The sequence below is a fragment of the Rissa tridactyla genome, chromosome 7, assembly GCF_028500815.1.
Source record: "Rissa tridactyla isolate bRisTri1 chromosome 7, bRisTri1.patW.cur.20221130, whole genome shotgun sequence".
Taxonomy (NCBI): Eukaryota; Metazoa; Chordata; class Aves; order Charadriiformes; family Laridae; genus Rissa; species Rissa tridactyla.
The window spans coordinates 29,373,876-29,428,451 of record NC_071472.1 but is presented as its reverse complement, the minus strand read 5'-3'; the positions used below and the strand labels follow the sequence as shown (position 1 = coordinate 29,428,451).

General features: G+C 43.9%; 1 protein-coding gene across 9 annotated transcripts; it reads right to left on the bottom strand.

The window, feature by feature from the left end:
- Positions 1 to 3,725: 3,725 nt before the first annotated feature.
- Positions 3,726 to 48,723, bottom strand: ITPRID2 (ITPR interacting domain containing 2). Of its 9 annotated transcripts, none has more exons than XR_008467706.1 (19): positions 47,994 to 48,362; positions 47,786 to 47,834; positions 41,907 to 41,956; positions 41,005 to 41,061; positions 38,237 to 38,273; positions 36,846 to 36,944; positions 36,122 to 36,330; positions 34,489 to 35,177; positions 30,791 to 30,863; positions 23,459 to 23,550; positions 18,081 to 19,301; positions 15,644 to 15,724; positions 15,136 to 15,263; positions 13,927 to 14,077; positions 12,519 to 12,584; positions 11,450 to 11,863; positions 5,341 to 5,465; positions 5,171 to 5,229; positions 3,726 to 4,988 (listed from the first exon to the last, which is right to left on the bottom strand). XR_008467706.1 is itself a non-coding variant. In XM_054208941.1 (18 exons), exons 2-18 carry the CDS (start codon positions 48,205 to 48,207, stop codon positions 5,355 to 5,357), a joined length of 3,741 nt encoding a protein of 1,246 aa, XP_054064916.1. In that variant the 5' UTR covers positions 48,208 to 48,268; positions 48,594 to 48,723; the 3' UTR covers positions 3,726 to 5,354. The 9 variants fall into 9 exon arrangements, 6 of the variants coding, with proteins under 6 accessions (XP_054064916.1, XP_054064915.1, XP_054064918.1 ...); XR_008467707.1 differs by having other exon boundaries at positions 5,350 to 5,465; XR_008467705.1 differs by having other exon boundaries at positions 5,171 to 5,465.
- Between the last annotated feature and the right edge of the window lie 5,853 nt (positions 48,724 to 54,576).

Below are 54,576 nucleotides of genomic sequence, written 5' to 3'. Positions count from 1 at the left end.
TCCAGTAGTTCAGGCATGATTTTGTTTTACACTGCTAGTCATGTCTTGAATTACTCCAGTTACCAAATTGGGCTCTTCTTCCGTCTCCCTAATTAGTATCTTCCTGTGGCCAGTTTCATTGAAAGAGATTCATCTGTGGAACAACCAAATTGAAGTGTTCTGGCCTATGCTGTATTTCAAGTGTAAGCCATTTGGTCACGCAGAATCCAAAGGCAGCACAAACACTGCCCCTCAAGACTCAGTAGAGCATCAGTGGTTGCACTGTATCAGCAAGGCTTTAAATTCTTACCTTAAAAGAGACAGCAATCAGAGCAAACCGGTCCTTAGGAGATGCATAGCTTGAAGCATCTTGGGCATCACTTGCCTTCTAGAAGCAGGCTGTCAAGGGCTTGCCCGCCACGCAACTTGAGAAGAAGCAGAAGATGCAGGGCAGCCTTCCCTCTGTGGTCAGCAAAAGTGCCTGAAAGAACTTCAAGTGCCCATCAGTTCCTTCAGGAGGGGCAGGGGCACTTTGAGTCCTCTCTCCAAACAGAGTTGCAGACACTGCTGGCAGCAGGGGCCTCTCCTGCTGCGTACTCACCCCTGGTCACGTAGCTGGGTCCATGGACATACTTGGTCCTTTCCTTTTCAGGGCACACTCATGGCACTGTGGGCGAGCGGCAGCAGCATCTCATGGGCATCGCAGCACTAACCCAAGCGAAGCCGGGGGCTGCTCCTGCCTTTCCAGCCATTGCCTCCAGCTGCCGAATGCTTAGATGTCTCCACATCATCTCAGCAGGGGTCATTTTTGAAGCTTTCTGCTGCAACAATGGGGGCTAGAAACGTGCTTTTACTCACCTTTAAAAAAAATAAAGAAAATCCAAGTACGAGGCCCCCAAACCTCTGCCTGATTTGGGCTGTCCCATAAGCACATACTGCTCTGCAGCAGGGCAAAGACAAGTCTGTTTTGCTACCAACAGGGATGTAGCTGTGCTGTACCCACAGAAAACAGCTCGCTCTTAGGGTTTCCAAAATCATAGAATCATAGAATCATAGAATCATAGAATTGCTGAGGTTGGAAGGGACATTTAAGATCATCGAGTCCAACCTTTAACCTACCCTGACAAGAGCCACTTCTAAACCATGTCCCTAAGTGCCCCATCTACCCTGTTTTTAAACACCTCCAGGGATGGTGAATCCACCACCTCCCTGGGCAGCCTATTCCAATGTTTAATAACCCTTTCAGTGAAAAAATGTTTCCTAATATCCAATCTAAACCTCCCCTGACGTAACTTGAACCCGTTTCCTCTCGTCCTATCACTTGTCACCAGGGAGAAGAGGTCAGCCCCCATCTCTCTACAACCTCCTTTCAGGTAGTTGTAGAGGGTGATGAGGTCTCCCCTCAGCCTCCTCTTCTCCAGGCTAAACAACCCCAGCTCCCTCAGTCGTTCTTCATAAGGTTTGTCCTCCAGACCCCTCACCAGCTTTGTAGCCCTTCTCTGGACACGCTCCAACACCTCAATGTCCCTCTTGTAGCGAGGGGCCCAAAACTGAACGCAGTACTCGAGGTGGGGCCTCACCAGTGCCGAGTACAGGGGGATGATCACTTCCCTAGTCCGGCTCACCACACTATTCCTGATACAGGCTAGGATGCTGTTGGCCTTCTTGGCCACCTGGGCACACTGCTGGCTCATATTCAGCCGGCTGTCAACCAACACCCCCAGGTCCTTTTCTGTCAAGCTGCTTTCGAGCCACTCTGCCCCAATCCTGTGGCGCTGCATGGGGTTGTTGTGTCCCAAGTGCAGGACCCGGCACTTGGCCTTGTTGAATCTCATACCATTGACCTCAGCCCATCGGTCCAGCCTGTCCAGATCCCTCTGCAGAGCCAACCTACCCTCAAGCAGATCAACACGCCCGCCCAGTGTAGTGTCATCTGCGAACTTACTGAGGGTGCATTCAATCCCTTCATCCAGATCATTGATAAAGATATTAAAGAGAACCGGCCCCAGCACCGAGCCCTGGGGGACACCACTTGTGACCAGACACCAACTGGATTTAACTCCATTTACCACCACTCTCTGGGCACGGCCATCCAGCCAGTTTTTTACCCAGCGAAGAGTACACCTGTCCAGGCCATGAGCAGCCAGTTTCTCCAGGAGAATGCTGTGGGAAACGGTGTCAAAAGCTTTGCAAAAATCCAAGGCCAAAAATAAGGCCCTTGGTTTTATACTCCTGCAGCCAACTGGCAGACACAAAGAACACTACTACAGTGAAGTTTAGAAAAGCATCCAAAATATCTCTGGCATTACTGCTGGCTTTATTCACAGCAAATTTTGATTGACAAATATTTATCAGCCACTAATAAAGCTTTTTTAATCTGCACAGAATTCATATCAAATCGCAGTCTGGCAGAACAAAAAGACAACTCTAATTTGCAAGGAAAGCAGCAGTTTCAATCATTAAACAAAAGAAAAACCGTCCACGCTCAGAAAATCATTACAGCTGAATTAACATTACTAAAGGTCAAGCCACCCAGGTTAGGTGTGTGTCCAATAATAATGACAGTTGTTCCTAAGGCACAAGCAGCACTGTCAATAGAGGTTGATACCAGCTCAGCTTAACTCATGTGACAGCAGTGCACGACCGTTTATTTTTTTCAAACAGGAGTTTATAGACCTTCTTACATCTAGATAAATGTCACTCAGAAAATATTAGCTGGAAGAGTCTTTAAGAATGCCAAAAATCTGTTATAAGGCTTATGGAAAAATAGGTGCTTGTATATTCATTAGTTTCAGTACAGTTTTTAGAAATGTCATTTTGAAATGTCTTTATTTTAAATTATGCCAGAACTCCACAAATCTGCCTTCCATCAGCTGGATGAAAAATTGGCACCATTTTTTGTTTCTCAGGATATATTAAACATTAGGCTCTGCACTGCTGAGATCAAATGTTCTTACACGCTACAAGCTGAGACAGCCCAGACGCTGCAGGATGTTACCTCCGAGTGACTTTTCTGGCCGGAGCGGCGAGGAGCCAGGCTGCCGCACCCGCGCAGGACGCCGCTGGCAGCCGCCGCTCGACGGCCGCCGGCTCCTCCACTGCTTTCCTCTGTCGCTCCTCGAGTGCCAAAGTTGCCACCTTTCTTGCAATTTCACTTTGAGTTGTACACGGGCACAGGACCTACGTTATCAGTCGAGTGTGCTAATTAATCTGGCTGGGGGACAGTTGGAGAAGATTTTGGGTTCGCGTGTCTGCGAAGGAAGGTTGCGGGCACTCAGTTCTGCCCGGTTACTCCCCAGGGGCATTCTAGGGTGGAACTGTGTACTCACGCAAGTTGCAAAGGAAAGCAGAAACCTACGGCAGCTTACCACCTCATATGGACTGCTGGACATAAGTGCTGTCGGAGTTTATATTTCAACTTTTAAATACGTAGGATAAGGTTTTCAAGAAAGCTCTGGCTCTACTCACAAGGACAAGCTCTGAGGAGAGGTCAAGCCCAACCAAATTCTTGGAGCCGCAACAGGAGCCAACAACTTTAAGAGTTTGGTTTTAAGTGCCAACATTTCTCTCAAATTTCTCTCTCCCATTTCCTAAGCATATAGGGGTCCCCGGAACATCTGAAAGCTTTTGGAAACCCAAGTCCTGAGCTTGCCTGCTGTTCTCCATTCCGTGTACCATTTGATCAAATCTATGTTACTTACTTTGCTTAAGAGTAAACCATGCACAATGAAAAACACTGACACAGATTATAGGCAAAATAAATACTTTATTGGTTTAATATACACCTTTTTTTTTTTTTTTAAGAAATCAGCCCTTGTGTGTCTTCCTAACACAAATTAAAATCTTATAAACTTTTTTTATATAATATTGCTATATTGGAAACTATTTTTGATTAAAGACCTTGACATAGTGTAAAGAGTTTTAGTAGATGGAAATGGCAAAGGAGTCAAGAGATTCCAAGCACAGCAAAATGGGATATTACATATCCACTAAATGTCTATTTGACCACATAAAACATCCAATGACTTCCAATTTGCTCCATTGGAACAAACGCATGTTCACCAGGCTAACTGAAAATACACTCAAGTGAGGGATGGGGAAGGAAAAGAGATTTTTTCCATTTCCCCATAATACACGCAAGGTCGTTCACCCATTCCAACTTGCACATCCCAATTGCTTTCAAAAAATCAGTACTTTTATTGCATTTTGGTTAATATGAAGCAGAAGAGAACTTCTCTTGGTATGACTGAGAGCAGTCAATACAAAGACAAAAAACACTGCTTAAAATAAGGCACTTTTCTATAGAGGGATGGGCAAACAGTAAGGAAGCAAATAAAATTAGTTAAAAGTTGTCCTCTACACAAAGATAAGGCTTTCAGTGTCAGAACTTTAAGTAGTTTTAAGTAACCTCATGTCATTCTACCACTCTGCTAACAGTAACCACCCCAAGAATTACGAGCAATTTTTACATCAGGATTTTTTCCTTCTTTTGAAGTGGCACTAAGTAACAGCAGTGGAAACCATTATTGGTTGTTTCAAGCTCTTAAAGTGGATCAGTTATTGCACAATAAATACCTCATAGAGGTCAGTGTTTTGGGGGGGTTTTTTGTTGTGTGTTTTTTTTTTTTTTTTTTTTTTTAAAAAAGCTAGGCTTAACGCATGTGTGTTATTTATAAATTGGTTATATCTGGAAATCTTCAAGTTTCATGATGCATCATTAAACAAAGAAACTAGCTACATAAAAATTTACAACAGGGACATACAAATAAATACAAAACCTTTCAGAGAGCCACAGTTTTGTTGATGCTTTAAGGAAAGTAATGAAGTAGTTAAAGTGTCTAAGTCTTTATAGACGAACTCAAGGAAAGGAACACATCATAGAACCAAGCGTCAAATACAGTAGCCTATCTCAGCAGCTTTAACATCTCCTGAAGCAAAAATAACTTGACACTTTTGCCAGTGTACGCCGCCCAAAGCAGAATCCCACAGCATTTCGGACTACATCCAACCTTACAGAAAACAAAAAGCAAGATGAATACCTAAATTAGATTTTCAGAAGTCTGCTCGTTACGCTTAAACATGTATTTTGGTAATATTCATAACTAAGGCAGGCAAACTACAGAGCACACCAAAACCAAAAATCAAGGACCACTGCATGAAAGCTGGCAACAGAACGGGCCAAACTACAAACCAGGTGATTTTCCAAAGCTATCCAGGACTGTCAGTATCCTCTGTATTCCACTTTGATCACTTAGGTTTCAAGGAGAAAATGCAAACAAAGCAAGGTTTAAGTTAACAATGGTATTTCACATGACAAAAAAAAATAATAAAATCCGGTTGTGGCAGTTTGCCAAAGATTACCTGCAGTACCTGTTTCAGGGCTGTGTATCTTGTTTTGCCGTCGCAGATCTGCTTTGGGGTGATACAGCTGCTAACAATCCACTTACTATTTCTCGTCTTATTTCACCAACAATAGATTCCTTGATCTGAAAGGGATTAGCCAAAGTTTTAAGGTCGGTAAGTTATATAACCAACGGATAAAACTAAATGATATTGCAGATATGTTTGACATTATTGACATATAAAAATGTACAATACCAAAAAAGTCAACTTCCAAAAAATGCAAATGGAAAAATATAAGAGGGTTTCTCTTGGAAAAATAACTGTAAGTAATTTTAAAGTTCTTGCAAATCGTATAAATGCAAACCAAAGTACTTTTATTTTTCCAGATGGCAAATATATCTGTGTTTTACTGTTAGGATTACTGGCTTTATGTTAAGAAAAAATACATTTCAACTATGCTAAAGTTCTGAAAATGGCGTTTCAGAATATACACATCAAAAGCACCCCAAATGCAGCGCCTTTTGACATTAGTCATTATCTCTTGAAAAGGAAGGAGGACTGATCTGCCTCCCAAATGGATTACGCAGTAGGAAAGGTCCAAATCTATGAACATGAGCTGCTGTCTTCATCCAAATCAAAAGGAGACAAATCCTAATTACATCCTTTCAGCAGCAAAGACAGAGAACTTCCAACTGTTGCTCCCATCAGCAGTTGGCCCCTGGGATATGATCTATGCCAGCAATGGCTATTTTTCACAGGATTGTGACAAAGCATTAGGTTTTACATAAACCCAGGAGTTACTACTAGCAGGCACCTGAGTGTGGTTGAGGCTAGAACAAAGAAAGAACAGAGCATTGATGGCTACAGTAAAGGAAAAGGAGAAAAGGAGGCAAACCCCAGTCCCACAACAGCCTATCATGCTGGAAAGGAGCAGGGCATAATCAAGAAAAATAATACGGATTGCTCGCAAGTCCGAGAAATTTTTGGCACCAACTAATTTTTTGGATGGTCATCACTTGGGGAAGTGCTAACAAGTCTGATGTGGTTCCAAGGACAGGGGAGGATGACGATGGTGAGAGTGCAGGGGAGTAAGAGCCAGAGCCCGGCCGCCCAGGTCACTCACAGAAGCACTCATCAGCCCAGCAATGTGTCTTTTTCTTATGAAAAGGACAAATACTTTCCTGGCACAAATGACTCATCTTAGACTAAAAAAATACTGTTCATAGTGTCGTGTCACTTCAAATTAGTTTTCAAGCACCTGAGTAGTGGTAATGAACATGAGACTCAATGCCAGAAAAAAAGCCCCAGTTCCTAATCCCGGTTTTGCCAGTAACAAATCCCTTCATGTTCTGATGCCCCACCAATACCACGGAATAATATTTACTCAGACCCAGCCTTCCCAACGGTCTTGCTATGTTTGCGTAGCCCTCTCTTCATCTCAATGATCATCTTGCAATTATGCTTGTAAGTCTCCCTTTTTCCTGGTGCGTCAAAAGGATTAAGCAACAACGTCAGAAGGGTGGCAGCAGCGTTAGCAACAGGTTATTTATCCCTTGTTCTCACTGGCAAGCAATTCAATCCCTGAACTATTAGTGGCAAAGTTCCTTGTTTCACTACTACTTTGCATCAAGCAGAAATTCAGAGACTATAATGTTATTGGGAAACAGGTTTCCAGTTGGGCTGTTTGCTGATTAACTGACAAAAGAAAATCCAGTTTGTAACAGGACCTGGCTTTCTGACGGCCTTAAGTCCTGAGGTTGCCTATGTTGATGCACACACAGACACACAACACTTTAGGACCGCTGTCAATGCAGTAATGGCTTTGGGATTTAGAAATGCTGGCACAGGGAAACGGCATCCCGGTTGCCCGGCAGGCCACCGTCATAAGAGAGCCCCATGCTGCTCTCTCCACCGTCCTTCCCCAGTATCACGCGGGTTGGGTCTGCAAGTATGCTACAAACAGTCATTCTGTGCCCTTCCCTTGCCAAATAGACAAAAATAAACCTCACTTTCCAAAGAAAACTGATAAAAGCTTCCCAAATTAGCAAGTAAATGGTCTAGCATGACAGCCAGTCTCGTGGCGAGGTGGAGACTGGAAGGGAGGCGGCTCCTGTTCTATTCTCAGCTCTTCCAACAATTTCTGACTTGACCTTGATGGATCACTTGAGCCCTCTGCCTCTCACCTTCCCACCCAGACAACAACAAGGCCACCCTCCGCTGCTTCTCTTCACTGCCACTGTGTCCTCCCTCCTTTCCAGGCTCATCAAGGTCATTCCTGCGTGACGAGCACAGCATCGATTCCTGCGGTGACTCAGTCCCATGTGTGTGTCCTGTCAATTGCTAATGTTTGCCTTTTTCATTACAAATGATTTAGGGCAAGGTGCACCTTCCATTTACTCTGCAGAGGGCACAGCCCACTGCCAAGTCTTCCTCCGTACAAAAGACAGATACAGTCAATGAATGCTCCACCGGTATTTTTAGCAGCTGAATGAAAAATTGATCATTTGAAAGAGGAGAGAACCCACTCATTTATGGTACATATACTACGTTGATGCAACACTAATATTCAATATTGCATTCGTAACAGTACCACATTTATAGATAGTTTCACTACAGTAAACCAGTGATCGTTCTCCCTATGAAAGAATTACCATTACTGTAATACTGTGTTGCTGCTAAATAATGAACTCTTTGAGAGTGAAATGCGCCACAGTGGCAATTCTGGAGGCGAGTGTTCTTCACCTACTGATGGAAAATAGGCATGAGGCTTTCACAGTTCTCATACTCCTGATCTGAGGTACGTTTTCTATAATTAAAAGAATTATCTTCTACCCTATTTTATTCTTATGCCACTTCTTCATGGCAGCAGCTGGTGAGTTTTTATGCTCAAGATAGTAAGAAGAGGAACCCAATGCCTGCACAAGGGAAGTATGAACAACAGACAGACATTTTTGATCAATGTTGAGATAACATGGATTTGAATGGGAAACAGAGAAGGGAAGATTCCCTTTCCGACCATCTCTCTGTCCCATAAAGATACATTACAGCCTCTTAAAACAGATGTTGACAGGAAAATCATACATTTATTTAAAGTATAACTTCATTTAATGTAATTTACAAAGGAGAACGGTTATCAAAAACAAAACCTGCGTTACTATTAAGCAGAACGGTTTTTAAACTATCACATCTTTTAAACTGCAGGAGAGCAGGGTGAGAGGGCCTGGTGGCTCTCCTAGCAACACTGTGACCTACGAGTCAAGCAGTAAGTGCTTCATGTGATACTCCAGTGGAGGTCAGGCTGTATTTTCATCAAAACAAGAGGGCCAGTGTTTGGCGTTTTAACATTTCACATTGTTGAATACTTTTCCGTGGGAGTTAGTCCATTAATGCTAAAAGTTAACACCATGGGTTTTTTTAATGCCAGCAAATAGTTGCAGGTCAAAGCTCACATGCATTACAACCCACCCAGGCATAGTCTGAAACAGTGCCTGACTTTTCTTTCCCAACACGAGGTCATGCAGAGAATGGGAGGAATAAGCGAGGGTTTAACATTTGTGAGTGCAGTCATCAAGAATGCATCCCACCAGATTTATCTCTTTTGACAACGAAACCAGAATTCCTTTGCTAACGACAGGGGTACTTAAGAGAGACAAATTTCAATTTATATTCTGTTTTAGCTCTTATGAAATACAAAAGGTATTCCCGACCAGTACTTAATAGCATATTCTGGCTCTGCAAAAACTACCAGGTGCTTCATGCCAATGCATCTTCATTCTGATCTGAAAAACTTCTCCTGCTGAGACTGAGCCGATTTGAAACAGGCTGCCAACGAAGTTAAACTGACGGACAATCTCTCTGTGTGCTCAAACATTTACAAAGTGAGTCAAGCTCAGTTATTTGCTGACTACTCATCTTTGAATAGTAGCCTCTCAGTTCAGTGCGGATTCTTTCAGCATGACAATGTTCTCAGTGCCACACAACCCAAAGAACAATCTCTGTGCAAAAAGCACGCATCTTTATTTGCTACCAATTAATGAACTTAAAAAGGAACTTTCACACAGGCTAACCTCAGAGAAAACACTGACTGAAATAACTCTGACTTCAGCTCCCTTTATTGTCTCTGCTATTTTTACAGTACATTTGATTACAGCTGTCTCCTTCCTCTCTCCATTTCTCCTTCAGCAACCCCCCACCACGACACCACTCCTCTGACACGCAGCTTTTTATGGAAGGGCTAGATACAAATGCAATACCCTGGCTTCACTTCAGAATCGGCAGCAAAGTGCAGGGCATGATAAATATCTCATGTGCACTTCTCTGAGTATTAGGCAAGGAACCCCTTTCAAAAGGCATGAAAGGAAAAAAATGGACCAGAAGGACAGAGAATTTTGGATGTCTGGGACTATTTTATTACATCTCCAAAACAAGGCCTTTCCCAAGACTCCTTCCAACTTTACTCTAGCTACTTTAGAGAAGATGGCAGCAGGAGGCTGGCGGGGGTGGAAAGACATGCAAAAATTGAATGCTCACACCCCTCCCTCATTCATTCCTATGCTTTCAAAGTAGAGGAGTAAAGCTGTAGCATCGCAAAGCTTGACTGTAAAGATCAGTGATGGCCTGAAGCTGTTCAGTTCCTAATCACAAGCACAGTAACGATGAGGTCGTCGGCCTGGTGGTATCTCACCACAAGCTGACTGCGGTTCCCTTCCTTCCATGGGATAATGCCACTTCCCGTAACTCATCTTGCTGACTCTAACAGGGCTATTGATGGGGCGAAGCACTACTCAGCATGGTGAGGCTGAAAGCTGGTCTCCATTTCACATCACTCCCAAACTTCACCCTCTTTTAACACCAGCAGTTCACTGATGGTTAATGCTTGTGGCTATGCATTATTCTTTGCACTCTCAGCTCTGGTTATTTATGGAGTTACCCAAAGCTAAACAAAGTAAATATCTTCACATGCTTCCAGCCACCACCTTCTACAAGAACACTCCTTAGTAATGCTCTACTGCTTCACAAATCTCACCGTGCAAGTGCAAATTGCCTATGCGTAGCAAAGCCCACAGTGACTCAGCCAAGAAAACATCTCCACTTTGCAGAGACAGACACAGCAGAGTCTTGTGGTCAGACGATGAGTAAGAGGATACCTTAGAGGATAGTCCACTAGACTCTGCCTCCTTCTGCACTGAGAGCAGAGAGGTGAAGGTGTGGCTAACGATTCCTCTGGGATCCCAGCTCCTGCTTTACCATGAGATGAGCGGCCCACCTCTCATCTGTTTTAAAGACGAGCTAGAGGCTAAGGGTCCAATGACCCTCAGGTAAAGCCCAAGCGGGCCCCCTCCCCTGAGGAAGAGGGAACAAAATCCACATGTTCTCAATCCCCACTTCTGTATTCACAGCAGAGAGCGCTCTGCTTTCTCACAGGCACTGCTTTTCAGAACAAGAACTTTCTTTTGCTTCCTTTTCCCATTTATACAACTTGCCGTATGGCTTTCTGTCATGCCACTGACAAACAAAACATGCAGTTTTAGTCCTGTTTTTTAACCTGGCCCACAGGAAAAATAACTCTGCTTTCATTGACTGCCAATAAAACTAATCCAACAGCATTGGTCCGACATCAGTCTTGAAGTCTGAAATAACTTCTCATCTGACTTCAGCTTGCTTCACTTACACTCCTACAGTCCTTAGTGGTATGAGGTAGAGGGACTGGGAAAGTATTTTTAACATTTACTACGGCGTTGTTCCAGAAACAGTATTTCATCAATCACATTAGCTCCAACCTGGCATTTTAGGAAGCAAACATGACAGAGAAATTTTCACTTGGGAATCTGAAATACTGCTGCTTAAGTAGTAGAGTAGTAGAGATGGTAAATTCTTTCTGACCCAGACGTACAGTAGCTACCAGCTATTAATTTACGTGCTAATCAGTATCACTGAAAAAACTTCTACTGCTTTGCACAAGAATACAACTGTGGCTTGAACATCTAGTGACAAGCTCTGTGCCTTCAGAAATAGTACAGAAGAGAGGGAAGAGAAAATCCCAGTGGCCAAGAGTTACAGATAGCCTGTGTTTAAGATACAGTAAACACTGTTCAAACATCCTAGATCTCAGCCCCTCCCTCCTCACCTCCCGTATGACTTGCTGCAGCTCCTCCTGCTCCACGCTTTTGTGGATTTCATCAACCGAAGGCACAAGAGGGACTTTTTCAAGTTTGTGTTCCACCTCTGGCTTGGAGTCTGCAAGCTCCTCGGAGCTTCCCACCTGCTGTCCAGTGCCTGCTCTCACTGGGGGTGTTGGTGTTAAGGCAACAGAGGCTCGGTATAACTTCTTGCTTTGACTCTTAGACTTCCCTGTTAGTTCAGAGGATCCAACACCAGCTTTTCTACCTGTGTGACCGGAGCACACTGAAGAGGAATCAGAGTTTCCATGGGAGAATACGGACTCTGTACCCTCTGCTGGGAGAGTTTCCAGTCCAAGATCTCCCACTCCTAAACCGAGTTCAGACTTCAGAAATGACTGCTCACGAATAAGTTCAGAGACCTAAGGAATCAGAAAAGAAACAGTCCTGAAAAAGCGTATAAAATAGTCACATACAGACACAACTATGCTTTCTTGTTATTTATTCAATCACTTACTCATTCCCTCCATGTAACAAATACAGCTATAAAATAAATATATGCTTTGCCTTTATGACTGCAACAAAGAGGATCATAAAAAGGAATGGGCTTTTTTGAAAGCCAACATAAATACGAATTGTGGCAGTTCCCCAAGCCACTGGCTTTTGCAATAAGGATGTATCCTGCCAGAGCCATTGACAGAGACACACGTAAAGGCTTGATTTTGTTTTTCTTTGCTAAAACAATTCAAGTTTGTTCTTTCCTTTCTGCAGTCTTTGAACTACTTGTTTTCAGTAGCACAAAATGCACAGAAAAATAAGAAATAATTTTCCCTAGAAAACTCACTATGTAGTCACTGTATCAACTAAATACAAACAATATCTCACTTCTACGCATTTCTCTGAAAAACACAGCTTCTTCACAGCTGCTTAGACCTATGGTTCACTTGGCTTAAGGGAAAATGCAGTTGTTCCCAACAGAACTACTCAAGTGAGTAAAGTATTTCCAAGATTACGCATAAAGTGAATCTCCTGTAACCTTTTTAAAGAAATTCCTTCCTGCACACAACAGTTACTTACTGGTTCAATGACATTCAACGGAGAAGGGCATGACAGGTTATCAGCACTTCTGCTTCCATACATACCCTGAAAAAGTAAGTCAAGTTAATGCACTGAGTATTTTTTTTAGAGCTGTCAGAAGCTAATGTATAAACACGCTGTGTCTCAGACAACTTTCTGTAAAAGCAGAAACTTGGAAACAGGAAGCAAAGCTGGTTGGAGAAAGTTTATTTCAGTCATTTTTAAAGTCGGCCCTCTTCTATAAAAGGATTTACAAATAAAAAGATATTTATATGGTTCAAAGAACGCAAGTTTGGCTTGGGATCACAGTAATACCATATTTTCCTGTTCTTGGGTTTCAGTTTTTTTCCCATGACAAAACTCTGAAGAGGAAGATGTGGCCTGTGCCTGTGCTGCTTCTTCAGCAGAGGATTGGCTAAGAAAGAGGAATGGAACCCAGGAAGGACATATGATACTTTTCGTCTGTGCTTCTTTTGTTTGGCTGATGACAGAATTGCAGCAGAAAAAAAGAGGAACAGCCTTCCGCTGAGTGAAAAAGAAGAGAAAGTATATTGCCATGCCACCAATAAACATATGCGAGTGTCTTTTTTATCCCTCATCTCGTGCTTCTGGGGAGTGCCTGTGGGAGCAGAGCTTCTCCCACTGTTTGGCAGGGAACCACACGGTTCATCTGAAGCAGATACAAAAGGCAACGAAGGAAAAAACTGAAGAAGACAACTGGATTTTCCTGTTTTTTTGTTCCATGGATTGGCACAGCTACAGGGGGAGCACACGCCATTTCTTGGGGGAGAAACACTGCGGATTTCTCGTATGTCTCCCCTCATTACACAAGAAAATCAGTGTAGGGAAAGTCCAGAAAGACCACCACCATCACCCAAGGATTTTAGACATAAGCACTACCTACCAAATCCGTGAGAATTCAAGGTGCTGACAAGGAAAAAGAAGAAAGCACTGACAGAAGAGGTCTGAGATCTCAGACCTAAAACCCCAGAAGATATGTATTGATACGTATTAACACCAAGAAAGTCCCTCTATTCACACACTTTTTTCCCCCAAGATGAAACACTGACTGAAAATAATAAAATATTACCCCCAATAATCATAGAATGGTTTGAGTTGGTAGGGACCTTAAAGATCATCTAGTTCCAGCCCCCCTGCCCTGGGCAGGGACACCTCCCACTAGACCAGGTTGCTCAAAGTCCCATCCGACCTGGCCTTGAACACCTCCAGGGATGGGGCTTCCACAACTTCTCTGGGCAACCTGTTCCAGTGTCGCACCACCCCCAAATAATACACACGGCATCATTAGATTCCCCAGACATCATCCCACTGTAAAAGTTTTAACAGTTATGAGTTATTAACATTACATTGAGAAAACATGTAATGATGTTCCAAAAGTGATACCTACTATGTGTGTCTGAGGTCTGTAAGGTGAAGACATGTGCAGACTTCTCAGCTGGTCTTCCAAAGCAAGTAGCCGTTCTTCTAACTGCATCTCTAACTCCTGTAGCTCCATGCGGACAGACTTTCTCAAGCTCTGTAGCTGATCGGCTTCATATCTATACCAAGTCAATCACAAAAAGAACAAGGGCATTCACTGCACTAAGCTGCACACCACAAAGGGGGAACTGAGCAGGACAATCCCATAAGTAAAGGCCTTTATACAAGGGAATTCAAAATGGAACACAGAAAATTCCTCTTTCATGGAAAAATTAGCTGAATGCCTAGATGGAGCAAAAGTCTTTCTCCGTTTATAGAAAAATATATATCACTTAATGGAGAAAAATAAACAACACAGTGTTTCACAGAACATTCCCCAAAAAATTTAGCTTTAAATGCTTAAATATATGCAAGCAGAAGAAATCAGCATTTATACATATATCTAATAAAATCCAATTTAAAACCAGTAACCACAAAAATCACAGTGCAACGCAGTAATCGCGTATTATTTCTCCTATGTGGTTCTAGATTCCCAAACAGTCCAAGCTACATTTTGGCCAGGACGCCATTGTCTAAGAAGACCAAATGATTTCAAACATGTTTACTTTTAAAGTGATTAGTCAAGAGCTGATTCAACTAAAGTAAATATATAAGCCGTTTCAAAAATTGTTCCAGATCAGCTGCTGCTGGAACTCATGGTGAGCACAAACGCGCAGAGCCAGAATACGAATGCCATCTGTAGCTCGCCGAGAGGCCACTATCAGTTGGGAAAGTACCTGAACGCTACAGTGTTCATTCTTTATTTACATCTACAAAGATAGGGGTGGGGGGAGGAATCTAAGCTGAAAATGTTTAAGGCTTTTTCCCCCCCAGTATCCAAAGTTCAAGCATCCTATGATTAAAGTCCTTAAAATCCACAGTTGTAAAATCACTTTGGAGAAAGGATGAAGAAAAAAATCATCAATTAATGAGAAATAGGGATTGGAAGAAACAAAGAGGAAAAAACTCTAGAATGAAGAAGTGTAAAGAAGAGAGTAAACAAGTTCTTGGCAAAAAAATCAGCTCAAACCCTCTTCAAATTGAAACTAATAGATTTTTTGCTCTGATTTCAGGGACAGCGAAACATTTCCTGAAGTGCCAGAGTATTTTCTCTTGTTTTTAAAAAAGATCATTTTACCTTTCCTCTTCTGTCATGTGCTGATAAACTGTTGTCTGTTGACGTAACATAGTCAATTCCAAATCCATCATTTGTGTTCTGAATAAGTTTAGATTTCGCCTTACCACTTGTAGCTCCTGGAAAGTATTCTGGAGGGAAAAAAAAAATAAATAGTGTGTTATATGGAAAAAATTACTTAAAGTAAGTCTGGATCCTACAATCACATTTGCCCAGATGTGCCCTTTGAGTCAAGCAGAACCTCAGCAACTTCAGTATACTAGAGAGGCTGCATGATACGAACTCAGAATAATTCAAGAAAACAACATTTTTATATATATCATACAAGCAAACTCATGGAAGGATTTCTATGTATTTAGATTAAATCCATTCTAACATTATTAGCACGATGGAGTCATCTGTTATCTCTTGAGAGCAAAGATAGGGAACTGCCCAAAGTTAGCACAATCTGTGGCACATTTAGGCTGTTTCTTTGTCTTTCATTTTGACAAAGTACCACCGTGTCACTTACTTCATAGAGAGGTAGAATGGATGATCTCTGAGTAGTGTAACTGGTGGCCGCTGAAAGATCCTGACCCCTCATCACCGGGTACTGGGGAAAAAAGAAGCAATTTGAAATGGGAATGTCAGCAATCCCCTTCATGAACTCCTCTTCCCCAACGCGCAGATACTCCAACAGCAGCCGCTGTTAAAACACAACCTTGCTGGCGTTGCCATTTCTGCTATCTATGTAACTATTGTACGAGGAAAAGGAAACCTTAAAAAGCGGCAGTGCCAGGTCTTAACTGAAATATGTGCACCAAAGCCCTGTAATGCAAATGTGCTGCAGGTGAAAAAACACATTAATCCTGTCTGACACAGTCAGCAGGAATAAAAGCTAAGTTTTTCTGCAGCGAGCATGCTATGACTGAAAACTCAGTAGTCTCAATTGTCTTAGCTAATGATAAGAACAACAACTCGGAAAAGAGAACCAAGCAAATTAAAGCATGCCATTTTCAAAATGTGATTACAGTCACATTTGTTGCGCAGTTTTAGTTCTTAGTTTTGTTTTTTTTATTCATTTTGTTTTTTAATCTCACTACATCCAAAGACCCCCATGTGCTAATGACCTCTCATGAAAACAAAACTGCTAAAGAATTTCTATTTGCATGTTGCATCAACACACGGCGCAACCAGATAAAATTCAGGGGCTGTTACATGTAGAGACATGGCACAACAAAGAACAGTAGAAAAAACAAAAACATTCACCTCTTCAAACATGAAAAAACAGCTTGTCCAATATACTTTTGAAAGAATTCAAAGGACTACTGACAAGCCATGGAAAATCTGAAGCATGTCCATTCATCTAGAGTTTTGCTCAACCATGATCACATCGAGGGGATATTTTCTTTCCTCTCCCAGTTTTCTCTGTTCCCTGTTCTACCAGGAATTTATCTACTCTTCATTCATCTCAACTTTTTCGTTAGCAGCTGAGTATGCTGCACGCCCAACTTGATCTTGGCTGTAGGAAAAAGCAGCACCAGGGAACTGTGTATTGTAAGCAAGACAATTTCATACAAACCTCTGTAATGAGAAGGAGCAAGCCCCCAAAATGGAACTACTCTAGACTAATTACACTGGAAGCAGAACAAGTGGACTAGGAGATATTATTATCCCCTCCGTTACTAATTTTGTTTATTTAACTGAACCAGCTTAAGCATGAGTTCTGGACGTAATACAGAGGCTTCTTCAGCAGGTTTAGTTAGCACGGTGAAAGTGATTAAAGTGCTGTAAGCGCACTGTATCCTTACCCGTATCAAGGCTGCAATTCGCTCCCAAGAGGAAATTTTACAAAGCAGGTTAAATTCTGCCAATGCTTACTCCCAGGCACACCATCCACTACCTTGAGCAATGGCTGACTTAAAACACAGTTAATCTCAGCTTTCCACTGCAGAGCTGTCAAGGCCAGCTGATGTAAGCCAGGATGGACTAGCTTTTAACTTTTGACAAAGGACAAAATAAAACAAAACAACAGGGGTGTAAAAAAACCCACTACAGCCTACCAACTGCAATAAGGTGCAGGCAGGGGCATGTTCGTTTGTTCTTGGGTGAAACTCACAGAAATTGTTGAAGCTCTACAACTGAATAGTGTTCATGTATTCGTATATAAACGAGCAGAGTCTGCTCTGCCCACATAGGCTCCTGCAGCAGCTTGCAGGCTCCTAAATTGGATCACCACCTAAGAGAACAGGAGCATGGAAGGGGAGGGACAGCTGGCAATCAGGAGGGAAAGAGCAGAAGGCATGGCACAAACTGGTAAAAAAAGTGTGCTTGCATTTTAAAGCATTTCTTCTCTGAGTGATGAGGTGGACAAAATTTCACACGCTGCGACAAAACTGGTTCTTAATAAAACACGGATGGACTTCAGGATCATGCTGACTAGCTCCAGAGCCGAAGATGCAAAAGACTGGCATGAAAGAGAACAGGAATGTACACGGAACAGACACCACTGACACCATTAGTGAAGCCATAGGACTTGCAATGAAAAAAATAAATTTCTATCAGTTGGATGGGAAGTATGTCACAGACAAGAGAGAGGTTAAAGGACTGCCAATATTTATTTTCCAATCTAACTCTATCACCTTAAAATAATAGCTGACAAAATACACTGTTCGTCCCACACAAGAACATCCATAAAAGTAAAAAAAAAAATAATTAAAAAGAATATCAATCTGGGTCAACTACAAAAAGAAAACTTTAAATGCAAAAATAGTGGAGCACTGGAGTGATGATTATTTGCCACTTTAAACAGAAGCTGCTAAAACAGTAGCAAATCAGACTTGCACGAAAGGTCGTATTTTCCTGATCTGCTGCACTATGCAAAGCAATATTCAGATTAACATTTTGGTTTTTTAAGGATAAAATAAGAAGCACCTTTTGCCCAAGGTAAAAATTTGGCTTCCTCTTACCTGTGAGAGGTTCTGCAGAGAGTTTCTGATGTCATGTAGGACCCTGCGCAGCTGCATCTCCACGGTAGAGGGCGGGTTGATGGCATGAGGTCGATGAGGAAATCCAGCATGCCTTGAAGAGAAGGGACAGCTGAACGGGGAAAGCAAGGCGCTGAAGGAAGAGCCAGAGGTGCTTGGGACGCTGTGGGTGCTCAGTGTCCTCATGTGCTCGCAGAACGGTCTGTCCTGCCACTCGGCGGGGAGGGAGTGGAGGGAGCACGTCGACTGGGACATGTGCGCTGGCGTGTGCAGCAAGCAGCTCTGTACCCTGGTGGGACTGGGCTCCTCGGACAGTCTGTTGGGCCCAGTCTGGGGCACTTCTTTTTTGGAGGACAAAGGCGCAATGAACAACGTGGATTTGCACACTGGCTGGCTGGTGGCTGCACTCAGCTGACCCTCACTTTTGTCATTCTCAGACGTTGGTTTCTCGCCTTCCTCCACACGTGTGTACTTGTAGGTGAAAGAAGGAGGACTGCACAGAGTCTCCTTTCCTGGAGTTAACTGGACATTCACAGAGGACACCACTTTCACTGGATTCAGCAATGGAGTTGGGAGAGACTGAGATCGCCTCAGAGGATAGCCTGATTCAGCAAACCAGAGCCTCTGCTTCCTCAGGAGATCTTTTGACTTAAGCAGAGTGCGTCCAGCCCTGGAATCAGATGTGCTGACAATCCTCATCTCGGCTCTTTGCAAGGCGACGTGAACCCTATCCACGGACGATGGGGAGGAGCCGCCACCTTCCACAGACTCCATCGACTTGAGGATATGGTGCGTGTGGTACTGAGGAAACTCAAACACACTGCCTTCCTCCAGCAGGTCCAATTGTTTTCGCTCACTGGAGGTGTCTTCCTCCTTAGAGCTGACCTCTCCTTGGACTGTCTCTGATATATGAGATGACTTGCTTTCTCCTCCTTGATTTTTTTCAGTTTCATAGCCAATAAGTTTTCTGTCTTCACTTCTCCTGTTCTCAGAAGGTGCTCCTACCTTTTGTCTCTCTACTTGAGAAATAATGTCCTCTTCATCATCATCATCATCATCATCTTCTTCCTCCTCCTCAAACTTATCGAAACAGGGCAGTTCCATGGCTATTGGTGTCTTCTGTTCCTCACTATGCGACGTCACGGTTGTCTCACTGTCGCAGCTGTCAGCACTGCTCCCCATGCCCTGCAAAGACTCCTGAACCTAGGAAAGACACGAGCCAGCAAAGGGGTGAACATACTGGAGACTCAGCTACTGCCAACTACCGCCTTCTCAGGGTTCAGGCTGAGTCCAAGTCCTTATTCATTGGGCATTGTGGTACGGAGCAGAATGAATAATACAAAATGCAGTTAGTGTGCAAGAAAAACAGTGAAGGAGAACAAAGAAACCTAAGTATCAGAGAGGTGAGAAGCACACTGAAGTATGGCACCAAAAGGAGATGGTTTAAAAAAATAAGAGCAAAGCATTCACACATTTCTGTGACTTTACAATAAACTCTTCATTGCCAGAAGAATAGAAGTGTCAGCAGTGTAAAAAGAGTAAAATGCTAGTATTTGAGGTAGCAATGGCAAGGGACAGCAGCATGAAAGTACATGGCATCTCCCATGGATAAAGGTTCACAGTCAGCACTGAGATGAAGGGTGGTATTAGGGAATGCATTAACAGAAGTGAGGAGAACTGGAGACTGCAGTGAAACTAGTGTCACAGGACAACATTAAGAATGGGAAGACAGTCTGCCTATACACTCAGCCTGTTTTAAGTCACAGAATTGTCTGATACTGGGAAACTCAGATTAGACTGCTAATCTCTACTGAAGATTGCATCCAGTACTATTAGCCCCATCCTCCCTTTTTTTCTCTTAATACTTCTTCCCCTTTTCATTCTAAATCACAGCTTAAAACAGAACACGTGCATGCGGAAGATGCTAATTTGATAGGTAACAAGTGGCAGGAAAAGCACCTATGAGAAAGGAAAAAAAAAAAAGAGATCTATGGATCACAAAGCATATTCCTTCAGCTGTATATTTACAAGTGGACAGGACATTTTCATAAGAATATGTGTTATAAAGTACAGTCTTGGAAGTTTACCATAGTTGACGCATGAACTAGAAATTCAGAAAAGCTTTTCCCATCTTTAATTTCTGCAGTTCTCCCTGCCATTAGGATACTATGGGTTTCTTCTAGAGAGATTACTTACGGTGTACATCAGGCATTAGTTCATAGAATCACAGAATACCAGGTTGGAAGAGATCTCAAGGATCATCTGGTCCAACCTTTCTTGGCAAAAGCACGGTCTAGATAAGATGGCCCAGCACCCTGTCCAGCTGAATCTTAAAAGTGTTCAATGTTGGGGAATCCACCACTTCCCTGGGGAGATTATTCCAATGGCAGCTTTTTCTCATTGTGAAAAATTTTGCTTTTGTGTCCAATCGGAATCTCCCCAGCAGTAACTTGTACCCATTACCCCATGTCTTTTCCACGTAACTCCTTGTAAAAAGGGAGTCTCCATCTTCTTTGTAGCCACCCTTTAAATACTGGAACACCATGATAAGGTCTCCCCTAAGCCTTCTTTTCTCAAGGCTGAGCAAACACAATTCTCTCAGCCTTTCCTCATATGGCAGGCTTCACAGTCTTTTGACAATCTTTGTGACTCTTCTCTGGACCTCTCCAGCCTGTCCACATCTTTTTGTATTGCAAGGACCAAAACTGAACACGGTATTCCAGATGTGACCTGACAAGCGCTGAGTGGAGTGGGATAATGACTTCTTTATCTCTGCTGGTGATGCCCTTGTTGATGCAACCCAGCATCCTGTTGGCTTTCTTTGCTGCTGTATCACACTGTTCACTAACATTGAGCAGTCCACCAGGATGCCCAGGTCCCTTTCCACAGAGCTGCTCCCCAGCCAGGTAGATCCCAGCCTGTGTTGCACCTTACACTTGCCCTTGTTGAACTTCATAAGGTTCTTGTTATCCCACTCTTCCAGCCTCTCCAGGTCTTCCTGCAGGGTGCCTCTCTCTTCTGACGTGTCCAGTTACCCTCTCAGTTTGGTGTCATCAGCAAACTTCATCAGTTGATCCCACCAAACTTCATACACTTGATCCCATCATCCAGATCACTTATGAAGATATTAAACAGCATTGGGCCCAATATCAATCCCTGGAGGACCCCACTCGTGACACATTGACAGTTTGAAAAAGAGCTATTTACTGTCACCCTCTGGGTGCATCCTGTCAGCCAGTTCCCCACCCACCACACAGACCACTTGTTTGTTCTCCAACCACCTAGAAGAAAATTTCAGTCATGAAGGTCAACTTCATAAGTATGTGCTTAACACTGCATTGTGACTATCACAGTCACAAATTAGTATGAAAGACTGTACAGGTTCAGATACTGTTCAAGTCAAAGGTATTAAAAAAAAAAAAGACTGTCATGTCTAGGTGAAATTAGGTGCGCTACACATGTGCAAATCTGTGTCTCTAATCTTCCATCACATTGTTCGCTCACAAGTCAGGCAAGCAAAACTTCAAGAACTTGGATGGAGAATTCTTCTCACTTCTTCGGTAATGTGAAACTTTCCTGCAGAATATCCCATCTTAATGCCAAAATCTCCCTTAGAACTCTTTATTTTGGATGTCAAGGATGAAAGGCAATACAGTTCTGGTTTTTGATTTTTCTCCTGAGTTTCAGAGGAATGCTATGGCTGCTAGAGTCAATTATTTAACAGTAGATGGCACTAACTTACCATACTTTTAACAAACAATATACACCCCTTCATCTTTCCACAGGTTCTCTTCACTAGTTGCCAAGTTCTCATTTCCACTAGTCCCATCATTCACCCCTATTTTCTGAATTCAGCTCAGCACTTGATCTGAATAAAGCAGTGAAGGTGGCAGAAGAGAGCCTAGCGACTCCATGGCACAAATCTCGTGCAGTCTCAATACATCTTTTCGAAACAGCATAATAGAAAGCAGAAAAATCTCATCCCTTCACAGCCAACAAAAATAAACTCCACCAGTCTTCCAATGAGGAGGCACTTAGTTGCAACATGCTTTTAATGTACTCTTAATCATGTTGTAACTAATATAAAGATCACGAGTGAGCAACTCTAACCTGAAACTCCTAACATGCCTGTCAACTTCAGTGTAGTCCCAACTTAGTAGAGAGCAGAACCAGTATCTCAGACTATTATGCTCATTACAGAGACTCGGGCTCATGGTTCGCTTTGTTCACTCTCTTGCTCTTGGAAAGCGTAAGCTGATGTTTAAGGGACACACAAAGACTAGCACTGTCTTGGCTTCCATTTTGGTACTCAGCTGAAAAACTACTAAACTGAAAAGCACAGAGTACCAGTACCAAAATGGAAAAGCAACACTGATGGATGGGGAGGGTGGGAATCTCTTCCTAGTAAGTGCCAAAGAGCTTTTAAAATGTTTGGTGTGCCACAAGGAAAAAGAAACATACAGTAGCATAAAAAAAAGTTCAGCAGCTGCAAGAAATGATACCCAGAATGACATCTTTGTATTCCTCTGGACTGTGGTTTAGGTCCCAGACAGCTAACTGATGGCCTTGAAGCCAGGATCCAACTCAAGACTTTTCTCTGGCTGATTGACAGGCCAACCAAATCATGGCTATTACTGTGTGAATGTTTTAGGAGAGGCAAAAGAAGACCTCTCCTAAATATCAGGATAGCGCTGTGCAAATGCATGTAACGGGCAGACACCTAACCACCATGCTGGAACAAAAGCCTCCCCTGAGACATGCAGTCTCTGGTCAATATCACGGCAAGTTCTGGGACCGAGATCAAAGGAACTGGAACAAGAAAGACTGTAGGAGCTCAAGATTGACTAAACATTAGTATACCTTCACAGTAAAGTTAGTATGAAATTGTTTTCACTTTCTGTCAGCTGCTAACTAAAAATACAGAAAAGTATGCAAAAAAAAAAAAAAAGAAAGAGTGGGAAGGCAAAAATGATATAAGAAATGAAACGATCAGCAGAAAAGCTATAATCTTTCATAACCTTAACCTCTACCCACTGCAGTCATGAGAGGAATGGACTATGAATCTGGAGCCTCAGTCAGTGAGAAAAGATACACTAGAAACAGCAAACAGGACATACTGAATTTAGAGATTATTCCAGGCCCACATACGCCCAGATTTTCCTACCAGAAAGCCTTTCATATTTTAACACAGTTCTGTAAGGGACTCAGCAGGTCCAGCTCTGAAAATGAGAAGTTCTATAGGATTTAGATTGACAGTCACGATAGCAGTGGGATCAACATCAACATCCCTCCTGCCCTCCCCAGGCCCCCGTGCTCCCACCACTACTGGTAATATTTCAACTGCAGTATAAGGACCTTACCTGAAGCTGATTAAATGGAGAGCAATCTGTGGAGGAGTCCTCAGCAAAGCCACTGCTGTCAGAGTGCTGACTCGCTGTTCGTAACAGCTGATCTGTTTAAAACAAGCAAAACCCAACCGTAATTACTTTACAAATCGCAACCTTTCAAGTTCAATCACATTCAATACACGCTTTCCTTTTACATCAAAGTAGCATTAAGTGGATAACACAATTCCTTTTCAAGTTCCACTTTGAACAATACAGAGAAACAACTTGTTTGTTTCAAGCAAAACCTCTTCTCATGCAAAGCCCTACTTCAAGCAGCAGTGAAAGAGGAACCATCTCTTACATTTTTCTTTCCTGTGCTGTGGAAAAAAACCCACCCTGCAGATCTTGCCGCTCCTGGAGTTTTCCTTCCACAAAACTGGTTAATTGACACGCAGGCAGTGGAAGATTTGCTTTTGTATTGACACGTACAGATTCGCCACCCCTCCTGATCACGGAGATAAAGGAGATCACTCGTCTCCTGCCAGCCTCCCCCACCCCATACACCAGAGGAACAGCATCACAGGAACACAGAGGGCAATGCACAGGACTTCGCAAACTGCTGGAGTCCTCCAGTGGTTTAGTGGACAAGTACAAAACATCTCTGACACATCAGCGGGCAATCTGCCAAAGCACATTCCCAGCGCTCATTTTATACATGCAAGATAAGATCCTCCTGCTAGTTCCTTTCTACTTACATTAGGTAAGTGTTAAAATAGCCTAAAGAGGCTCTAAAATTCTCAGTGCTACCTTGAAGTGGCTTCCTCTGGTGCAAGCACTATACCCACAAAGCTGCTTTTCAAGGAGATCCCAGTAAGCTCTGCAGTACAGTATTTCATGTATATTGTTCCCGACCAGACACGGGAGGCACCCACCAACTGAGAGGTTTACCTTGGAGCACCATAAACACTTTGCTTAGCCAGATGGCACCATAGGCAACAACCATATCTCAACTCTAGTTCTCAGCTGAAGTGTAAAAACTTGGAGATGGGGAGACCACAGCGGCCTCTAGTCCCCAGACCCTGCCTCCACCTCCTCCTCCTCTTCCTCCTCCTCAGCCTGGGGCAAGAGCTTGCTGCGGTCTTCTTGGAGCTTCAACGCAGAATTTTGCCCCACATTCCTTCAACCACTTAACTGTCATCATATAATTAATCCCAGTTCACAGCTCAATGCATTGGAATGCATTATGAAAACTGTTTTGAAACTGCTGGATATTCAGAACTAATTTTTTTCAGCATTAATTTTGATGAACATTTCGCTAACACAGAAATAAAAGCCTGCACAGGCCCAGAAGCTTGTGAACATCAGGAGAGGCAAACTGCCCATTAAACTTCTGTATCAGCGATTTCACACGGCTTTTAGGGAGTGCCTGTCAAATTGTGCTGCTGTTCTGTTATCATGGTAGCCACAATATCCTGCGATGATAAACAACTTTTCTACCTCAAGACAGACATCCCCACCCAGCTCCCAGTAAAGACAATGGAAATTACTTTCCTGAGAACTGGACTAGCTCTTATTAACTGCGTGATACAACTAATAGGTCTGCAAGAGCATGCCAGGCTGCCAATTGCAGCTGAGGCTGTGGGAACCTGCCACCTCCTCCAAGGTGAATAGTCACCTACTTTGCCCTCCTCTCTGTCTCTTTTCCTATTTGGTGAATTTTAATTTAAAAGGGAAAAGCACTACTAGTGAAAGCCTTAGCCACAGGCGAGAGATTCCAAATAATTCAGATAAAGCGATTCAACAGTGTGTGTGCTGGCATCTGGTTTCATGTGCATGAAGTTTATTACTGCTCAAGAAAAATATTGACCTGCCCTTCTATTTCCTTCTCAGTCAATATTTCCTTTTCGGCTATTAAAAAAAATGTACATATATATATATGTATATATGTCTCCTGAAATCAATTCTTGGCCTCCTTGGAGATACAGTACTAAAGTAAAAATCAGTGTTTTAGATCATTTTCTATAGCATTTGTTATTTATGCACATGCTTTGACAGCCTTACATGACAGATACTGCCAGTCAACTGGTCAGTCTAGAGCAGAGGCACTCATACCTGCCTCATCGTCTTTATCCATGGCAAGAGACTAGCACGGCATGAACAGATTCAGACTGCCTTGTTTCCACCTAAGGAGACATCCCCTTAACAGTCATCCCTTGCTTTCTGTGTTGCAGAGCTGCTAGGATTTTTTTTAAATGTCTTAAAGCAAATCACAAGACATTTTTTGTAAGTATGAGCAGCCGTCTTCTACCGCACTTTACCCTTGTCTCTTGAGAGTTCTCAGAGTTCTCCACTACACCACTGCCATGTAAATGCAGTAAAAACTTTTAAAGAACAGGAATCTCTACTGCTTCAGTAGTGAAATTACAAGGTTTGGCTCTGTAAAGGCTGAAAATACCAACTAGTACATTGGGATATACCGATACATAATGGTACCCACCCTCCTTGTCAACTACTGATCCAGATGTACAACCTGCTCCATGGCACCTGGATGTCTCTCTGATTCAAGCAGTCAAGGGGAAAGCATAAACACATTTTTAGAAAAAGCTAAAGAGTACATTCAGATCTGGATTAAAGTGCCTCCTGGCAACTGAGAGTCTTAAGAGAAGGAGGTTGTGGCGAGATACGGCTCCCTTCTCTTCACCTTGAATACAGAAAACTCAGGACCAAAGGCTGGTTTGTAGGGGCTAACCTGGGATCATCCCCTGCCCTGCGTATGCCCGCTAAGGCAACTGCACCATCCCCAAAAAGGTCACCGCATGATGCTGACCCTGCAGCCCAAAGCCATTATCAACAACATGTAAGGGAAATCTTCTGAACTAGTGGGAGGCCAGTGGCAGCGTAATAAGGAAAGTGTGGGAAAAGCAACCAGCCAAGATGAACAAAACCAGAAGGAACAATCAAACTCACGTCCCAGTTAAACAGAGCACAAACAAAAATGCCCTTGGATTATTGTTTTAAACTGCATTAAAAAAAATCAAAATATTTTTAGGCACTGAATACATGCCAGAGAAATGTGGGTATTCAGAAATACACCAAATAAGCTGACAAAGTTCTAAACAAGAACAGATGATGAAGAAACAAGCCAGTGGTTTACAAAACATGAGAGAACAAATTTATCAGAAAATCACTATTGAATAATGGAATAATTTATCTACTGTAAAATAATATTCAGCTACCAATGGACTGTCAGTCTTGCCAATCCAAACAGTCCCATCAGGTACTTGTCTTACACTTTCTGCATCACTCCACTGCTCACGCAGAAGAGGAGGAAAATATGTGGAAACTGCCTGTAAGCTTTAGTGACATCTGTGTTTCTTGTACCTGCAGTGTTATCAAAGTTGTAATGCACTTTGTATTTCACAAGACTATTACTAAATTAACATTCCCAACTTAGCTATAAAATATTCCATTATGGTAATAAATGTCTGCTGCCCCTTTCTCCCATATTGATCATACCCTGCATCCCAGCACTGACAAAACCAGCCCAGTAGGGAGCCCTGCTGCAGAAACTCTTCAGAGTCCCTGGGGATTTCCCAGCTTCTGGACAGATTAGTACAGACTCCCACAAACACTAAATCTGTTCCACATGTTTTCTCCTCACTCCCCCGTCTCCAATCTTCTCTGGAGCTGCACCCACAGAAAGCTATAAATACATATACTAAGGACCGGAAGCGCTGGTGATGTGCTTTCTTCACTTTCAAGAACTAAATTTTCAAAATTAATCACTGCTTTTGACTATCAATGTCAGATGGCTTAAAAGAAACAAGTTTGTGGCTATTCAAAATTTCACAGGGAGCAGCCCTGAAGAAAAGGACTTGGGGGTGCTGGTGTATGAGAGGCTCAACACGAGCCGTCAGTGTGCACTAGCAGCCCAGAAAGCCAATCGTATCCTGGGCTGCATCAGGAGAAGCGTGGCCAGCAGGTCGAGGGAGGTGACTCTCCCCCTCTACTTCACTCTCATGAGACCCCACTTGGAGTACTGTGTCCAATTCTGGAGCCCCTACTACAAGAGAGATATGGACATGCTGGAAGGTGTCCAGAGAAGGGCCACGAGGATGATCAGAGGGCTGGAACACCTCTCCTATGGGGACAGACTGAGAGAGCTGGGGTTGTTCAGTCTGGAGAAAAGAAGGCTCGGAGGAGACCTTATAGTGGCCTACCAGTATCTTAAGGGGGCCTGCAAGAAAGCTGGTGAGGGACTTTTTAGGATGTCAGGTAATGGTAGGACTAGAGGGAATGGATTAAAACTAGAGATGGGATGATTCAGACTGGACGTTAGGAAGAAGTTCTTCACCACAAGCATGGTGAGACACTGGAACAGGTTGCCCAGACAGGTGGTGGAAGCCCCATCCCTGACAGCTTTTAAGGCCAGGCTGGATGGGGCTTTGAGCAGCCTGGTCTAGTGGGAGGTGTCCCTGCCCATGGCAGGGGGGTTGGAACTACATGATCTTGATGGTCCCTTCCAGCCCACACCATTCTATGATTCTATGACAGCAGGCAGACACTCACAAATTGCAGTGGCTTGAGAATACTTTGTTCTCTATGTACTGTACCTATATTAGTCTTGTTTGTTGGGCATTTTTGGAATGGAGGGTGCTACTGTATAAATATGTCAGGAAGAATTTTGTTTTCCAACTAACAAACCTTCCTTCCAGATAACTTCACAATAATCTTTTTTTATAGTGGACATTTAGCAGTCCTGTATGTTTACACTGCAAAGCAACTGAAGCTTTTCATACTTCTCTACTGCATTCCTAAAAAAAAACCAACGAACCCATGCACAAAAACATATCTGCATTTGAGGTTTGCAACAACAAAGAACAGAATGCCGGTTTGGGGCATAATGGATAAACTAGTTCAGTTCAGTACCATTTGGAAGACAAAACCTAAAAAATACATCAAGCTAGTCAATACGACATAGAATTCTTTGTATCCCCTATAAAGCGTTTAACAAAGATATTACTATAGTAAAGCAATCATTCGCAAGCCACTTGGAAAATCTACACGTACCACTCATAAACGAAACTAATCTGAAATGAGAAACGTGCTTTAATGGGGAGTCTGAGCAGCAGTAGACTCAAGTGTTTTTCAAGCATTTCTCAAGTCTCCAGACTATTTCAGTAGGGAAGAGAATCTTTTTTTTTTTTCAATTCAAAACTCCACATCTTATTATAGGCCCTCTTAAAATACCTTACAAACTGTTGTAAATGTCAGAGAAAGCATCCATAGCCATTTGTAGATGTAGAATGATACTGCAAGGTTTATAACCGTCTGCACCGAATAGCACTAACCCTGCCAATTGACACAGAAGTATCCCTACATGAAAAAAAAATGTACAAATGTGTTCCTTCAGGGAAAGCATTCATCTGGAACAACATTTTGTTTATGGGTGCTTATGTCCAGTAGAGCCAAAACCACTGAAAGAGGTGGGTCTGTGCAAGGATCACCAGCTGAAAAACCGGTGCTTCAATTTCATGCTGATCCCACCTCAAGAGCTTGCTAGCGAGAGTGGCATTTCACATTCAGACACAAGGGCCAGCACTTCTAATAAGTGACCACTAACTTTGGATGCCTTCAAACTTGGCGAGCACCCACTCCCTGAGAAAACAGGCCTCTACATTGTCTCACCTTGGACAACTTGCAAAAAAAAACCTGAGTACTGTTTTTTTAATGTTTTGGATAAGTTCTCTACCAAATGCCCTCCCTCTTGGGAATTTTACTGAAACCCATACAGAACAAAGCCCTAAGCTTTCCACATCTTCCGAGTGAAATAAAAGGTTGGTCTCAGACTACCTTTTAGCAAGCATGCAGGCTTACCATCAACGTTGACATCCTTTTTAGGTAAGTTATAGAAAAATTGAGGCAATGCTTGCAGGATAACAAAGTGTCATCGCTAATGTATGCCAAGTGTATTCAGAAATAATAATAACTGGGAAACATGAGCCAGCATGCCCTGCTTCTGCCATACTGAAGACACATTGCTAGAACTGTTGCTACCTTTCAGCAGGTACACACAGGACCACCTCACCCTTTTTTTTTTTTTCCTTGCGTGGAGGAAGAAGAGGGTAAGATAGCTACTGGGAACAGAAAACACAAAATTAGCATTTCAGAAGATGAAAAAAAAGTATTTTTCTCCTCCCTGACTGCAGCTCCTGGTTCCTTAAGTCGCCTTTCTCTGAAAAGCTCTTTCTGAAACTGCTGAGGCCAGGCAAACAAGAGACCTGACCTGTAAAGAGTGCATCTCTTTACATGTAATCATGTAAAGCATGTAATCGTGAGCTTTAAAATACAGCCAAGGCAGAATTGCAGGGAACAGTTGGAGATGCAGTTTCTGGTGGTCCTTTTTGGTGGCCTATGTTTGTAACAGAGGAAGACTAGCAAGTGCAATGCTGTGTTGTGCAAAACACTGCTCAACTAGTAGCATGAGCTATCCTTAACAACCAGGCATTAACCTTCAGTGCTTAGTCCAGCGTATTCTCAACATGTTAATGCAATTCAGCTGACAGTTCACAAGACTGTCAGTCCATTTGTGAAAAGGCAAGTAAGATGATCTCCTTTTCTTACGACAGGTTTTTCTGCCTCTCTCTAGTATCTAGACGCCAGTCATGTTTCACCAAGAAACTGCATTGCTGCTAAACGTCTCACTAAATGCAACGAGCTCCGTTTCTTCTTTACACGTAACGGCTAGAGAGCGGACTTCACTTGACAACGTTGGGCAAAGTAACAATCACAAAATAAACTTTAAAGACCAGCTGTGTCCCTCTCCGAAGCCATAAAATACACAAATAAGAATTTGAGATGAAAGCACAAACCAAGTGAGCAACAAGAGCCAGTGCACAGAGTTTGCCATGTGAAGGACTACAATTTCCATGTGGGTGCAGAGACACAAGTCTTTCGTGCAGCCAGCTCGACGATGGAGCAGTAGTGCATAGGAAAAAACTGGATGTATCATGCAATTTATGTTTAAAACAACATAATTTTAGTTCAAATGGGTATCTTAAATTACAGGATCTGCCAGGGGAAAAAAAATCCCATACAATCTGAATTAACATTTCAGTTCCTCTGAGCTATCATCAATTGTACAAAAGTGAAAACAGCCAGTGAGGTTACAGGGCTGTTGTCTTGCCTGTAATTTAGTTGCCACTTTGCAGTACTGTCCTGTGATTTAGCTGAAAAAGAAACCCAGATCCTTTTTATTTCTAAAGAGAAAATAAACTTGAGAAGTTTTAAATATCTGAATCATCATTTCAGAGAGGCAAGGACACTCAGCAGACTGCTGTCTCCCAGGAGTTGAAGTCTACTCACCTTTCCTTGACTTGGTCACTGCCAGCTGGTGAGAAGCTGGAACGTGCGGTAGATCCCCCTCTGTACTCTGGATCTAACAGGAAGAGAAGATGAGTATTTTGTCAGGACAACTGGAATACATGTTCCTGTGCCTAAAAATGCCCATACAGCACATGTGGGGGTGTGGTTGGCTGTTTTTTTTTCCTCCAGTCCAATAGCCTGTAATGATTGAGGAAGTAAATCGTATCCCCTTGAACCAAAGCATTATTCATCAGCTACTCAGCAATGCCCCTGTGGGACAACAGTGATCCTTAGGACAGCGCTCACAGCACAGGGCTCCCCTCCGGCTACATTCATCGTGCAAAATGACCAGGAAATCACATCCCATGATGCTACTGAGAGTTCTCAGTTCCTCTTTGACAAAAGACTGAAATAATTGTGTGAAAATACCTTTGATCACCCTTACATTACTACTGTCTTTTCCGTTCAGCACTCTTGGCCCCTCATTTGAATATAAAGAACAAGCAAAATACATTTATAGCAAGAGCTCAGTACATAAGGACTGTCACCTGCTGCCCTACCAAATATTTCCCACAAGCCACCAATCCTCCAGAAGGACCCAGACCCTGTCAGAACCTACTCCAGACTTCACCACGCCACTACTTGTAGAAATACTTCTTGTGTCTTCCAGTACAAAAAAGGAAGATAACATATTCAGAGCCGTGAAGATTTCAACTGGGAAACTTAAAACTACATGAAAATTGATCCTGTTACCTAATCACTTTGTGAAACACAGCCTTATTAAGAAAGCAGTTCTCAGACAACCATTCAAACAATGAGAAGAATATGCCTAAAAACTCAACAGGGAGGCCTTTGTTTAGTTCAAAAGCTAGTTTATGTTTTCTCTTTTGTGTGCTACAGAAAAAAAAAACAATGATTCGCGTGCAAGTCTACACGCACAAAAACCCCAATCTAAGTACCCCCCAACCCTTCCCTCTAACAGGCTGCCTGCCTAATTTAAAAATTACCAAGCAATGAAATCTTCATCACCATTTCTGATCAACGTAAAAATGCAAAACCGGGATACTGATGGTTTTACGCCCAAGTTAGTATCTGGCTAAAGAAGCAGCTGTATTTGCACTGATATCATGTGTATAGCAGACACAAGGGTGCATTTTCTTAATAACAAGAGCTTTGAGAAGTACTTGGCCTGAACTTTTCACCGTTAATAAGTGAACAGCATTACTCTTGCACAAAAAAGCAAAAGGCTTCTGTTCCTTTAGGAGATGAAGGCTGTACCAAAGGGGTAAATGCTTATTTTGTCCAAATGCAGGGGCACATAGAAGGGTCTCAACATTTAAATTTAGGAAAAGTACCTTTAAAACAATTATTTTAAAAAAAATTTAAAAAGAAAAAAGGAACAGTAACTAATCTTATAGGCCCTTTGATCAGACTGGCCTCCCAGGAAAGGTGTCTTGATTCTCTAAAACCTCCCAGTTTCCAATGGCTATGCTTGCAGCCTCCCAACACCTAAGCCTCTTCTCATCTAAATATCCTCCACCTCCTATCCTTGGCTGGGAGACAGCATCCTGGCCGCGTCCGCAGCACGGCACAGCTCGATGAGCGTGCAGAAGCACTCCCCACTCCTTCCCTGTCCCTTCAGCCAATATTGATGCCAGTACATGACCTTCGGGACTGTAATTGGCCACCTCAGGAGCGGGTGTTTGGGGGAAATCCTGCCCTGACTCACTCCTGCACCAGCTATCTTCACAGCCACAGACTTCCGAAGGGCACTCAAACCTCCAAGGCATTCATAAGCATGGAAAGAGCTTCCTTGATACATCTGTCATCTTTCCTACACGTATGAATGCACTCCAAGCCAAGCTAGGAAAATGGGAGGAGGAGTTATTGTCACTGTTTCTAATAGTTTATTGTTCATTATACCCTGCTTAGAGACACATGAAAATAAAATCACACTGCCAGGTATTGTTCTAAAGTTCCTTCAACACAACCAAATCCCTCTCTCACAGGGATCTGAAGGCAGTTGATAATGTATATGTTATATTGCGTAAACAAAAATTCACCACAATCCCATCCCACATCAGATGTCATCTTGCCAAAACAGCTGTGTTTATGCACTGGCATCATTGCTAAGTGTGTCAACCAAAACTTCACAAACACATCACATTTGGCTTGTGCAGAATTCAGCAAGTCTTCTTCATGTCATAACCCTTTACAGTCTAACTTACTCCGAAGGAAAATTCCATTCTTTTTTTTTTTTAATTAGCTGTTTCAACTTTCCCCAAGTGCACCAAAAATCGGATTTCTCCTCTGGGATATGTGAAACCAGTTCAACTATTAACAATATAGCAAAATGCATTGCCACTCAGACCCCTCCTGTTGTGCCAACACAACTATCTGTGCAGCTACACAACAAACTGGATCAAGAAAATTATCCGTCTGAAAACTAAGCCAGGAAAAATAAATAAATCAAAATACACTGGGTTCCTTTTTCCCCCTCTCAGCTGCTCCAGTCCTTTGTTCTGGTTCAGTAGATGGCCACACAACATGTGGGTCATGACACACAAGCACAACCAAGTGGCAGGAACTCCAAGAGGCTGGATTACCTTCTACTTAATCAGTGCCTTCAGCTAAAACATTAGTTGATCTAGAAGAGCTTGTAATGACAATAAGACATTAGACACAGTATCTACAAAATAATCACTTCATCATCCGCTGTAAAACTCTGCGGGTTTTCTATTCACTTGCTTTGTTTACTCATTTCACCAATGAAATTACAATCCTTTATTTTATGCATCTATTTCACATAGACAAAAAAGTTAACTGCTGAACTGTTAACAAGACCCACTTTGAAATGTGTCCACAAAAACATCTACTAATTTATGTTAAGACAGATCTTAACAATTCAAGGTGTGAGTCTATGGAAAAAAATGCATTCTTGAATTTATAGGCTGCACGTTTACTAGCCTTATAAACAAAGCACTTACAGGAATTTTGGAATTAAAAACCCTTTGGGGGAATTATCAATCAAAAAAGATATTAAGATATTAAAAGGCAGCTAGCACAAAATTTGCAACTGAGCCACCACCAAACATGTCAAACAGAAACTTTCGGTGTGCTAATTTCCAGAGAACAAATCAACATACAGTAGGTTGTCACCAAACCAAAAGTTGCACAAGATGAGTACCTCACCCTACATGTCCTTTTCATGCAACAACACTCTTGCTCCATGCACAAAATTATCCTTAATCAATATCCATTGATAATATCCATTGATAAACTGCATTTACTTTTAGGCAACAAAAGCAGAGACTTACAGTAAGTAATTTAAGCAAAGTAAAAATTTAAACCCAAAGACTTTTATATATACAAAACCTAACCTAGATCTATTTCCACAGGAAAAGTTCCTAGTAGTTTTTCCAGTGACTGCAATTACCTGAGCTTGATGAAAAAGAGAATGAGAACTTTCCTGCTGACCCTCAGGAACAACAACAGCAGCAGCAGCACCAAGTTATTTCATTAAAAGGATCAATCAGAGCAGCCTACCGAGACAGAGCGACAACTGTCCTATCACCCGGAGAATTTAAAGTATTCCTGGAGAAAACACTGTCAGCTACACAGGAGGGAACATTCCTCTGCTGGCAGCCAGCAAGTTATGTAAACTGTATGCAAAAACAAAGTCATCTATCTCCACCTACCTCTTCCATCTCAAAGGAGTCCTTCTGCTGCAGCATTAAATTCATTATGGACGGGTTTGCAAGGGGAGCGCAGGGGTCTCTACCTGGCGATGCCGCAGGCAGCCTTTGCGTTGAGGTGCTGCTGTTGGATGTACTGGAACTGCTGCTGAGGCTCGGCGAGTCCAAAAGACCAGATTCTTCAGACGGTCTATCCTGGGCGCTTGCCAACCTGCTGCTTTGCACGTCTGCCGGAGGCACCGTACCCTCTCGCTTATCATCAGTCCCAGCAGGAAGGTTTGCGGGATTATGTACAGCGCTTATCTGAATACTGGCTATCTCCTCCTTTACAGTAGCCAAAAAAGAGGAAGAGTCTTTCTTTTTAGAGTATTTCAGTAATTTAGACTCGTTTTTAACATCATTTTCCTCGCTCCCCAGTTCAGCCGGACTTTTCCCTTTTTCAACCGGTGAAGGACTTGAGCAGCCACCACCATCGGCTTGTTGAGTGCTGCACAGATTGAGCTTTGACAGGGTCTTCATTAACCGACTGGCTGTATTGCTGCGATTTAAAGGGGGAGGGCTGGATGCTTCTTTGCTGGAAGATGCTGAATTCATGCTACCTATTTTCTGCAAAGGAGTCCCAGAGACTTGAGAATACAAAGAAGAAAAAGCATTGGCCACAGTAGTAAGCACTTCAATCTGACGGAAACGACCTGCGCAAGAACAAAACGTATGGTAGAGTTTATGAGGACATTTCCTGTCATCACATCCCAGACCTGTTGATCCATCTCTACACAATGGTTTCAATTCTCAGAGACAGCTTCTTCTTCATATTTGAAGAGGGAATCTTCATCGTAATCTCTGTCCACCAGCCTCCCCCCCTATCTTGCCCAAAATCTCCTCCTACTTATATCATGGGCCCCAAAGGCTGACTAAACACTGCCTCGTCCTGTAACGTGAAAATGATACCACACAGTACGAAAAAAATGGAAAAACCTTCACAAGAGTCTCTACTAAATGCACAAGAACAGCATGGAAAGCTTTAACAAAGTCGAAAAAGGACACAGGTATGCAAGTGCAAGTTCATTTACAAAGTGCTAGGGAAAAAAAGGGTTACTCGCACTGCCCTCTCCACCTACAACTGCAAGAGGACATTTCAGCTATGCCCTCATTTCATTGAGGCTCATTACGGACCTAACAAAGCTCCTACCCCAGTCAATAGAAATACTGGCCCAGATTTCAACAACGACAAAAGTAGGTCGCTGCTGACATCTTTCAAAAATCCCACCCGGATACTGAAGAACACAAGAAACAGACAGATATTGCTATTTGTTTCAGTGATCTAAACCTACAACAGGAGAGAAGCTTAGGAGCAAGAGACAGGATCGATACAAACCAGAAGGCAGTATATCTTACAGGATGCCTTTCATTTCCTTCCACTATAAACCCCGTCCCCGCACTCCAACATGTACAACACTGATGATCACCTCATCACATTTAATACCAAGCAAGAGTTGGTATGGATCCAAGTTATGGATTCTGAATGGAATTTGGCCTTTATGCTCTAAAGGGAGTTTGCCAGAATATTAGATTCTTTCAGGGTTGTTTATTTAGTGCAAAAACGTAATAATAAAATTTGCTTCAAAAACATACTTACTTGTTAAAGCAAAATTTGGATTTTCTACTTCCATGCGCTGTATTTGGGCATTCAAAAACACTTTGATATCTATTCCTCTGGCAAATGACGAAGAATTAAAAAATCTCGCTGGAATTTTTGAAGCAATATCTGGTTCATCTCTTCCAAACCCAAGGTTATAGAGCACTTCTTCAGGATCTTCCTCATAAAGCTCCAGTAATTCAGAAACACTAGACAAATGAAAAGATGTTTACTATCTATTTGTCTCCTTTTCAGACCCAGTCCTTTCTGTCCAACCGCTAATTCAGCCCAGTAGCCATCCTGGTCTATTGAACTTTTGACTCCTACAGCTCAGCCTACTTTAGGAAATAATTGTGGAGATCTCTGAAGTTTTGGTTCCCATCACCAGAGCCATCAGCCCAGACATATCTCAGATCCTATCCTGTAATTTATAACGTCAGCCCTTATTCTGCCGAGCTTGTATTTTAAAATGTCATTAAAATTTCAGACTTTTCTAACATTTAGGCCCATTTGTTAGTATTTACTGCAAACCACAACTGAAAACAAATAGCAGTTTTTCAAGCAACCGAATGAAAATTCCCTTCTCAGCTACTAAATGCAACAATGTGCATAAATCAAGCCAAGTCCATTTAAATGAGGAACAGAAGAAGCAAGTTTTGCCAGCAAAACACAGCCAAATTCCACTGAACTGTGCCATGACCTTCAAAGCAGAGTACTCTTTTACCTTGAAACAGTCGCGCTGCTTTTTCCAGACCCGGTGGAGTTCATACTTCTCCCCTTCTGGTGGAACTGCAGCCTCCTCTCCTTCGCCAGCACACCATTGCTGTCAACACAAACGGAGAAGACCCCTGTGATAAACCCCTTTCGGTCGGGGACTCGATTCTCTGTCTTGGAGGAGAGCTAAGCCGCCAGCGCCGACGAATTTCTTTTTTCCCCTTCAGTGTTATCTGGTTTATATTAGCCATGTCATTTATTGAAATACAATAACAAAAGCGAACCCTGGGACGCCTTGGTAAAAATGTACGTAGACGGTAAGAATTTGAAGGCAAATGCAAGCTGAGAAAACAAATCCCTGATCTCCTCTTGCTGCCCCCACCCTCCCCAATCCCACCCTCCTCCAGCAACGAAGCCCGGCCTCAGATGAGCCGCCCTCCCCTGCCTTCCCCGTGCTGCTGCCTCCTCCAGCAGGACCACCTCTCCATGGCAGGACCACCTCTCCATGCCTCAGGTACCCACCTCCCCTCACCCCCAGCTGCCACTCACCCGCAGCTCAAGGCTGCGAGCCGTCCAGGGAAGCTGAAGAAGCTCCAGGCTGGAGGAAAGGGAGCAAGACGAGCTCCAACTCAGACTGCCGGCCAGTTTCTTTCCCAATCCCAAACTATTTCCTCCCTGCATCTGGAGAAGCCGCCTCAGCATTAGGTGGTACCTCAGGCTCAAACATGCTGTTACTGCCAATCTCTCTGGGGGATAAACCTTCCCAGGGTGAATTTTACTGTACGAATCCTCACACACACACACACACACACCAGAATAACCACCAAGAAACCAACGAAGACAGAGGATTCGCCTAAAAGCACATTTACGGAGCCTGGCTTAGGAGGAGTAGCGAGGATGCTGCCCACACGGGCTGTGCTGGTATTTGCTGAAGTCTCAATGGGGTTTTAGTTTCAGCACATTTTATTTAGAAGCTCTCCCTGTAAAGCAGGAGCGTCTCCTCTCTCAAAAGTCTTTTTTTTCCCCCACTCCCAAAGGGCATGTGCTCTGAAAGATAAAACTAATTTTCCCTTGAAATTTCTGAAATGGTGAGGGATCAGTGAGGCAGAAGGTAAATCATACTAAATTACTTAGATTTGTCATTTCTGTGCTTTCCTACTGCTACCCCAAAATCTATGTCAGGTCTGCTGGAAGAATAAAAATCTGCGATTTTTTTCTGCATCTCCTAATGACTGTTTCTGTGTTATCTGGATCTTCTCCTTCCCTCTCATGTAAACAGACACGAGCAGAAGAGCTTTAGCTCTGAGGTAGCCTCCATGACTTCACTGCCCCCTCTCCCTCCCTCCCTTCCTCTAGTATAAATATTTCTCTGAAGTAAACAAACAAAAAAAAGATGTTTACCATGTTTCCATTTGGGTATCACTCCGTAGATGATTAGCTGTAGAGAAACAAGAAGAAGTTACACGCAGACCTCTTCGGAATTACACTTCCCACAACTGGTATGAAGAGGCAGGCAGCCAGCATGTTTACCAATAGCCCCGCAGAAGCCAGATTTTTCTCTTCCCATATAAAGGTGACTGTCAAGGGTTTCTAGTATATGGCTGATATAATGATCTGGTTTATTCAGGCTCTGTTTAAAATAAAATCCCACTTGGACTAACGTTTACACACTGTCATTAATCATATTAACTTGAAATTTAACATGCAGTAAGCTAGTAATTGTTATATAAACCATTTATTGCTTTGCAATTGAAGACCCGATTACCAGCTGCAGGGCTGTTCCCGGGCGGGGAGGGGAGGAGGAGAAGCGAGCACGCGAGGATTGCTCTGCTACAGAAAGTAAAGAACGTAAGAAAGGCAGCTGGCCCCACAGCCAGGTACTGAGACTGCAGTCGTTCGTCTTTTCATCAGCACGGACCGCGCTCAGCTGCCTGCGCCGTGCAATCCACAGACAACAGCTCAGTGAAGCCTGCGGTGATGATGGGACCCGTGGCCACACTCGGAGCTGAGAGGGCTCTGGAGGGAGGATGGCTGCCAGGCACCGAGCCCCTGGTTACCAGCCTCCGACGGGGAAGTCGGCACTTTCTGCAGCTGGATCGGCCCAGCTCCACACAGGAACATCCCAGGCACCATTATTCCTTCAGAAAATCAACACCCTGTCAAGCCAGAGAGTTCAGCCCTAGCCTTAAATTATGGGTTCCCCAAGAGACGACTCAACATTAACAAACTTGCCTCAGAAGACGGGCAAGAAGCATGCATATGTTGTAGCAGCCCGCAGAATCGGCCACGAAAAGAGCAAAGTAATGTCAAACGTGCTGCCAGGAAAACCCTGTATCTCAGCTTGCTGTGCCAGCAGGGGATAGTCAGCAACTGAGAGCAAAACATGGAAACCTCACAAGCTCTCTCTTCTTTTCAGAGACATCACGAAGAAACTTAAATGTATACAAAATGCAGATGACACATCTCCTCTTTTTTTTTTTTTTTTACTGTTCTTGCTTATAATATGAACGTAAGCCTAACTATACGGATTACCTGGTGACTAGTTTGAACAGCTAAACCATGGCTTTTAACAGCTTAGTAGGGGGCTGGGTTACAGGACCCTGCCCGACGCCCTCCATACCATTCACACAGGGCTCTGGCTTGTATCCGGACTCAGGCAGCCAGGGATGCAGAAGGGCAGGCCATTCACACCAGCCACAAAGGGGCTGTCTGTCCGTCAGGGCACACAGCGCAGCTCCAAGCAGCTCTGTTGTCCCCTTGTTCTCGGATGGGAAGCAAAGCCCAGCAGAAACACTCACATCCTTACCCAGGAAAATCAATGAGCAATTCTAATATTGGGACCTTTGTCATCTGAAAAGGAGGGGAAACGACCTTCTGCCTAAATCAGGCTAAAGGCTCATAAAAAAAACAGAAATCCTTGGGAATGATAAGGAGAAAAAAATTGAAAAGAAAAAATGACATGATGTTCTAAAATGTACTGACTCTTGTATTCTTGGTCATATGCTCAGAGCTTGGATTATAGTTACAAAGAAACTCTTCCTATGAAATCTTTGTACTGCAGGCAATCTAACAAGCAGGAAAGACTGTCAGAAGGAAAATTTAATCCTATTTAATCTATTGCAGTAAGAAGCTCATTTACTGCTTCCCCATCATTATCAGATCAACTGTTTTCCCTAGAAGTCTTGAATCTTTAAAAATTAAAGATATTTCCTTCCTCCAGGCCCTGTCCCACTACTTTGACAACACTAGCAAGACTGCTGTGGAAAAAAGGGCTTTCTACAATACAAGTTCTGACACTTTGCAAAAGCTGTAGTTCAAAAAACATTAAAAGCTAAAGGGGGGCGAGTGGGTTTCCTTTTTTTTTTTTTATATTGAAAGCAGATATTGTTTTATATCCCCTATCCTGCAGATAACCCCAGGACCCAGTTTGTGAGACTGTTTTTTGCTATTTTATTTCAGGATGCTGCTGTTTGAACAAGATTGACAGTGCTTTTCTTTGTTTGTTTATGGACACCTCTAACCCATGATCAACAGAGAGGCTAAAAGTCTTTTTCTATGAAGAAGTCCACCACAAACAGCCACATCTCCTTCCCTTTAAAAAAGGGAAGAGAAAGAAAAGGCAGCTAGGGACAGCAAAGTGTGTATCGTGGCTGATCCAAAATACTTACTCAGCTTTGGTGTTTTTCATTTTTAAAAGCACTTAGCCCCTTAATGCGCTTGCCTCTCAGCTGACAGAATTTCATTCCTCCTTTCAAAAGCCCGCACATGCCACTCCCGAGGGATTCGGTGGAAGTGGGGCATGCGCGGCTGCCAAGAGTAACTTATGGACAAGAAGAGCAAGTAGAAGAAACCACTTTCTCACAGCCTCAGTGAGTGCTCCAGGCTGTGCTACTGCTGTGGGCATTAAAATGTGAAGGCAGAAGCGAATTCAGAGCTGCCTCCAACCTTCGGGTTAGACCAATATGTTTAACACCAGCAATAATCAAATAAACTCAAAAAGCAAATCTTCCTGCATTTTTCTATGTGCTTCATGCTGGTTTTCCAGACAGCTTTATCAACTGCCTTTGACCAGAAGGGAAATGCTGTCTTTCAAAATAAAAATCAGATGACTGAACTTTTTTTTTAATTTTTTTTTTCTAGAAAAAGAGTCATAATCCTGCCACACCCACCTTCAGCTCCCAGGGATAAGTCATCTTCAAAACTTCCTCCATTTCTCACCAGCATGCCTGAAAATGTACAGTGAGCAGTTCAACAATTAGAATGCTGCAGTGTTTTCTTTCCAACAGCTTACCTAAAGATACTAGCAAGACACTTCAGTTGACACAACAGGATATAACCAGACTATAGTTACAATCCCTGCATTAGTCATACACTAAAAATGCACTAAGAAGTGAGAAGTTACATTTGAGAGCGTAGAACGATTATTTTGAAAGAGAACTTCTAGAATACTGCTTTAGTTTTGTGCTCAGAAACACCCCTGAGTCAACCTGCAAGGAAATTAATTGGAAATGGGAACCTGGAGGTGCCACCCAACGCATCTGTTCCTTCTGCTGCTACGTTATCTATCCTCCAGACACCTTACCAGGGGGATCCAGAGTCTCAGTCCAGCTTAGGCATTCCCCTCTCTCCCCCTGTACCGGATTAAGAGTTGAAGCAAAGACTCCAGGCACAGCAAGTAATTCCTCTGCACCCTGTCACTACCTGCACGTTCTCGCTGTACTTTGAACTTTAGTATTTGGACCTGCTCAAATAGTAAAATTTTCAGGTGTGGCAACCGGAGTTATTAGAGGCAGGGACTGCCTAATGCTCGCCAGCTCAGAGAGGAAATTACGGCCTCCCTGTTCTGCACATTTTGGGGTTTATTTTAGGGCTTACTGAAGTCTCCAGAAAGACTCATCCAGGATCATTTCCCCCTTCTCCAGTTTCGCAGGCACAACTGCTTCACAGTAAGAGTAATTCAGCAACGCCGACTAGGCTGTGGTTTGTGTTAAAGAGCCGAGGTCTCAGGTGAACATCCAGGAAAGCACATTTCCCAGCAAAAGACATTTCAGTAGGTAAAACCTTTCCTTACCCTTCAACAGAGGATTGCTTTGCTCATCCAGGGAGGCTCCCAGAGGCGTTCTGAAACCACAGAAGAGATTAATACTACTTTAAAAACTTGCTGCTTCATGTCCTTCCTTACAGCGTGTAACAAGCTTGTGATAGCAGCAGCTGTCCCTCCCTCCGCCCCCAGAAAGCACAAACATCTGAGGACCGGCAATAACTTCCTAAACAATCCCCAGCCCTCTGAACAAATATGCCTTGTAGGGAAAAACAACGAAACAGGTTAATAGTAACTGCAAAGCTCAGACACCAGCCAGTGGCAAAGCTTTGGGGTCAGCAGCCCTCTGTCGAGGAAAATCATGGGCTTCTCCGCAAAACACCCAGAAAAAAGGAGAGTGGCTTTTTGAACGGACTAATTCAATCTCATTTATATGACAAAAAGCTGTTGCCATTTTTCTATACATTTGAAAATTCTTGGAGAGAGGGATGAAAAGCTGTATTTGGTGATCAGGAACCAGATAAAAATCTTGACAGCTATGTTAGCTGTCACTTGCCAGTTATGATACCCTACAGACTCTTCACGTCGGCTCTTATTTAGCTGATCCCTCCTATTGCTGCTCCCTGAAGGGCAGGGCATTTGCTGAACCTCACTATGCCCAAAAGGAGCAGCAGAAACCGCACAAATGACAGGTCCATTCCCTCTCTGGGTTCACACTACACTTGTTGACGCCAGCTGGATGTTTCCACATCTTGTCTCTGAGACATGTTTAACCAAAGGCCCGTCTGTCACTATTGAGTAGCACAGCATTAGCTCTCAAAGCCCCAAAGAAATTCAGAAATATAACACTCATAAAGAAGTGGAAAGGAGATGATTTATGTGCCTGTATTATGTAGGTTTCATTTGGGTTTTTAATTAGACAAACATATAAACCTGCCCAAAGACCTGAAAGTAAACAGTGCTCTGATACACTATTTGTTTTGGTGCCATGGACAAATTAAGCAAGGCAAGTTTGCATCTGCTTTCTAACAGACCTTACACTTCACAACTTTTTTTTTTTTCTTTCCCCTCTGAAAAGAGTTCACCCTTTCCCCGTCTGGCTTGCTGATAGGGAGGAAGCTGACTCCGACGTGTCCTTTGCGAAGCGAAGCAAAGCCCCGCCGCGGTGAGAGGCCAAGGGAAACAGCCGGAGCATCCAGGTGCACGAGCCCGTTCCAGGTGACAGGACAAACTCTGCCGAGGCTCAGATCTCCCGGGCTTCCGCGCGCCTGTCTTGTCAGGGTTTGAAAAAACTTCAGGCCTATTGTCTAAACCTGTCACGCTACAACAAGCCTTATGTTCTGAGGTAATAACTATGCTGGTTGTTTACTCTCTGGCTTTGATGGGTGCGCTCCCATCCTTCTCCCTCTCCTTCCCCAGGAGCTACTTCCACATCAACCTTTCGACGCAGAAACGTGCTGGCAGCGACTTTGACAGCCAAGGTCAGTGCTGCAGGCACCGGCTGGCAGAAAATGGGGAAAACAACCACCGAAGCTAGCATTTTCCTTCAGAAATGAAGCCCGTCACCCCTACAGCATGTTAGCAGCTACCAGAAAAGCAGCCCCGTCAACCACCCACCTGCTGCCCTGCTTGCACTGCTGCACACAGGCACAGCTGCCTTACGCCCCGTGCATTTAAGAACTAGACGCAACACGAGTTTAAACAGGGACAAGTATCTGCACAAAAATCCTCTCAGACAACAGCATGGACAGCTCTGTTTTTCATAGAATGGTTCGGGTTGGAAGGGACCTTAAAGATCACCTAGTTCCAACCCCCCTGCCCTGGGCAGGGACACCTCCCACTAGACCAAGCTGCTCAAAGCCCCATCCAGCCTGGCCTTGAACACCTCCAGGGATGGGGCATCCACAACTTCCCTGGGCAACCTGTTCCAGTGCCTCACCATCCTGACAGATTTTCTGTGCCAGGCTGTTTTTCACCAGTAAGGCCCACGAGATGGCTTGGCTGGCTCTGTCTGGGAGCAGCTCCATGCCCTTGGGAAGGTTTGGGCTGGGGACCCTTCCACAGGCTGGGCCCTCAGGACCAGGTCTCCCCACCAGAGGTGCATCATGGCAGGTCCCCAGCACATCCCGGCAGCCTCCGCATGGCAGCCGGGGAAGAGCAGCACGGGGAGGCCAACAGCAACAAGCAAGTAAGCACGCGTGTGCCTGGATCAAGGGATCCTACGGTTTTCCATTTGTGTTCGCTCATTTATTATTGTTTTTTAAGATACATGGCAATAACTTATCTCAGTATCAGTCTACGAAAGAACTGAATGAACTCTTGATGCCCACACTGCCATGGAACATGGATACCGAGCAGGGAAGAGGACCGTACGCAGCCTCAAGGCTTCCTCTCATCCCAGAGGTTGGTTTCCTCGGCTCTCAGTTGTGGTAGGGTGGTCTTCGGGAACGGGACAAGGGTTTTGCACTATGCTGTAAAAGCGTTTAAACCTCAGCTTTTAAAGCCTTAATTGGGCAGAAGCCATGTTTATTTTAAACTCAAAGCAAAAAATCTCTTCTTTCTGAGGCATTTCAAGAACTCGCTTCCTGCGTATCTACTGGAGATGGCTCCTAAGTACCTCCCGCATCCCCTGTATTACTGGCAGAGTTTAAATACACTGAATCAAAACAATACATGTCACCATACAGCTGTCAAAAATTTCTTCTTGTCTAGCAGTAGAGTACAAATACTTGTGTTTCCTGGTTTAGCTTCACAACAGTTAAAGCTAAAAACCTTTGTAAGTTTTCTTATTACTTCAAAATGCCTTTTGAAAATACCGGGGAGAGAGCAAAGGATGCCTTCTCAAAAGCATGTGATCCCCAAAACATGAATGAACCAGAAACTCCAGGTAACATCTGACATTTCTTAAGCCTCCATAATTCTCATCACAGTGTGATACATACTTGCTTCTTTTTTTTGTTTGTTTGTTTTGCTGTTGGTCGGGTTTTTTATTAAAAAAAAAAAAAAGTGCCTACCAAGTTAAATAGCATGGGATATCACAAACCCTCGTTTCTTTTCCAAAGCAGATGTGAAACAGAGATGCCAAGTAATAAGAGCCCCAAACCACTAACATGAATATCAAGGGGCAGCTAGTAATTCTTTTTATCCACATTATAACACTGTTGATGCTTTTGGAAATAAACAAAGGAATAAATCTTATAAGGAGATCTATTTATGCAGTGGGTTGATATTAAGGTGGGGTTTTTTGTGCTGCTGCCAACTGAAAACAGAAAATGAGATTTTAAAAGTGCCCATTTTCTTCTAATGTACATTTCATAAAAGCTTATAGAAACTCAGACAAAATGGAAAGGATTGCTCTCAGAAAATATGTAACGGAGAAAATACTTTATTTTAGTAACCGAATGTTCACTTGTAATAATGGTTATGTTTTTGCAACAGAGCTAACTTGTAAGAATAAGCTTGTGAGATGGACCAGAAACAGCAGCTCAGTCTGCATATGCTGCCCACACTTTGTAGCAATCAAAGCTCCACAGCAAAAACAGCGTTATTAAACAAATAAGAATTATCAGGGAGGACAACAGCTGTAAATTTCAGAACAACTGTTGTTTTAAAGTATTCTTTTTTAAACAACACACTATAGTATCTGTAGGGCTATTCTGTCACCTGTTACGCTGTTCTCTTCTCCTGTATACATTGTTATCGAGAGACAATTAGTTGAGGGTTTCTATACACATGCTTTATAACAGTGCAAGACAAATAATCACTTTACTGCACATACTAGCTACTGCTCGCACATGTATTAGATACATAAAAATGAAACCATTCCGCAGTTTCAAAACACAAGGGACTGTGCGCTGCTTCAGCTATGGCACTACGGCAGCTGGGATCGCACCTCTCGGATATACAGCGTATATGCACGCACTCTGCACATTACAGAGTCAGAGGCTAACTCCAGGCTGAACAGCTTCGTTTAAGAGATCTTTAAAAAAAATAATAATACAAATTCTATCTTTCTGAGGAGAACACAAGATTCTTCTGAAAAGGTTTGCAAGAGTAAATAGCTATACTCTAAAAGACTTCAGTGGGAAAGCCACAACAGGTTTCACAAACATGCATTAACTAAATTTGCATCTATGTATTAGCAAAAGGGTGAACTCGTGCTTTATTTCCTTACGTGTAAAATACAGAAATAGAGTGTAAAATAAGGTTCCTGTATTTTTGGGAATCAACTGCCAGAGATGCAAACACACTCCACAGAAGCGTTTGGTGCCAGTTTTAACAACAGATAGTTACTAAATAAAACCGCAAGTTTTGTGTTATTATTCAAGATTTGTGGCCATCTATTAGATGGTCACATTGTCAGTTTGCAGTTTTGTTATATTTCCTAAATTCTGTATGGAAATGGCAAGGGTGACAGGGACAGGGAAGGTTCTAGACAGAAATCCTGCAGATTTGGAGAGAAGTGGCACTGCAGCATTACGAAGAATTTCTCTCTCAGGGGCCTCTTCCCCCTCCATGCCTCCATTTTTTTTCCCCTCGCCGCTCAAAAAAATACTTCTAATAAAGCACAAAATTTATAACGCGTATTTTTAAGGATATACTTTGCTACACCAACAGGACACCAGATTTCAGGTAAAGTCAGAAAAATCTTCTCCCGTTTTGGCATTCTGGAAGAACGGCCTGTCAGGTCTGAACATATTGTATTTTAGGGACAGAGTATGATTTTGAGCCTCTAGCTGCCGACACCCCCTCCAAGGCACAGCCTTTGGATATCCGAAGAAAACTACCAAGGATCACGTAGCTATACAGCAATCCGCACTTCAGTTACGGGAGTAAGCTCAGCTCAGCCACTTACTGGATCAAAAGACCACAAAGGCACAGCTGATCTCAGAGGTAAATTTTTGTCTTAACGTAGCTGCTCTCAAAAGGAGAGGGAAACCAGAAATATCAAGTAGGGGAGGTCTTGAAATGTCATTGTTAACTACTGGAAAGCTAATTGTTAGCTTCCCCCTATCAACTCTGTCTCCAAGGGCTGCTAGGATTGAATGGAGAAAAAGACGGGACAAAAGCAGCTGCTACTGGATGTAGCGTTTATGCTTTTATGATCTTTAAGGTCCCTTCTAACCCAAACCATTCTATGATTCTACGATTTTATGTGACTGAGGATGATGAAAAAAGTAATACCATCAGCCTGTTCCAAACACCAATGCAGTATTTTGTAACAGTAACAGAAACACAGATATATATACCATGTCTCAAGTTAAGTACGGCAGGATATTTATAGCCTGGATAAATCAAATTAGTCTAAGTTGTGCCATCACTCCTGAAGACCCCTAAGCACAGTGGCCATGTAAGCTCTGTGTCTTTAAATCTGTAGCAAAAGCCAGGCAAGGCAACGGGGTGGCTGTAAATTGGAGCCCCTTGGTGAGAAAGGGAGCAGCTTCCAGAAAACGCTGCCTTCCCTCAACTGAGTTCCTCCCTCAGTGGTTGAAAGTCTTCACCCTCATTAATGAGGCACCAAGGAGGGAAAGGTGCCACTAGCTCTTCTCTAGCCATATGTACGTACACTACTGCTCCCCTTGTAACCCCAGCTGAAGGTATAGCCCATACAACACTGAACGGTACCCCAGGAAGGCTCGTGGCAGCGCCCGTGACAAACACCTCTCCAGAGCGCAGAGATGCCCACGACAACCCACGGGAGAGGACACCGCCGAGATTTCCTGCCCTTCGCTAGGCGGGAGCTGCCCGGCCCGCCACCCTGAGTGGGGCACCGTGGGGCGGCGGGCTCCGGCCCCGTGGGGGACCGTGGGGCCGCGGGCTCCGGCCCCGCATCCGCAGTCACCCGCCGGCGGCGGCCGGAGCCGGAGCGGGGCGGCGGGGACAGGGGCTGGCTCGGAGAGAGCACCCACCTGCAGTCCTTCAGCCATATCGCGATCTTCTCGTTGGGAACGCTGTGGCCTTAAGGGCAGAGCAGGAGAGAAAAGCCGACAGTCAGTAACAGCCCGTCCGACAGGGGCGGCCCCCCGAGCCTCCCCCCGCTGCCGGCCCGCGGCGCTCCCGGGGGTCCCAGGGGCCCGCGGGCTGCGGCCCCGGCCCCGCCGCCCCCCCGGCACTGACCTGCTTCTGCAGCCAGCGGCAGCTCTCCGCCGGCGAGATCCTCCTCCTCTTCCTCCTCTTCTTCCTCCTCCTCCTCCTCGCCGCGGGCCAGCGCCGCCGCCGCTGCCGAGAAATCCTCCGCTTCCGACGCCTGCCAGGAGTCCCGGCTCTTGGCCCAGGCCTTCCTCTTCTGAGTCGCCCCTTGCCAGTCCTCCGCCGCCGGGGGCTCCTCCATCGGGACGGCGGTTCCGGCGGGGGGGCTTCACGCCGGGAGGCGAGCGCCGGAGAGAGCCAGCCTGCCGGGGGAAGGAAGGGAAGGGGAGCCGTGCCGTCTATCCGTCCATCCGTCCGGGGGACCGCGACGAGGGACGCGCCGCCGGGGGGCGCGGGGCCGCCGTCCGCGCAGCCCCGCGGGAGCGCCCTCCGCCCCGCCCCGCGCTCGCACCCCGGCCCGCCCCCAGACCCACTCACCGCCGCCGCCCCCCCCGGTCCCCCCCCCCCTCTGCCGCTTCGCACGGCCGCTCCCGGCCCCGCAGGTGCCAGCCCCGGCCCGGCCGCCGCCCGGCGCGCAGGGGGCTGGGGTCCGCCCGGCCGGTGCCCTGCCCACCGGTCCTCACTCACATATCGCGCCGCGGGGAGGCGGCGGCGGCGGAGGCTGCGCCCGCCCGGGTTGCGGACGGCGGCGGCGGCGGCGGCTGTGACTTCCTCATACCGCTGCGGGGAGAAAACTCGTCGGCCACGTGATGGCAGCGGGGCCGGCGGCAGCGCTCGCCTCCCGCCGCCCGCACCGCCCGGGCGGAGCCGCCTCGGGGCAGCGACGCGGCGGGTCGAGGTTTCGGGGAGGGGGCGGCAGGGCTGGGGTCCCCCCTGCGCCACCCGCGCTGGGGGCGAGGCTGGGCCCGGCTGGGCTCCTTGGGCTCCTTGGCCTGGTCCCCGCCAGCCAGCCGTGGGCACGTAAGGGATGTTTCCAAACCAAAACGCATGCCAGCGGGCAGAAGAGTATTAGTGATGTTTTTTCCTCGGGCAACCGGAGTGTTGGGAAGAGGGAAGGCACAAGAAGACAAGTAGCTTGGCTGGGCACATACAGCTGAAAGAGGGTAGATTTAGATTAGATATCAGGACAAAATTCTTTACTGTGAGGGTGGTGAGACACTGGAGCAGGTTGCCCAGGGAAGCTGTGGATGCCCCATCCCTGGAAATGTTCAAGGCCAGGCTGGATGGGGCTTTGAGCAGCCTGGTCTAGTGGGAGGTGTCCCTGCCCATGGCAGGGGGGTTGGAACTAGATGATCTTTAAGGTCCCTTCCAGCCCACACCATTCTATGATTCTACCTCACCTGGCAGTGGCCATGGCTGGACCAGCCCCTGTGGCTGTGATGGGCCAGCCCGTACCTGCCCGGGGGAGCAGGACTCGACCGCTTCCCTGCACAGGGTCAGGCTGCCGCCTCGACTGAACGGCACTCACCTGGCGACTGAACCCCACTCACAATGCCAGCCGTGAGCTTGCGAGAAACGAGCTTTTTAAAAAGGTCTTCTACAGCATCTTCAGGAAAAGATGCTGAATTACTAAGAATGAACAGCAAAAAGGATCAGAGTCCTCTGACAGCTTAGCTGGCGTTGACAGGCAGGAGCATGCAATAATTTTTATTTAAAGGCAAATCTGCCTATGGAAGTACCAGGTTAATGGTGTTCAGTAAATACCCTTTCATTTTCCAGCTTTGTAGTTAAAACGTGTAAAGGAATTTCTGTGACATTTTTTCCCTACAAAAAAGTTTGACTTAACGAGAGCAACACATTTCTTCTTTTTCCTAACCTCTCCAGCCCGTCCACTACTTTATATATATAGCCTTCCTAAGATTAATTTCTCCTCATCGCATGAGGCATTTTCCTAAACCCATTCTAATTTTCTGCATGCATTGTATTGAGATTAAAACAGAAGAGCAGTAGCACAAAGAAAGTGCATTTGTATTTAATTTGTCCCTGAAAGCGTTCACTGCCATACATGTTTTGGATTGTATTTTTAAATGTTGGTATTTTTGGAAAAAAAAAAAGCAAACTACACTTGAATCTTTCTTGTTGGTCCTCAAAACAATCAATGTTTTCTCAGCATGGCATGTTTTGTACGCTATGTGTTTTTGCATAAGCTAATACAGAGCATGTCCTGAGTTGCCGGTGTCTGAGGGGTGAGTCAGCAGGTCAGCAGGTGTCCGGCACCCCCGGCACCTTCCACCATGGTGTGCTGGGGCTCAGCCTTCGGCTGAAGTTCCTCACAGGTGTATTTACGGTACTGGAATCTCAAAATCGGATGTTTCTGGGTTTGTCGGCAAGACCCTAGCACAGCATTGCTTTGACATAATGGCCAATGTTTCTATTCTGTGAGTATATATAGTTAGATGTATCTATTAAAACTGACTCTGTGAGGTTAAGCCATCTGGCTGAGAGCTGCTGGAGAGGCCTGGGACGGGAGGGAGGACCGACCGGGAGAAGTTTAACCCCTGCCATTGTTTTGCTGCCTCCGAGGAAACACAATAGCTTCTGGGAAGTAACAGCTTCCCTGGCACAGCTGAGGGTGAACAGTTGCAAGCTAAAAGCAGCTACTGTCTGCCAGTGCCAATACATCCTTAAGGAGTTCTTAATCCACAAATTACTGACATTATTGTCTATAATTGCTTGTCTGTTGTGACAACACTTACTCAGGGAATGTTTGAAATGTAAACAGCAGCCAGTAGCATTTTGCAATGAAGTCCTGCCATGTACAGCACTGGACTTGAAGCTTTATACCATCCCAGAAAGTTCACTTTGATTCTATATGAATACAGATTGCACACTCAGTAGAATTAATTCCACTCAGTAGAATATTAAGTAGAACGTTTTTTTCTGAGGAGAATATCTGACTTGGTAGTTCTTCTAATACTTGTAACCAAAAAGTGGGTTTGTTCTGTAATAAAAGCTTCTCTTGCTTCAGAATATAATTTGTTAGTCACACTTGAAAGAAATAAATCCTGTCATCTTGTCATTTAAATAAGAGCAACTTCTTTTTTCCCAAATTATTTTTGAAACTCTTCAAATAAAAAAAATGCATAGGCAGTAATTAGATAAGGGAGAAATTGTGATTTACACTACACTATAAATTCCTAAAAGAAGATTTGTAACCACAGTACCATTAACAGTACTACCAGGCATTGCAGTAAAAAACACACACACATTTTAAGAATAATAATAAAATAACTCTCACATTTGTCATCTGGGTGTTGGCCCTGGATATATAAATGTGTATATAAATATACACATACACACAGAGGTACAATTTAGCCCAAAGAATGCCACTAAGTCACTGTCTTTTTGTCCTTAAAACAGCAAAAACCTTTGAAGAGGACTTAATTCAATTTTTTGCCTGCAGAGGATTCTTTCAGATACAGGATTATCTAGGGGAAAAAAAAATTCCTACATAATTCAAAAAGACGTAGATGAGGTGTTGCCACCAATTCCCTTGGGGACTCGTTCCCATGTCCGAGTGCAGTGTGAGCAGCACTTTCCTGCTATACTGGGGCTTCCCTGTGCTTCTGAGCAGATTATTTCTCTGTTAGATCTGTACATCAAGAGATCCTTCACTGTTCAGGAAGGATGACACAATGTATGTATATCCCTCCATATAGTATGGAGGGATAGGGATAAACTTCTGGAAACCAAAGAAGTATTTACAGGCTGGGCCCTTGGTAGCATAGTCAGAGCCTGCATGTCTTCCTCTGCTGCCTCCTCAGGAACTAGACATCCAGTGCCGGAGGAAGATGGGGACAAACAGGATCGAGAGGTGCTGGTGAGGTCTTGGCTGGCCAGATTTGGAAGCTGTTTCCTCTGTTTTGCAGCTCAGCAGAAGCCTAAGCCCACCCCACCAGGACAACCATCTGCAGCAGGACAACATGCTGTCAACCCAAAACCCCACTGTACAGATCTCGCCATGGAGAGGATACTATGACCGCACGAGCAGATAACACATACAGAAGCTCATAGATAAGGTAATTAGGAATAGGTTTACGCCCGAAAATAAATTTTTAAAACCCCAAAACCAAACAAAACTCTCTATGTGCCTAGCGCCTTCTTTTGCCAGAAGAAATGGAAGTGATTTTGAAGGCTGTAGCCCTTAGAGAAGTGGTGCAATACGACAAAAGCCTTCTGTTGGACTTTCACTTGTCGGTGAGAACCGGTTCTTAACAAGGGGAGAAACTGCACGCTGCTGCCTAATGTAGGTCTGATCCTGGGACAGGCAGCTCCGAGTCAGCGGCAGTTCGTGACCACAATTGGATTTCCATGTTGTTGGCTTTTTCCAGACAGAAGAGAGGAGGAGCTAACAAATAGCTCACCTTAGCAAGCATTTAACAAAAAATAGTCTTACATGGCTACAAAGCTATGATAAATACAGTGCAGTTATTTGCTTTGGCAGGGTCTGTGTTTAAGAGCAGGAGAATGCGTGAGGAAACACACAACCCGGTGTCATGTACATCTTTAAAGTTTCCACAGCTCCGTTTTAGTAAATGCACTTTGTTAAATTAAGCAATTTTTTTCTAAGCCAAGACTATTAAAAAAAAAAAAGTCTACTGAGGCCTCTGTTATGCTATAAATGAAAAAGACAACCTGGCCAGACACGGGTATTATCTATTCCATGTCAAAGGCAAAGGGCCTGCCACTGCCTTTTCTGATATTTCAGTTCGGATTGCACACTGCAGGGACGAGCGGTTTGGTGTCCTGACTTCTCCGTAACACATCCTGCATCTGCAAACAAAAGGAAAAGGCTAGAGGTGAGTCTTTGCAGTGCTCCTCCGAGGCGATGGTGGTTGGGAAGGTGCTGCAGGCTCTTCTTCAGGTTGATTGGCAACTTCCCAGCTTCTCCCAGTGTATCTCACCTCCCTGGTCCTTCTGTTCTGGTGATGACAGGAGACAAACCAGCACCTCTTTCCCCCACAGAGCATCTGTAGGCCTTTTCTCTCTACCGGTGAAAATGCCTTATTTTATTTTTTATTTTTTTTTTTTGTTTGTCTCATATGCCACAATCTATTGTTTTAGGCCTTTTGAGAACCTTGTCTCTCTCACAACACTGACACCAAGCATGCCAAGAGTATCTGCCATTTTAGGCCTTTGAGGATTGTCTTAACATACTTAAAAATGGAAACCTCACTTGTTTCATATCATCACAGCTTACAGGAACCAAACTGAGTAACTGTAATACTATATTGCTAAGGCAAAGTATCTCCTTGTATGCTATGAAATACATATGCCATAAGATAATACATAATAAAAATGATGCCACAAACCAATAATTTTATGCATTTCATATTTTTTCTAAATTCTCATTTTTAAAATTACATATTTGAAGTGAAATGTTGCAAGTCAAAGGTAACCACATCTGGATTGTCATTCAAGTATCTTTCTCGGTAAAGAAGAAAATCATATACTTGATTCCGAACCATCACTGTTACCAGGCAGATGTTCTCTCTCAAATATATGGAATAGAAAGGATGGAAAATAACCTGGCAGTTTTAGTCTAATAAATTAAAATGTTAGGACAGCCCCTATGTCCTTGCCAGTCATTTTGTTTATACGTGAGAGATATGCATGACGTTTCTATAAGGTAAGAAACAAATGCGTTAAACTCATGCAAAACTACATGTCTTTAGGCTCTTTTCAAACCAAATGTTGTCTGTTCTACAGGGTGATTCGTATTCTGGGACCTCTTGCAACAGGAGGAAGGAGGAAAAAACCCACTTCCGTCAGGGCGTTTACAAAAGCTATAGCATAGCAAGGGGAAGTTTCTAAAGGAAGAGCCGGATATCTGTACTGAAGTGGATTACAGCTGCACCACCAAATCAGATGGAAGGAACTGAGGCCAAGTATACATAAATGTACGAAAACAAACACCACGGAGAAGAGGAGAGAGTAAAAGTGGCTTTAAATCTTCCAAGATGTAAATGCACTTCATGTCAGTGAATTATGTCAGTGGGTAGTTGTAATTTTTGAAGACATTAGTATCTTTGCCAAGAGAGCAGGCTAAGGACATAAATCCACAGATGCAGGAAATTAAGGTTGTGGTGCATTTTAATTTTAAAGCTGATTCTGTGAATTTTCTCATTCAGTGCTGTCTTTAATTTTAGTGACTGTGTTCATCCCCTTTCTGAACACCAACCTTACAAGACTATGGCATTGGGACTGTGTCTGTTTATGCATCTGTATCCTATTCTACCCTATGCTACAGGATTCTGTGCTCTGCTTTTGCAGTTGAAGAACTTTAAGACAGTAATTTCCTTTATAAATACCATTCCTCCTCATGAGGTTTAAATGTTGTGTGTTCCAAGTGGCTGATAAAGGAAATACCCATGAAAAATAGAGGAGAGAGATATTTACCTGCACTTAAGAGATCGTTCTTTCTCTTATTCTTCACATTCAAAAGCACTCTACTAATATTTTGAGTCCTGTTTCTGCTGTCACTGTGCTCGCTGATAAAACTGTGCATATTTATTCTATTTAGAATAATTAAGCTTTTTAACATGCATCGATTATGGAGTAGTTGTTACATTGGCCACTGTCAAACAGTGATCTGCAGGAAGACAAAACA

Excerpts from the sequence above, each read along its gene's own strand:
- ITPRID2 (XM_054208941.1), bottom strand. The coding sequence starts at position 48,207 with ATGGAGGAGCCCCCGGCGGCGGAGGACTGGCAAGGGGCGACTCAGAAG. Across the intron at positions 41,062-41,906 it reads AAGCAATCCTCTGTTGAAGG|GCATGCTGGTGAGAAATGGA; the intron begins GTAAGGAAAGGT and ends GTACATTTTCAG. Across the intron at positions 14,078-15,135 it reads CACATGACAGAAGAGGAAAG|ATATGAAGCCGATCAGCTAC; the intron begins GTAAAATGATCT and ends GACTTGGTATAG.